General features: G+C 37.6%; 3 protein-coding genes across 4 annotated transcripts in view; all 3 read left to right on the forward strand.

Annotated features, from left to right (window-relative positions):
- The first annotated feature begins 9,640 nt into the window (after positions 1–9,640).
- Positions 9,641–35,398, forward strand: LOC307123949 (cell death-inducing p53-target protein 1 homolog). Its single transcript, XM_079812816.1, has 5 exons — positions 9,641–9,721; positions 25,104–25,213; positions 30,126–30,206; positions 30,344–30,482; positions 33,755–35,398. The coding sequence occupies exons 2-5, from the start codon at positions 25,111–25,113 to the stop codon at positions 33,855–33,857; spliced, it is 426 nt and encodes a 141-aa protein (XP_079668942.1). The 5' UTR covers positions 9,641–9,721; positions 25,104–25,110; the 3' UTR covers positions 33,858–35,398.
- A 6,857-nt stretch (positions 35,399–42,255) lies between these two features.
- LOC307123950 (lipopolysaccharide-induced tumor necrosis factor-alpha factor homolog) lies at positions 42,256–46,794 on the forward strand. Its single transcript, XM_079812817.1, has 5 exons — positions 42,256–42,308; positions 42,712–42,825; positions 42,905–42,964; positions 43,227–43,374; positions 46,513–46,794. The coding sequence occupies exons 2-5, from the start codon at positions 42,726–42,728 to the stop codon at positions 46,616–46,618; spliced, it is 414 nt and encodes a 137-aa protein (XP_079668943.1). The 5' UTR covers positions 42,256–42,308; positions 42,712–42,725; the 3' UTR covers positions 46,619–46,794.
- Positions 46,795–67,530: 20,736 nt separating this feature from the next.
- Positions 67,531–72,089, forward strand: part of LOC307123948 (cell death-inducing p53-target protein 1 homolog) — a 13,902-nt gene continuing 9,343 nt past the window's right edge. The window contains exons 1-2 of one of the 2 annotated variants that reach the window (XM_079812814.1): positions 67,531–67,582; positions 68,744–68,871. The gene's annotated coding sequence lies outside the window, so the exon portion shown is untranslated. The remainder of the gene's footprint in view (positions 67,583–68,743; positions 68,872–72,089) is intronic. The other variant, XM_079812815.1, reaches the window with a different exon arrangement.

The following is a 72,089-nucleotide window of genomic DNA, read 5'->3' on the forward strand; positions in this document are numbered from 1 at the left end:
TTGGGCTTTTCTTACCATAACAAATGTGTTTTGTAGACACAGTCAAAGAAGCCAGACCAAGACATGTTATGTCAAGGGTCAATATCCCAACAAAAGCAAACACTGAACACCATCATGGTAAATTCAAACAAAACTATTATTTTCAATATAACAGAAATGACAAATAAAGTTAGTCTGGTTAGTAATGTGTGAAGCTGGTAATGCTGTTTGTGGAGTTGTTTAATCCTCTGCTGAGATCTTCAGAGATTTAATGTCTTATTCTATCTTCAGTTGATTTCATCTAAAGCAGTGGCTGTAGTCAGTTGTAGTTCTTGTGTTTCTATTTCCTTCAGTGATTCTGCTCATTACCATCATCAGGTATCACCACCAATTCGCAATTATCACTTATTTAATCACTTAACAATACAATTATTATCCAATTATCATGCTGGGAACTAGAAATGCTCTATAACTCATTCATTTTGAGTTCTGTTTCAGTCATTGTGTCCACACAACATTCGGTAATGTTTGAGTGCAGTGAACTCATTTTTATTTAGTACATACGATTTCCTAGAATTAATGTATAGCAGAGGCCTTTATCCTACAATTACTAGGCCTAGCCGAATAACCTCCAGTTGTGCCACATTAATTGATAACATTTTTGTAAATATATTAGAAAAAACGGTCAAAAGTGGTCTTTTGATAAATGACACAACTGATCATTTGCCGATATTTGTAACTTATTTATGTGAACAAAAAAAAAAAAGAAAAGCTTAGTAAAGTTATTAGGTTGAGAACTGAGGAAAGACTAAATAGATTTAGGGATGATCTTATGAAAGAACACTGGGACAATGTTTATAGTACAAATACTGTAAATAAGGCTTATGAGTTATTTTTGGAAAAGTATCTATGGTTATATAATACAAATTGCCCAATAAAAATATTGAATGATAAAGTAAAGAGATAATAATAAACCTTGGTTAACGAAGGGTATATTGAGATCTTGTAAAAAGAAAAATAAGCTTTACTGGAATTTTGTAAAATATCGAACAGTAAATTCAGAAAAAAAATATATAAAGCCTATAAAAATAAGCTGACTTATATAATGAAACGTGCAAAGAAAGATTATTATACAAATTTGTTGATGGAAAACAAAAGTAATATCAAAAGAATGTGGAAAGTCTTAAGGGAGGTTATGGGCAGTAAAGTGAAGCATTGTCAGCCATTACATTTAACTAATGAACAGAACGTCGAGATAAGTGGTGAAAAAATGGCTGATGAATTTAATTCTTTTTTTGTAAATGTTGGTCCAAATCTTGCCAAAACTATACCACTACCTAATGAAAACAAAAGTTGGACAGGTGAAAGCAGAGTCATGCAATCCCTTTTTATAAATAAAGTTAGTGAGAGTGAAATTATTTCAACTGTCTCTAAATTAAAAAGTAATTTTTCATGTGATAGTGATGGCTTAGATATGTATATTGTTAAAGAAACTATACATTGCATTATTAGACCATTAAAATATATAATTAATTTGTCTTTTAATACAGGTCTCTTCCCAGATAAAATGAAGGTGGTTAAAATTATTCCCATTTTTAAATCTGGTGACCGGTATAGTCTCACAAATTATCGGCCTATATCTTTGCTTTCTCAATTTTCAAAAATTCTGGAGAAGCTTTTTGTTAAAAAAATGGATTATTTTCTTGAAAAACATTCTTTAATAAATGATAATCAGTTTGGGTTTCGAAGTACCCGCTCAACAGCTATGGCTTTGATGAAAATCACAGAGGACATTACTACAGAATTGGAGAATACAATCAACAAAATCACACAGTTGGAGTTTTTATTTACCTTAAAAAGGCCTTCGACACTCTTGATCATGGTATATTGATATCTAAATTACAGACTTATGGAATTAGAGGTGTAGTATTAAATTGGATTAATAGCTACTTAGAAAATAGACAACAATATGTAGAGTATATAGGCCATGAATCTAAGTTGGAAACAATACTGTGTGGAGTACCTCAAGGCTCTGTGTTGGGGCCCAAATTATTTACGTTATATATTAATGACCTCAGTGAGGAATCAAATATGTTACGGTTTGTTCTTTTTGCAGACGATACTAATTTTTTTGTATCAGGGAAGAATTTAAAAATATTAATGCAAACTATTGAACAAGAATTGGTCCTACTTCAGAAATGGTTTAACAAAAATAAATTGTCATTGAACTTAAGTAAAACAAAATTTATGTTGTTTACAAATAAAAAATGTCTTGATAATGTTCGTTTGACTTTAAATGGAATAACTATTGAACGAGTGTCAGAATTTAAGTTTTTAGGAGTACTCATTGATGAAAAATTTAAATGGAAGTCACACATAGCTTATGTAAGAAGTAAAATTTGTAAAAACATTGCGGTTTTGAGCAAAGTAAAGTTTATGTTAAATTATGAGGCAATGAGAATCCTATATTGTTCTTTTATTTTGCCACATTTTATGTATTGTTTAGAGGTATGGGGAAACTCTTATTTCACTAATTTAGTTATAAGAATAATTAATGGAGTTGCTCCAAGAGAACATACTACAGGACTGTTTCTGAGGTCACGACTACTTAAATTGAAGGATTTGGTTTCTTTACAAACTATATTAGTTGTATATAAAGCAAAACACAGCATGTTACCGCATGGATTGCAAACCCTTTTTACTTTAAATAGTGAGACAAGTAGAAGAAATAATGATTTTAAACAACCTTTTGCTGGAAATACCCTCAAACAAATGTGTGTTTCAGTTTCTGGTGTGAAAAGATGGAACTATCTAGAAAATGAATTAAAATGTTGTTCAAATATTCTTCAATTTAAATATCAGTATAAACAGAAGATATTTAATCTGTACAAAGATGAATGTAAAAATTGTTAAAATTTATAACAACCATGGTTTTGTCATTGTTTATGTTTTGAAAGTTGTCATTATCGCATTATTGTTGTTTTTTGTTTGTTTATTCTTGTTTAAATGTGTGTATATATGTATATGCATATTTCTTTTTCTTATGTTGGTGAGGCCATCTAATTTGTGACTTTCTTAATATAAGATTGGGGTAGGAGTTTATAAGATTTTTTTTCTTCATCCTACTCCTGTTCTTCTTGTCATGGAATGTATTTTTGTTGTGTTTGAGGATTGTTGTTGTAGCACTTCATGTTGCATTACCATGAAAAAGAGAATGCATAATAAATAAATAAAAATTAAAAATTAACTAATCATCTAATAAGATTAAATATCAAGTGTCTGGATAATATGTGTTCTTTTATCAATTGTCAGGGCTTGTTTTGTTTGTTCCATGGATTGCTCAGCTAAACAGGCCAAGAGACTATTAACTAACTATTATTCCTTTTAATTATACTGATGTCTAGGTACTGTATCTTACATTCCGTTTACAGACACAGACAGTGAACCGACAGTGTTTATGTGAAATTTATTTGTCAGAATATCATATGTTTAGACTGATTTGCTTTCAAACGCATGCAGATAATAAACTTTCATGATGATCACTGCAATTAGGGTGACCACCATCAAACAAACCAAATGTGGGACGATTACTAAGTTTGTGTGGCACATGTTAACAATACTAAAACATAACCTGAAACTGTTCTATAATCTTTATTTTACATGTCATTTAAATTCAACATCACTGAGCCCAGGCAGCAGGCATCATGCAGATAACTATTTTAAAAACTCATGCATGGCTCCCAGAATGCATTGTGGCATGAAGCATGTCCCCATTGTTGAGATTCATTGGCTGATTCTTGATGTCTGTGTGTGAGTAAGTTTTGCAGGAGTTGGAAGTGCTCCTTGTGTGATGTGTTATTAAACCGGAGAACAAAACTTCTGTACACGTTTTAAAAATCGTTCAGTTTATCTGATTAAAACCGTGCTGGATCTTTTGTAGAATCACAAATCAAAGTTAATAGTATATTGCTCATACTCAGTCATAAGATCGGTGAATTGAGTCACTACACAATGATAATATTCTTCTCATCAACAGGCGACAGCATCTGATTGTGTTTTTTCTTGCTTTTCTTGCCGTTGCAAACTCAGTTACAACAGCCAGAGAAACACTAAAATTTAAGTCATCAAACTGCCCAACTAAACAAAACACTGATCACCATGATGGCGACATAGAAAATAACAATTTTCAACACAAAGTCCAACAAAAAAACTCAATAAGAGCTTCTGTAGTAATCTGACAGAAATAAAGTCAGTCAGGTTAGTAATGCGTAAGGCTGGTAATGCTGTTTGTGGAGTTGTTTAATCCTCCTCTGCTGAGATCTTCAGAGATTTAACTTCTTAACCCGCACCGGTTCGTGGGCGGGGGGGTTGACGGAAGTGGGGGGGTGTGTACTTTTATTTACTTTTGTTTTATACAAAATATTCAATCAACTATCACAAACTATGCATCATTTGAAAGCTAAAACACTCCAGATTCATGTTCTGAACTTGTTTTTGCAATAAATACACCAGAAAGGAAAGGGTTAAATGAAATGCTAAAGGACCGTCCATGTAAACATTAGCATAATATCAGCGTTACTCATCTTTCATCTCCTGTCGTTCAGATCAGATCGGACGAATCCAATAAACACCCGCATACATCTCTGTGTAAGAGTCCATTCTTCAAAATGCATCCCACTTTTTAATCCAAAACAACGAAAAAATAGGGAAAAAACTAAAAATCCTCCGTTGTTTGCAAGAGAGTTTTGAGTTAGCGTGATCAATCATGTCCATTTTCAATGAAATATCGATTCTATTCCGTGTCTGGCAAACTCCCCCTGCTAGAATGGCTTCTCCCACGTGCAATGGTTCAACCCTCGTCTCTCTCCTTCAATCAGAGACTCTTCTGGGATGCATCATATAGAGGAAGTGCCTTACAGGCTTGGTGAGCTGTCAATCATTGCGCCCATGGTTTTCGTTGGATAAAGGCACTCGGTGCCCAGCCAATGCCTTTCCAACAAAGGTTTGATTGATGGACTTAGTAACCAATCAAAAGGCATTATCTTGCGCAGTTTGCGTAAGTAGGCTTTGGTGAATACTGTTTGTGCGCTGGCTGCGCGTTCTCCATGGCGCAACTGCAGTGGAGCGCGCTGTCTCTCACAGACGCTTCCCATCAGCTAAATGAGTTTTTTACACTTTGTAATCTCTGTAAATAGTTGCTTTAGTTTTTCAGTAACTGTTTATCCATTATAATTAGTAGTATATTGCAGTTTATTGCAGATTTATTTGAATGAAAAACTACTCTTTACAATAGCAAATGTTCTGAAATAAATGGCCTTTTTGAAATGACGCCTAGACTTTTCTTGACATAAAAGCTCACAGAAGCTACATTACTGAGAGAATCATCCTCATATTTGAATCATGACATGATTAGACATTCAGTTTTATATTTAATGTCTTCTTTTATCTTCAGTTGATGTCATCTAACGCCGGTTTCACACTGCACGCGTTAGCAGGGCGTAAGCAGCGCGTGTTTTTTTCGGCGCCCATGTTAACAGATTAGAGCATTCACACCGCACGCAGAGGCGGCGCGGCAGCGCTTAAGGCCCATTTATACTTCTGCGTCGAGTGTACGCCGTAGTGTACGCCGTAGGCTACGCGCGTAGCCGACGCCGTCGTGAGCATTTTATACTTCTGCGCTGTTGTCTGCGTCAATGTGCAATTCCACATGCAGACGCTAGAAGGCAGTGTCCTCGGGCATGTTGGTGTAATCAAGACAACAGCCGAAGAAGAAGCAGCTTGTTGTGTAGAATCTGTTCATTCATGTCGGAGTATCAGCAGCAGTGAGAGAGCGGCTTTTCTTGCAGCTTGAGTTGTTGTATCTAATACAAATTTAGCATCTCTAGTTGATTAGTAAAGTTAAATAAGGCGATCTGGCGCTGGAATGCATTTGTGAAATCATGCGGAGCTCGTGGCCGCTGTTTTCAGCAGCGGTGGCTCAGCAAGCGATTGTTGTTGCGGAGACTTCATTCACGAAATATACCCTAATGTGTCCCTGTTCTTGATATACAATTACTGATTAACATCTTTGGTTTTAATGAGAAAATAAATAAACTATATTCAGCGGATCTATGTATTTATTTACTACCATAAAGAATCGCTGGACTGCAAAATAGTGTGTTATAGCAGACGTAAGGAACTATCATCCAATTTCTGGACACACACACACACACACTCCTATCGCAGATTTTTTATTTATTTATTGACCTGAGGGAAGGGTTCTGGCAGACCAATCACAGCGCTTGCGGTCCGCGTAGAATTGACGCGTTGTTACATTTTTGGAGAGGTGCGCGTCAGGCTACGGCGTAGGGTACGGCGTATCCAACGCGTCTATGCGTAGGGTACGCCGTACCCTCTGCGTGCACTCGACGCAGAAGTATAAATTGGCCTTTAGCAGGAGCAGAGCAGAAGCAGCAGTGCCGCGATCGTTTCGGCGCCGAGTCTATTTTTGCCGCGCTGCTCACGCTGAATTAAAGCCACAGTGGATTGTTCTTGATCCAAACTGACCTGATTAACATGGAAAATAACACATTTCACCATGAAATCATGTAGTGTAGTGTCCCGTGTGTTTCACGATCACCATATGACATCCAGCGCTGTGAAAAAATGTATAAAATACACGAAAACACAACACTGCCAGAAGTTTATGCCCAAACTTGAAAGGTCCGTTTAAATGATTAAAACTAGAGGCTTATCTTAATTTTAAAGGTTACTTTTATCATGTAAACTACATATACATATGTACTTATGTACTTATGTACACCCTCCCCCCACTCACCATCATGGACAGTACTGTGAAAACAGTGGAGTCATTCAGGTTCCTGGGCACCACCATCTCTCAGGACCTGAAGTGGGACATTCACATTGCCTCCATTGGGAAAAAGGCCCAACAGAGGTTGTACTTCCTCCGCCAACTGAGGAAGTTCAATCTGCCACAGGAACTGCTGAAACGGTTTTATTCTGCCATCATTGAATCCATCCTATGCACTTCAATTACCGTCTGGTACAGCTCAGCTACCAGATCTGACCTCAGGAGACTACAGAGGGTAGTGCGGTCTGCTGAGTGAATCACTGGTACAACCCTCCCTACTCTCCAAGATCTGTACTTATCCAGAGTACGTAAAAGGGCTGGAAAAATCACTCTGGACCGCTCTCATCCAGCACACTCCCTCTTCCAACTGTTGCCATCCGGTCGACGCTACAGAGCACTGAGCACCAGAACGACCAGGCACAGGAACAGTTTCTACCCTCAGGCAATCCATCTCATGAACACTTCACAATAAACGAGAAACTCACACACGTATACACACACACACACACACACACACACACACACACACACAATTGTACATTCCTTTTATTCACTTATTTTTAACACACTTATTTACATTTCTAATTTAAACCTAAAATACGTGTACATAGTATGTTGCTTATTTAATTTCTTTTTAATTTTTATATTGGGTCTATGCTATTTTGTACATTGTCTGTATATTTGTATATTGTAATTTTTATTTTTTATTTTTATTATCTGTGTCTTGTCACTGTCATTCTGTGCACTGTGGAGCTTCTGTCACTACAACAAATTCCTAGTTTGTGTAAACATACCTGGCAATAAAGCTCATTCTGATTCTGATATATATATATATATATATATATATATATATATATATATATATATATATATATATATATATATATATATATATATATATATATATATATATATAAATATAATATATATAAAAAAAAAAAAAATATATATATATATATATATCAAATAAATATAATATATATCAAATAAATATAATATATATAAAAAATATATATATAATATATATATATTTATATATATATATATATATATATTTATATATATATATATTTATATATATATATATATATATATATATATATATATATATATATATATATATATATATATATATATATATATATATATATATATATATATATATATATATATATATATATATATATATATATATATATATATATATATATATATATATATTTATTTATTTTAGACGTGGAGGAAGCATGCTGCCCATCATAAATCAAAGCACGAGACAGACAGGGGTCGGGGAAGAACACCGGGAAAGGTGACAATGGACGATATTCGTCTGTATTTGCAATATACAAGCTGCAGTTCAGCTGCGCACGACAAACGCTGCCAGTGTGAAAGCACAAAGGGTGCGCGCGGCTCCCGCATTCCATACGCTCCGCTCCTGCGCTGCTTACGTAAGGCGTAAGGCTGTGGCTGAAGTCAGTTGTAGTTATTGAGTTTCTCCATCCTTCAGTGATTCTAATCATTACCATCATCAGGTGTTCATAATTAATGCTCAATCATCACTTAATGTATCACTTAATTATCTCATTAACTTTAACACGCTGTAGATTGGGACAATATGTACTCCGAGCAGAGTTGATTTAACACTGGGGATTGGCTGTCCTGCAACTTTGTAGCAATCATGAACACCTTGTTCAGGTGTTTTTTATAACCTCTCATTACTTCATTGTTAAGTAGTCAACATCCTCTGAACAAAAGTTATCTTGCAGCTCTAGCTATAACAAACACAGTTAAGAAGTATCTTGCTGCAGCCTGCGGTGGACATCCAACTTCACCCACATCCAAGTGTGACGTCAGATGCCGCCCTGCAGCCGATTCTTAAAGGGTAACTTCAGTGATTTAGCATTAAGCTTTGTATTTAAACTGGGTCATTTATGCAGCAGAAATATGAAATTATTTTTGAATTTGGTGCCTTCTAGACTGAGAAAAGACAGAAAATGTATTTTTGTCTCATGTGGATGAAAGACAACAACTCCCAGAATGCACTTGCTTCACTGCCCTATGAGGCCACTCCGTACACCGTCGTTTTGATCTTCATAGTAATACAATAATTTCGTTCAGTTAGAGAATAAACACTACAATTAAAAACTGAATGTGTCTTTTCAATAAAGTGTGAGTGAGCCGAACGAGAGTCACGTCACAGACGCAGCAGTGTCAGATTTCATTCCTCACGAAGAGCTGAGGTAAGGTTAAGCGCCAGTCTGGCACGTTTTCAGATCGCATATGGAAGCTAAACTCACAGGAATTCATTGAAAAGTTGAAACACTCACTTTACTCTGCACCGCTCCGTTATTATGATTATCCGTCTGTGTCTGTGTCTGACATTCTGTGTGTGAGATCTCTCCCCTGTGGGCGGGTTGATAACATGCGGAACAGCTCCATCTAGTGGCTGTAGTCTTTGCCTCTGGCCAAAAAATCCTCCGATGATTCAAAATGACAATATTTGCATCATCTGAGGAATTTTTCCAGAAATAAAATGCCTAATTCTCTCGTCTCAGGGGGACATGAGGGGGGAAAGTACCATAATTTGAATATACTACCGGGTTTCTACTGATACAAAGCCTAATGCTAAATCACTGAAGTTACCCTTTAAGATTGTTTTGGTCATGTCAATCACAGTTCAGATTGCCTACACCAAACACTGATCCCTGAACCTACCCGTCACTGTAACCACTGAAATTAGCTTTCTGACATCACACTTGTTGTGGGTGGAGTTGGAAATCCACCGCAGGCTGCAGCAAGCCCTATATTGCCTATTCTGACAGTCTCTCTATCTGTTCAAGTGTCATTATAGGGAAGGGCATCTGAATGTCCACAGCTCTCCACCGACTGCAGGTATGTGTCATATTATGAGTTTGGGTGTTTTAGATTAAAATAAATATTCTTTATTTAGTGCTTCTACAGCCACTTTGTGATGTTTGGACACAGATACAGATTGTTATAAGAAGTCCTGGGATAAATGTGTTTTAAGTAAGAAGGTTAAACTTCTTAACAGATCATGTCACTGTCAAAAGTGGTCACCTTAGTGTACTTACTATCAGAGGTGTCAAAAGTATTCGCATTCATTACTCAGGTAGAAGTATAGATACTGGGGTTTAAAAAGACTTCTGTAGAAGTTGAAGTATCAACTCAAGCTTTTTACTCAAGTAAAAGTGTAAAAGTAACTGGTTTCAAAACTACTTAAAGTATAAAAGTAAAAGTAATGTAAGGGGAAAAATGCCATTAAAGGGGTAGTTCACCCAAAAATGAAAATTCTGTCATAATTTACTCAAATTGTTCCAAACCTGTATGAGTTTCTTTGTTCTGAAGATTGAAGAATTTTTGTAACCAAGCAGATTTTATGCAACCATTGACTGCCATAGTATTTTCCCCTACTATGGCTGTCAATGGTTGCTCTATCTGCTTGGTTACAAACATTCTTCAATATATCTTCAGAACAAAAACTCATACAGGTTTGGAACAACTTGAGGGTGAGTAAATGATGACAGAATTTTCATTTTTGGGTGAAGTATCCCTTTAAGGACAAAAGATTAGGCCGCACCACAGTGTATACCCCACCTCCTCAAAAAAACATTTTTCTAAAGGCCATAATGACTATAATGTTATATTAAAAAGTTAATGTTGAACATTTTTAGATGCACTTGACTACGCGTTTCAGCCGCATATATTCCCATTGAAAATGAACGCATTTTAGGACAATGCAAATACATTAAAGAACCATATTGTGTACTACTGAGCATTAACGTGTTTCATGGAGTGGAAGATTTGATGACTAGTTGCCTATAAATATTGTAAATGTGCAAAAAGTCAAAATTCAGAGGCATGTTATCAATAACCATTTTTTGAATGTGTGATCAGTGTGGCCAGATTGGGTCAACAATTTCCAGCCCAAAAACCTCACCAAATGTACATTTATATTTAAAAAAAAATGGTTATTGATAACATGCCTGGTTATTGATAACAATTTTGCACCTCTTACAATACTTATAGGCAACTAGTCACTCGAAGAAAAAAACCCAAAACTTTAACTGCCAAAATAATGTGATATTATTTTATTGCCATACCAATCAATGTTGATAAGTAAGTTACCATTTTATCTCCTTAAAGCATAACATTGATGATTAAAAAAAAAAAAATCCCAGTAAACGGTTCAAATATGACTATATGTCCAGGTAGAAACTGTCAAAACAGCAATCCCTTAGAAAAACACAAGATTTTCAATGTCAACAGTAAGAAGCCAATTTACGTGCAAAAAGTGCCCAATATAGAGATTGGAAAAAGCAATGTAATAAACAGGCATTTCACACGTTAATGCACACACCACTGCCTAAATGCGTAATTCATTGATACTGTACAATAATCCGTCAACAAATAAATAACAACAATGCGCTTACCTTTGTGTTACACTTTGCTTTGACAAAACTACAGTATGTCTTTAGTGAAGTACATGGCACATGCACTTAGTACAGTCAACACGGATTAATCGTTGATTTAAAGCTCTTTCAGCATCTGTCGGGGTTGCTAGTTGCAGATGTCTTAAGTGTGTGTATGATGATGGACGGGAGTCACGGTTATATTTAAAGAGTCTTCGAGTCACAGGTGTAATTCACGTTTGAGAGTTGAGTCACTCTCCCACTCTTTACTGTAGATACAACTTACTGTGTATTTATGCCACTGGCATAGCGATCACTGGAATATACAGCTAAAGTTATCGCGCTAAAAACCGGCTAAAGTCAGGAATGAGGCTGAGCGATCGCTGATTGGCTGAAAGTGCGTGCTCGTCGGCGAGAACCCGCCCTATCTGGCCACATGGTGTGTGATTTGTGCAGGTGCAGGCGTGATTGATCGCTTACAACCCAATAGGGTGTCGGAATGGTTTGTGTTTATCCTTCTCATCCAACCACAATCAAATTCACTCTATCCGGATGGCGCGATTTATCTGGATAGTTTTTTTTTTTTTTATGACAAGCCGGAATGAAAACATGCCGAAATGGAATAGGAGTAACGAGGCTATTTTTAAAATGTAAGGAGTAGAAAGTACAGATAATTGCTTGAAAATGTAAGGAGTAGAAGTAAAAAGTAGGCTGAAAAATAATTACTCCAGTAAAGTATAGATACTCAACATTTCTACTTAAGTAAGGTAACAAAGTATTTGTTCTTCGTTACTTGACACCTCTGCTTACTATTCATTGCCATCTGTCAATAGTTTCTTGCGGTGTTTAAAGCATGTCAGTAATTGGATTTATTAAAGATTTTAAATTTGAAGTAGATCTAAGTTTGAATCAGTTTTAAAAGCTCAAAGTGTGAATGTTTTAGTCTCTCAAATACATCTCCTACATTTCTCTACAATATGGAAGGAAATTAAATGAAATTAAATGTGGGCAACTTAAATGGTGACAGGATGCACATAGTTAAGTGACGCAATAATGACGAAGTAGTATGTCCTGCTTGCCTACTCTTCTGTTACTGTGACGGTCTTGCCTGGGCGGTCTTTCTGCTGAGTGGAGCTACACAATGAGGAAACAACATGGAAATGAGTGATCCAATGCATGGAGAATAAATCCGTTCCTCAGCATGTCTCGTTAGTTCTGCTGTTTATTTAAAACAATTCTCTTTTTTTTAATCCTTTTTAACTCATGAAATATTTTATCTTTGTGATCGTATAGTGGATAATTTCTGAAGGTGAGAAGTTATAATAAACATTTCCAATGAATTAATCACAAATCAACTCAATGAAAACAGAACAATTCAATTCAATTCAATATAAAGGGAAACATCCCCACCTAGCGGTGAACATGCAAAATACATGAATAAAACAATTAATCCATAAAACAACACATTTTACAAACATACCTGCACAATGAGCAAACAACATGGAAATGAGGGATCCAATGCATGGAGAATAAATCAGTTCTACACAGCAAAATCCCCAGTGTTAAATTAACACTCCTCAGTGTACATATGTGTCCACACTACAGGGTGTTAAAAGTAACACTTAAGAAGTGTTAAAGTTAATGAGATAATTAAGTGATTAATTAAGTTATGATTGACCATTAGTGATGAGAAACACAAGAACTACAACTGACTTCAGCCACAGTTTTAGATGAAATCAACTGAAGATAAAAGAACATATTAAATCTCTGAAGATCTCAGCAGAGGAGGATTAAACAACTCCACAAACAGCATTACCAGCTTCACACAATACTAACCAGACTGACTTTATTTCTGTCAGACGACTACAGAAGCTCTTACTGAGATTCAGATGTTGATGATTTATTGAAAATAATAGTTTTGTTTGACGCCACCATTATGGTGATCAGTGTTGCTTTAGTTGGGCTCTTGACCCTTGACTTGTCAGCATTTTTTCTCTCTGGCTGCTGTAACTGATTGTTACAGTGAGAACAGCAAGAGAAAATTGATGATGACAAGTTGATGACAGATGATGTTGGCTTGTTGTTGGTGATACAGTTGTTATCATCATATAGTGCCTTATTTGCTGATCTCCTGAGAGTCATTGATTATAGTAGCATTGTGACTCTACAGCAGGAGATCCAGCAGCGTTTTCATCAGATAAACTGATCAATGTTTAAAACATGTACATAAGTCTTGTTTTCCGGTTTAATAACACATCACACAATAAGCACTTCTAACTCCTGCGAGACTAACTCACACACAGACATCAAGAATCAGCCTATGAATCTCAACAATGGTGACATGCTTCATGCCGCAATGCATTCTGGGTGCATCATGCAAAACTCATCCATGGCTCCCAGAATGCATTGCGGCATAAAGCATGTCACCATTGTTGAGATTCATAGGCTGATTCTTTATGTCTGTGTGTGAGTTACTCTCGCAGGAGTTAGAAGTGATTTGTGTACAATCTGCCTAAAAACACATTCAGCTTTATTGATTAAAACCGATCTGGATCTTTCCTGGAAGCACAGTAAAAACAAAGTCAATCAATAATTTAAATCACTATACAATGATCATATTCTTATCACTGAGCAGTCAACAGCATCTGATTGTGTTTACTCTTGCTTTTCTTGCCATAGCAAACTCAGTTACAGCAGCCAGAGAAACACTAACATTAAAATGTCATCAAACTGCCCAACTAAAGAAAACACTAATCACCATGATGGTGACATTAAAACAGTTTCAACACAAAATAAACAAGAAAGTAATTCTCAGTAAGAGCTTCTGTAGTCGTCTGACAGAAATAAAGTCAGTCTGGTTAGTAATGTGTGAAGCTGGTAATGTTGTTTGTGGAGTTGTTTAATCCTCCTCTGCTGAGATCTTCAGAGATTTAATATGTTCTTTTATCTTCAGTTGATTTCATCTAAAACTGTGGCTGAAGTCAATTGTAGTTCTTGTGTTTCTCATCACTAATGGTCAATCATGACTTAATTAATCGCTTAATTATCTCATTAACTTTAACACTTCTTAAGTGTTACTTTTAACACCCTGTAGTGTGGACACATATGTACACTGAGGAGTGTTAATTTAACACTGGGGATTTTGCTGTGTACATAAAACATAAGACAATGCACAAATTAATTACGATTGTGCCACGTAATACAAGGTCAAAATAAAAGACTATAAAATAACACATTTGACGCCAAACGCATATAAACAGTTCACTGAGGAGTTCATTGAAGGAAAAATTCACAACAAAGCAAGTATTTATGCGTTTTGCACATTTTTAACTGATAATTCTCTGCCTGCTCCAAAGGTGCAACTTACCCACAGCATGTCTCGTTAGTTAGGTTTGGGCAGACACAGTAGGGTTCAGAGGGGAAGAAAAAACAGGTTTAACTCAAGAGACATGGAAGACAGGATGCACACGACAAAGAGCAGGCGGGAATTTGAGCCGCAACGCCGCCGGACTCAGGACCTTAGAGATGTGGTATGGGCCTAAGAACCTGGGTGCTAACTTGCGTGACGGCACCTTAAGAGGCAGGTCCTTAGTGGATAGCCATACCCTCTGCCCACAAACATACTTGGGCGCCGGAGTCCGACGACGGTCTGCTGCCACCTTGGCACGCCTCCCTGCCCAAAGCAGGACCTCTCTGGCTCTTCTCCAGGTTCTCCTACAACGCTGGACAAAGGCCTGGGCAGAGGGGACAGCAGCTTCAGGCTCCTGCGAAGAAAACAGAGGAGGCTGATAACCAAGTGAACACAGAAAAGGGGACATACCAGTAGAAGCCACAGGAAGTGTATTGTGTGCATATTCTGCCCAGGTGAGCTGCTGGCTCCAAGAGGCGGGATTGTGTGATGCCAGACAGCGAAGCATACGCTCCAAATCCTGGTTGGCCCGCTCGGACTGCCCTTTGGTCTGCGGGTGGAATCCTGAAGTCAGACTTGCAGTAGCCCCAATCAGACGACAGAAGTTCTTCCAAAAGTGGGTAACAAACTGGGGCCCCCTGTCAGATACCACGTCCGTCGGAAGACCATGAATCCTGAAGACATGATCGACCACCACCAGTGCAGTCTCCTTCGCAGTGGGTAGTTTGGGAAGGGGAAGAAAGTGCACCATCTTAGAAAAACGGTCAACCACTGTTAATATAACGGTGTTGCCCTTGGAGGGAGGGAGGCCAGTAACAAAATCAAGGGAAATGTGAGACCATCTCCTCACGATGGTTACCTGAAATGACTAGGCTTATAGAGTCAGTTACATGGGTTATTTGGGCCAAGGTGGAGCCGTTAAGTCCCCTCGCTGTGATCGGTTTCTGGAGACGGGAGGTAGGAATTCTCCAACGAGCCACCAAATCAGCATCAATAAAGTCCCCTTCAGCACCAGAGTCAACTAAGACAGAGCAATGTCTCAAATAGGGGCCCCAACCGACAGTGGCAGGAAGGAGGGTGCGGGAGCAGGGGGAACAAGACAAAGGAGTAACGCTCACCAGTACTTCCCCCACTACTGGCGAGCCCTGACTTTTAACGGGCATTGGGCTGCAAAATGTCCTGGTTTGCCGCAGTAAAGACAGAGTCCTTGGGATATGCGGCGTTGTCTCTCCTCAGCTGCCAGACACATCCGCCCCACCTGCATGGGCTCCGGCTCAGGAAGAGGCTCAGGACTGCGACTGGTTGCCACCAACGGAGACACGGTACTTCTCCAAAGAACACATGCTGATTGTTTCTGACGACGCAACTCTAGATGGGTCTCCACTCTGAGGGGCAAATCCACTAGGCCGTCGAAAGAAGATGGTAAGTCATGAATGGCAATTTCATCCTGAAGGTCATCACTAAGACCCTCCCGGAATCTGTCCCAGCAAGCCTCCTCGTTCCAGCCAGTTAAAGCAGCAAGAGTGCGGAAGCGGATGGAGTAATCTGTCACAGAGTGGTTTCCCTGTCTCAACCTGGCGAGTTGGCTAGCGGCCTCCTTACCGGCCAAAGAACGGTCGAATACCTTAAACATCTCCTTCTCTAACAGCTAGAAGGAGGCACAGAACGGAGCCTTGGCTGCCCACACAGTGGTTCCCCATTCTCAAGCCTTGCCCGTGAGCAGAGTGATGACAAATGCCACCTTGGTGATCTCTGAAGCATAAGTGGTAGGTTGCAAGGCAAAGATGATGGAACACTGCGTCAGGAAGGAACGGCAAGACATGGGGTCGCCATCATAGGGAGTGGGTGTGGGCACTCGAGGTTCTGGAGTCAAACTGGAGTGGGCTGGTACAGGATGTGAGGCAGCAGCAACTGCAACTGATCTGATGGAGTCTTGGTCCCTCCGCAACTCTCTAAGCTGTGCGGTGATGTCTGCCATCTGGTTGGCCATTACCTCTACATCACAGGTGGTGGCTGTCAGCTGTGAGGCATGTTGTCCTAGCAGAATCCCTTGCTGGGCGACGGCGGTGCGGAATGTCTCTGGCCCTGCTGAATCCATAGCTGGCCAGATCGTACTGTCAGGGTTCTGAGAGAGGAGGATTCAATTTGCAGGGTAATACAGTTTATTGGGAAAACCAAACAGACGCAAGAGCTGGGTCCACAGTCAATGACGGCCTCAGGAAGAAAAGACAGAGTCCAAAGAGCGGTAACGCTCGACCAAGAGCAGCCAACACAGAAGGTCCGGGATAGTGGATGAGGCCGGGGAAGCAACGAGCAGTGATGGCAGGGAGACTGAACGGAGAAAACAGCGGGGAAGCTGGAGGTGGCAGAAGGTGTACACCAACCAGCAGCCAGGGAAACTGGATGACTGGAGAGAAAAATAATAGTAAAAATAAAAACAGAAAAACAAGACAAAACTGGCCAGTAGACTAACCACAGAAAACAAATAAAATAACTAAATAAACCATTAAGCCTAAAAGGAGGAAAAAATATAACAACTAAGTTAAACTGAAAAAATAACCAAAACAAGGCTGACCAAAATAAGCTCAAGGCAGAGCACTAACAAAATTTAGGGAAAAATTAAAAAGCAAGAGCAAATACAAACTGGAAGAAAATAAGGCTTGACTAGATAAATTACTATCAGACAAGATGGGAGCAAGATGTGAAAGACACAACGCACAAACACGATCTGGCATGGAACAAAAAACACGGAGGGAATATAAAGGCAAACTAATGAGGGTAGCACGTGAGCGTAATGAAGACCTAACAGGGTAACAAGGGGGTGGGGCGACAACTGACAGTGAACGCACGGCAACACAACACGTGCAGAAGCACATGGCGAACGAACACAATCACATGCACGCCAAAGCGCGTGCGCGGACAAGACAGCCATGCGCTCAAACAAACAACGGCACAGACACAACAAGACAGATCAAACCGGCGTCCTGACAGAATAGCACAATGTAAAGTAACTGTGGTACCACATCATATTATGGCTCACTCAGTAATAACAGGGTAATACTATGGTAATATCTACATTATTACTTAGGAAATTACATGGTAATAATAACAGAAATTTTATGTAATTTCCTATGTAATAATACAGATATTATCATGGTATCATCCTGTTATTATCAAGCTGTAATTTGAAGTGGCACTGTGATGGTAAAAAAAAAAAGCAGTGCTACATGGTAAAAGAGGGACAACATTTAAAAAAATGCTAAATGAGCATAAAAAGCTTCAAATTTACAGTGTAATGTATTTTTATTCAAATAATGTTTTACTATGGCATACATTAAATACATATTATATGCAATAAAGGAAATAAAAAAGAACAATACCATTCTTTTGTAAGGCCCTGTCACATGACTGTCAGGCCCTGTCACACAGGGACGTGACCAGGATGTGACAGAGCCTCAGTGTTGGGCACGTTACTTTAAAAAAGTAATTAGTTATAGTTACTAGTTACTTCTTACAAATAGTAACTGAGTTAGTAACTGAGTTACGTCATTATAAAAGTAACTAATTACCAAGGAAAGTAACTACTGTGTTACTTTTTTTTTTTTTCAAATGTTCAAATATGTCAAATAACTTGGATGCCCCCAATTTTAAATATGTTAAATGAATGAATTGGACACTAAATAGAATAAATTGCTATTATAAAACATTGTACATTAAATGTACACTATTGTGATGTTGCTGTGGGACAATGTGAGAGACACCTATCAAATTCAATATATTATTGTAAATATTATCAGTAGTATCACTACTATAGTTTAAATATTGTGTAAATAGTATCAGTACTTCTTTACTACTCCTCTGGTAGTGAAGCTCACGTTATCACCTGGGTTTTTAGCCACTAATGTTGTGGCTGTGATGACGTGAGGCTTCATTAGATTAGAAATAGAATTACTGGCCACCGACGGTGAGAGACTCTTTCTTCCTGGGCATAACACACACACACACACACACACACACACATGTTTGTTTTTGTGAAATGTGAGGACATTCCATAGGCGTAATGGTTTTTATACCGTACAAACCGTATTTTCTATCCCCTTACACTGCCCCTGCCCCTAAACCTAACCCTCACAGGAGACTGTGCAGTTCACTTTCTGTGGAAAAAAACCTCATTCTGTATGATTTATAAGCATTTTGAAAAGTGAGGACATGGGGAACGTCCTCATATTTCACCCTCTTTTTGTAATACCTATGTCATACCCATGTCATTATACACATTTGTGTCCTGATATTTCACGAAAACATGCCCACACACACACACACACACACACGCACGTTGCAGGCCCGATTGACAGAGAACCTGTTGGGATGAAAAACGCTTCAGTGAGCTCAATTATAGTAACGCCGCATTTTTTTTCTCAGTAACCCCTAACGGCGTTGTAACGGAAGAAACAGTAATTCATTTGATTACTCGTTACTGAAAAAAGTAATTCCGTTAGTAACGCCGTTTATCTATAACGCCGTTATTCCCAACACTGCAGAGCCTGATGTGACAGGGCCTGACGGTCGGCCATTTTAAACCGCCATTAATCAGCCTGCTAGCATGCTAGCATAAAAACTGTTATCATGCAAGAAAGGGATTTCATTATCCTTTTAGACACGTTTTAGATTTTAAAAAAAAATTTTCTGTGATTTTTTTACCGTGACAAGGCCTGACCCTTTAGCTCGTCCTCCTAAAAAAAAAACATACAAAAACAAGCTTAAAATCATACAATTAAATGACAGAACTCATCCTTGATCAGTGTCAGCTTCTCCTCAGTCAAATGATGTCACTTCCTCTAGGTCATACCCTTAAAGGCGTATCGCACACATTTTTTGTAGAGTTTTATGTAAATGGATTGAAATGTGACAGGACTGACCGAAAACATGGGGACAGTTGTAAAAAAGTATTTATTTGTAGAATTTATGTAGAATTTAATTTTTTTTTATCAATTGATGTGAATGATAGCAACTTAAACTTGTTATTGATGGAGTTTTTTTCATAACAAAAGTTTTTAGCATAACAAAACTATGAAAGCTGCAGCTCCAATTCGGCTGAGGACAAAGACAAGGACACACAGTAAAATCCCCAGTTTTAAATTAACACTGCTCAGAGCACATATGGTCCCACTCTACAGAGTTTTAAAGTAACACTGAATCAGTGTTAAAGTTAATGAGATAATTAAGAGATTCATTAAGTGATGATTGACCATTAGTGGTGACACCTGATGATAATGAGTAGAATCACTGAAGAAAAAAGAAAAACACAAGAACTACGACTGACTATAAAAAAGACATTAAATATCTGAAGATCTCACCAGAGGAGGATTAAACAACTCCACAAACAGCATTACCAGCTTCACACATTACTAACCAGATTTACTTTAGGTCTGTTATACATCTACAGAAGGTCTTATTGAGGTTTAGATGTTGATGTTTAATTGAAAATAATAGTTTTATTTGAAGTCACCATCATGGTGATCAGTGTTTACTTTAGTTGGGCTCTTGACCCTTGACTTATAAACATTATTTTTTTTCTGGCTGCTGCAACTGTTTGTTACTGTGAGAACAGCAAAATAAACTTGATGCTTGTTGTTGATGATTCAGTTGTTATCATCATATAGAGCCTTACTTGCTATAGGAGCCTTGTGGCTCTAGGGCAGCAGATCCTGAAGTGTTTTCATCAGATAAACTAAACCATAATCAAAACGGTTTAGTACACATTAAGCACTTCTAACTCCTGCGAGCAATTCTCACACACAGACATCAAGAATCAGCGTATGAATCTCAACAATGGTGACATGCTTCATGCCGCAATGCATTCTGGGTGCATTAAGCAAAACTCATCTATGGCTCCAAGAATGCATTGCGGCATGAATCATGTCACCATTGTTGAGATTCATAGGCTGATTCTTGATGTCTGTGTGTGAGTTAATCTTGCAGGAGTTAGATGTGATTAGTGTACAATCTGTTTCAAAACTTATTCAGCTTTTCTGATTAAAACCGTCCTGGATCTTTTCCAGAATCACAATAAAAAAAGTTAATAGTATATTGCTCATACTCAGTCATAAGATCAATGAATTAAATCACAAAACAATGATCATATTCTTATCATCGAGTAGCTGCCAGCATCTGCTTGTGTTTTCTCTTGCCATAGCAAACTCAGTTTGAGAGAAACACTAACATTAAAAAGTCATCAAACTGCCCAACTAAAGAAAACACTGATTACCATGATGGTCACATTAAAAACTAACAATTTTCAAAACAAAATCAAACAAAAAAATCTGTTAATTCTCAATAAGAGCTTCAGTAGACGTCTGACATAAATAAAGTCAGTCTGGTTAGTAATGTGTGAAGCTGGTAATGCTGTTTGTGGAGTTGTTTAATCCTCCTCTGCTGAGATCTTCAGAGATTTAATGTCTTTTTAATAGTCAGTCGTAGTTCTTGTGTTTTTCTCGTTCCTTCAGTGATTTTGCTCATTATCATCAGGTGTTCACCACTAATGGTCAATCATCACTCAATTAATCTCTTAATTATCTCATTAACTTTAACACTGATTCAGTGTTACTTTAACACTCTGTAGAGTGGGACCATATGTGCTTCTGAGCAGTGTTAATTTAACACTGGGGATTTTACTGTGCAGGATTTGTAATTTTAAAAAGTGTTTTTAATAAAGAAAAAAATATCTGAGAACCTAATGAATGACATATTCCTTTACAGAACAACTCACAGAAATCAACCATCAGTCAGTTTTAGACATTTTTGGATTAAATACTTTTTACGCACTGTAAACAATTCAAGGACAGATAATGTACGTTTCTGGTAGAATGTCCCAAATAGGTGAATTGGAAAGCAGGGTTGTGTTACAATGTGATGTTGGTTCAACATCATGTTTGCACTCTCAGAAAATGAAACAGCCATAGATGAAATCAAATGAAAATACATTAAATCTCACTTATTACAAAACAGATCGACTTTATTTCTGTCTGACGTCTACAGAAGTGTTTTTTTTTTTAGTTTTTTTTTTTAGAATTAACAGAGGTTTAGATGTTGAAGTTTTATTGAAAATGATTGGTCACCATTATGGTGATCAGTATTTCATTTAGTAATTGGCTCTTTATTTTTGACTGATAAAAATTATTTTGTGATTAATAAAATGCTACAGAAAAAATAATGCAATTTTTAAATGAAAAGATTAGTTCAGGCATGAATAAAAAAAAACAAGTAAATTCTGTATTAGCACTCAATTAAAGCTTAGAAATTAAAATGTAAATATCAATATTATCAAATTAAGTACAATTTCTCAACTTTTCTTATATTGGTGTTCCCAGTATCATGCACTGGGGCATGAATCATTAATAAGGTTGAATTTGTGCTGTTTTCTAACTGTTATATCAATTGTTGGTAGGTTTAGTAATGGTGAATGATGAATCATTAATAATTTTCTTTACGATGATGAAAACTATATTACCAGATAATCTATGTTTCTTGCATCTTTTGCATCAAATTATGTGGTTTAATTACAAAGACCACAAACTCAGATAAAAAGCCAAGAGTCAAACTGACCAACTATATCAAACACTGATCACCATAATGGTGACCACCATGTTCAATAAAACATCAACGCCTAAACCTCAATTTTCAACGTTATTTTCTTAATTTTTTTGCAGTTGTCTACTGCTTTGGATGAGGAATTTATAATTGGTCATATAGTAGGTACGCAATAATAAATTGGTTCAAAACTTGATAAAAACCAAAAGCATTGTGTTTGGATTAAGCCACAGTTAAATCTGTCAGTAAATAGTGTGCCTGTTGAAAAGGTAGAGGAAATAAGACTTCCCTGCAGGCACAGGATGTAGACTTTTGGTTGAAAATGAAAATTGGTTTGACGTCTAAATCCAACGTTTGTTTGACGTCAAGCTCCAACGTTGGGCAGACATTGAATTTTGATAATATGGTAATAGTTATATGGGAGAGGTTTGTCAGTTATTAAGAGATGTGCAAACTTTTTACCACAACACTGTATTTCTCAAATTCTTACTTAGATTATTGCCCAGTGTGGTCGAGTGCATCAAATAAAGACTTGGAGAAATTACAGTTAGTCCAGAACAGAGCGCACGACTCAATTTAAACTGCAATAGAAGGGCTAATATAATAAGAATGCACAAAACTTTAGGTTGGCCATGATACCGGTCTCAAACAGGGAAGGATGAGATATAGTAACTGTGCTCTGGCGCTTTCTTTAACCAATAGGTGGCGCCACCAGCTGGTAGCAGGAAGTGTGGCAAATACAAATGACTGACATAGTCCTCCTACTTTTATATGCATATTGGCTACCGTGCTCTGTTTTTTCTAAAGCCACCGGGTGGTGGCGGCACGGGTGCGAGGGCCCTTTCATTGCATGGAGTTTTGTGGCCCTTTCAATACAATGGAGTTTTGTATTTTTTACTTGTTGGGACCCCAGGACTGCCTCGGTAGTGTCTAATGGGGATCCAACTAAACAAATAAACTTAGAACATAAGACCTTTTACAGCCAATTCAGGCAATTTACTAAGGTAAAATATGTTTTTTAAAGTTTTTTTGTACCACGTCTTGCCCGATGTCCACCGCTTTTTTTAGGTGTCCTCAGAGTGCGCCCATACATATACGTGTCAAATTAGTTGTAAATATCTCATTTTGTTTTGAAGTTATAGGCATTTATATTTATGAGAGCATACAAATAACCCATGGGTGACGTTGTAGATGATGTGAGAATTACCAGCCCTCAGAGTTTTAAGTCTCTACAATTTACAGTTTGGTCTGCCCAATCAGTTTTTGGGTAGAATGCTGATCCTTGGAAAATTTAACAATCACAATAGGATTTCAGTGCTACGTATACTAATTATAATAATACCAGTAGAATTGTTTGATGCAAGTAAACAGTGCTCTAATTATTGTATGGTTTTTATACTGTTTAGATGGCAGAATATAGGATAAATCTTACACTGCTATATAGGCTTATATATAAAAATGTTAATAAATGGACTTCAACTTCCAAAAACCCATAGAGTAGTGGTCTGGGCTCAAACATTCCCACATGCCGGCTAAATGAATGGAAAAAAAGCGAGGCTTCATTTTTCATTGATCACGTGTTTCTCTGAAAACAATACATGCTCCAAAACGGAGCTTCTTGTGAAATTGCGCTGTATACTCGATACGTGCTTTGAAGCTTCAGTGTCATATGTAACATCACTACTGTTAATTAATGGTGACTTCGTCAGGAAGTGGTCTGATTTTCTAACCTGCTTTAGTTGTTGTTGTTAACACAGTCAAACATTTTACTATTAACCATGCTAAAATAAGATGTTCTGAAAAATGAAATCAACAATCAACATATGAAACTCAACAATGGTGACGTCATCATACAAAACTCCTTCATGGCTCCCAGCATGCATTGCGAAATGAATAAATAAAGCATCTGAATTATTTTACTATTTATATTTGAATATTTTTTGATTGTCACCATTGAGGTTTTATGATGAGTGTTGATGTCTATGTGTGCCTCAACTATTACATAAGAGGTTGTGTTAATTGACTGAATATGGTTATTACTGTTTTCATCAATGATTCAATTCCTTATTTATTTAACTCAGTACTGAAAAAACTTGGGGAAAAAACTTTTTAAGCCACTTTAATGCAATCATTTGACAGCGATTAATTAGACATTTTGAGCCACTTTTTCATCAGTCTTTTTCTTTATCAATGCAGAATGAGTTTCCAAAAATGCTGCAAAAGAAGCAACCTAAGACAATCAAGGGTCTAGAGTCCAACTGAAGCAAACACTACTCACCATGATGGTGACCTCATATTAAACATTTATAACCAAAAATCAACATTTAAACCTCTGTTAATCTCAATAAGAACTTCTGTAGACATCTGACAGAAATAAAGGGCCCTATCATACACCCAGTGTAATGCGACACAAGTGTTTTTTGCTAGTTTCAACACAACACAGTTACCATTTTCACGTCCTGTGCCACATTTTTTAGCAAATGCACTCGACCATGCACCTGGCGTGCCAACCATTTTTTCCATTGTTAAACTTGCAAAAGTGGATTCGGACACACCCTAAGTGCATCTGCACCTCATGATCGTTCAGATCGTTAAAATAGGGCCCAAAGTCAATCTGGTTAGTAATGCGTGAAGCTGGTAATGTTGTTTGTGGAGATTTTTAGTCCTCCTCTGCTGAGATCTTCAGAGATTAAATATCTTCTTTTATCTTCAGTTGATTTCATCTAAGGCTGTGGCTGGAAGTCAGTTGTAGTTTCTCTTTCCTTCAGTGATTCTGCTTGTTCACAGCACTTGTTTTAAAATAATGTTTAAGGAACATCATACTAACCGTTTTTCTCATTCACAGATGGTTGATGATGGATAAAGGACAGTCCCCCCCTCCATATCCTGGACCGCCAATGGTCCAGACCAACAATCCCTACCAGACGCAACAGGTTTCCTATCAAACCCAACCAGGTTAGAGGTCCCTCACTCTGCCTAGTCAACAATTTGATGTCACAGGGATCTCTCACCATGAACTCCCAGGATACTCGTGATGTGGTCACAATGTGAGGTCACAGTGCACTCACCGCACAAAGACTAGGTATCCAGCATGCATTGTAGCATGAAGGTTTTGATTTAGATTCATACGTTGATTCTTGATGTCTCTTTGTGTCTAAATGACACATTAGTTAAAATGTTTGTGTCTTATCATGCATTTAAAATCCTTCATAAATGACAATGAAAAAATAAAATTAATAACATCTCACAAAAACGGCATACTAAATCTAGGTGATGATTATGTTGTTTTAATCAAAAACAAACCAACATCACCTGAATGCATTCTCTTTTGGTTTTTCTTGGCATAATAAATATATCTAAAAAAACACATTTACAGTCAAGAGTCCAACAAAAGCAAATACTGATCACCATAATGGTGACATCAAACAAAACTCAATAAAACATCAACAACATAAACCTCTGTTAATTCTCAATTAGAGCTTCTGTAGACTTCTGACATAAATAAAGTCAGTCTGAGCTCATCATGTGACCACTGTGATATTACTGTGATAGTATTGAGAAACAGGAAGTAGAATGTCCCCCAGTGACCGATATTTGAGCCGCCTCCTCTCAACCTGCTCCACATTTTGAATTCACAATGAGCTCAAATATTACTCTCACTGTGAGTGTCACACTATGAGAATGGTGTGATGTCACTGTGATCATCACATGATCTCACGTGTTGACTGGGGGATATTCAGTTCAGACACTATTGGTCATTGGTAACAACAGTGCTTCAGTAATGTAAAGTGGCCACTTTATACAATCCACCGCCTCCAGACAACAGTCAAGGCATTCAGCGTAACCCAAGCAGTCCAGTCACCTGTGGCCTGTTGCATGAAGCCAGTTTTAGTAGCTACCCTGGGGTGCGTTTCCTGAGAATCATTAGCCAACTATGGGCGCAAGTTCCATTGTTATCAGCATATCAGCATTTCCTGAAACCATACACTGTAAAAAAAAAAAAAAAAGCTAATTTTGACAGTAACATACTGTTTTCCATTAAAACCGTAATATACCATAGAAAACAAAGCATTCTGGATGATATTTGTAATTTTCGAGAAAGTAGACTACATGACTGTAATGTGAGTTAACAGCACTCAAAGTGAACACTCAGAGGCTGTGTTCCACATCACACCCTATACCGTCATTCACTTTTCCCTACATTAGTTTACTATAACTAATAAAGTTCACTTGACAGAGTGAATCCAGACACTGATGAACACCTGACGTTAACAAGCAGAATCACTGAAAGACAGAGAAACAAGACAACAAAAAGGATGACATCAACTGAAGATAAAACACACTGGAACATGCCGACTTTTTGGGACTCCAGCTTATTCACCATATCCCGAGAGTTAGATAAGTCCATACATACCATTCTCATCTCTGTGCGTGCCATAACTCTGTCTGACACACCCACCGCTAGCCTAGCTTAGCACAAAGACTGGAGATAAATGGCTCCAGCTAGCCTACTGCTCAATAAGTGACAAAATAACGCCAACATTTTCCTTTACATGTTGTGATGTGTATAGTTACACCGTGTACCAAGACCGACGGGAAATGAAAAGTTGTGATTTTCTAGACTGATATGGCTAAGAACTATACTCTCATTCCTGCGTAATAATCAAGGAACTTTGTTGCCGTACCAAGGGTGCAGCGGCGCAATGATATTACGCAGCAACAACAACAACAACAACATTTATTTATAAAGCACATTTAAACACAAAATGGATTGATCCAAAGTTCTGTACAGAGTACAAAGCAGATCTACACAAAAATTGTTACAGGTTTTCAAATGCTAAAGAATAAAAATATGATTTAAGAGTAGATTTAAAAATGTCCAATGAAGGAGCAGACCTCACATGATAGGGGCAACCATTCCAAAGCTCTGGCCCAGCCACAGAAAAGGGCAGATCGCCCTTTGATTTATAGCGACACAGAGGCACAGTTAAGAACAAGTGAGTAGATCTAAGTTCCCTAGCGGGACAGTATGGCACAAAAAGATCACTTATATATCTTTGTGGACGGCTAGACAATGCCTTATATATAAACATAAGGATATTAAAATCAACTCTAAATTTAATGGGAAGCCAGTGAAGAGATGCTAAAATAGGGGAGATGTGGACCCTCATTTTAGACCCAGTCAGCAGTCTAGAGCCGCGTTTCCACCGAAATAACCCGGAACAATTTGTACCAGGAACTTTTTTTACAGGAACTTTTTTCCCCCCAGACCTGCTGTCTGCGTTTCCACTGCGATCTAAAGTACCGCAAAGATTAGGCAAATTAGTCTGGAGATGTAGGACTGCGCGCGGCTGTTCTTGCCAGTCAGAGACGGACCGGAATCATTTACTGTCTGCAACAATAACAAGTATGGAGGAGATGCAAGCAGTGCTGCTTTTGCTAGTTATGTATTGGTTTACTAAAGAGATCATTAACAGAACTGCGGAAAAGAGACAAGCACTGATACTAAAGCGTATTCTGAAAGCTCGTAAAGCTAGATTTAAAATGACAACGTATGTTTTCAACCATTACGGACATTGACCGTGCGATTGCTGAGACGAATGCGTGCCATCGGACCGAAAGAGTACACAGTAAAATCCCCAGAGTTAAATTAACACTGCTCAGAGAACATTTGGTCCCACTCTACAGAGTGTTAAAGTAACACTGAATCAGTGTTAAAGTTAATGAGATAATTGAGAGATTAATTAAGTGATGATTGGCCATTAGTGATGAAAACCTGATGATAATGAGTAGAATCACTGAAGGAAAGAGAAAAAGAAAAACACAAGAACTACGACTGACTATAAAAAAGACATTAAATCTCTGAAGATCTCAGCAGAGGAGGATTAAACGACTCCACAAACAGCATTACCAGCTTCACACATCACTAACCAGACTGACTTTATTTCTGTCAGACGTCTCTTATTGAGAATTAACAAATGTTTTGTTTGATTTTGTTGTGAAAATTGTTAGTTTTTAATGTGACCATCATGGTGATCAGTGTTTTCTTTAGTTGGGCAGTTTGATGACTTTTTAACATTAGTGTTTCTCTGGCTGCTGTAACTGAGTTTGCTATAGCAAGAGTAAACACAATCAGATGCTGTCGGCTGCTCGATGATGAGAATATGATCATTGTATAATGATTTAATTCATTGATTTTATGACTGAGTATGAGCAATATACTATTCACTTTTTTTATTGTGATTTTAGAAAAGATCCAACACTGTTTTAATCAGAAAAGCTGAATAAGTTTTGCAACCGATTGTACACTAATCGTTTCTAACTCCTGCGAGATGAACTCACACACAGACATCAAGAATCTGCCTATGAATCTCAACAATGGTGACATGCTTCATGCCACAATGCATTCTGGGAGCCATAGATGAGTTTTGCGTGATGCACCCAGAATGCATTGTGGCATGAAGCATGTCACCATTGTTGAGATTCATAGGCAGATTCTTGATATGTGTGTGTGAGTAAAACTCGCAGGAGTTAGAAGTGCTTATTGTGTGATGTGTTATTAAACCGCAGTACAAATCTTACGTAAAAAAATGTTGATAATTTTTTAGTTTCTCTGATGATAACATTGCTGGATCTTCTGCCCTAGAATCACAATGCTCCTATAATCAATGACTTTCAGGGGATCAGCAAATAAGGCACTATATGATGATAACAACTGTATCATAAACAACAAGCGTCAAGATTTTCTTGCCATTTTCACCATAACGAACAGTTACAGCAGCCAGAGAAAAACTTATGTTGGCAAGTCAAGGGTCAAGAGCCCAATTAAAGCAAACACTAATCACAATAATGGTAACTTTAAACAACTTTAATTTTCAATAAAACATCAACATCTAAACCTCAATAAGAGCTTCTGTAGTCATCTGATAGAAATAAAGTCTGTCTGGTTAGTAATGTGTGAAGCTGGTAATGCTGTTTGTGGAGTTGTTTAATTCTCCTCTGCTGAGATCTTCAGAGATTGAATGTCTTTTTAATAGTCAGTCGTAGTTCTTGTGTTTTTCTTTTTCTCTTTCCTTCAGTGATTCTACTCATTATCATCAGGTGTTCACCACTAATGGTCAATTATCACTTAATTAATCTCTTAATTATCTCATTAACTTTAACACTGATTCAGTGTTACTTTAACACTCTGTAGAGTGGGACCAAATGTTCTCTGAGCAGTGTTAATTTAACTCTGGGGATTTTACTGTGTAAGACTGATATTTAAGTTACTGAAGGCAGAACGAACCTGGCAAAAGACTTTTAAAAATGCCGGTTGAAATAAAATGCTGCCCCGTGAGCTCAACCAATCAGCATGTTCAGTGCCCAAGTCCCATCCCCGAAAGTTCCCGAACTTTGAAAAAGTACTACCTCGGGAGCAGGGCCGTTCGGAGGGGGAAATATCTACCAGGAACTTCATTTAGACCCTGGTTCCTGCGGTTGAAACACACAGAGTAACACCAAAGTTCCTAGTTCCTGGGGAAGTTCCTGCGGTGGAAACGCGGCTTAGCAGCCACATTTTGAACAACTTGCAATCGTGATAATGAAGACTGAGGGAGACCGGAATAAAGAGAGTCGCAATAATCTAATCATGATGTTACAAGAGCATGAATCACAACTTTTAAATCTTTGCTTGAAAGGAGATGCTTCAATTTGCAATAGATCTTAAATGGAAAAAGCTTCCTCTAATAACAGCACTAATTTGTTTATCAAAGAATTTTGAAGAGTCAAAGATCACTCCAAAGACTATAAAATGAAAAGTAAACGTTTACAGGATAACATTTCCCTCATCTCAAGTTTGAAGGGTTCTGTATGATTTCTCTTTCAGCTCCAGGAGTAGTTTACAACCAACAGCCCGTCATATTGTCCACCATCACTCAGGAGTCCCAGTCTACTGCACCTGCTCAGGGTGAGCAGAAAAGCCCAAGATTCACAAAACTCTTCTGTATTCAAACACCTGAAGAGAATACTATACTGGAGGTTTATGATTATATTATATGTATCGTTCATCAAAATTGCCTTGTTTTTCTGCATATGTATTCACAGTGGTAGTTATACAACCACAACTGACTGAAGTTTCTGGGGAGATGAAATGTCTTCATTGCCAGCAGCAGATCGTCACAGAGACGAAATACATCATTGGAATGTCGGCGTGGTTCTGCTGCTTTATTATTGGAATGTTTCTGTAAGGAACTGCACTCACATTCTCATGTATAGACATTTGACTATCTGGAAAAAAAATTTATTCAGATACCCACTGAGCAAAGTTATGTCCAAAAGACGTCTTTTCAATGTCTTTGCCCCTAGAGGCGTACTTTGAAACAACGTCCACTGAGGAGCCAGAATGAACGTTTTTATGATGTCTGTTTTTGTCTTGTTCTGCACGTCCGATATAGACGTTCATGGAACCTCAAGGTTAAAAACTAGTTCAAATGTGCTCATTGTGGACATATTTTCCATTTGTAATTGCAAAGCAACTCACAGACAGTGTGTGTTTGTCCAGAAATCAGGAAAATAAAAGAAACTTAGCTCACACCTTTAGACACTTTAGAAAACGTATCATCTGTAATTCACACATCTTTGGATGGTGAGAGAATCGTGGGATTCAATCCAGGATCTTCTTGCTGTGAGGAGACAGTGTTTCCCACTGAGACACTGGTGCTGCCCTTAATCACAGACATAAGACACACTTTGACTATTTCTGTCAGACGTCTACAGAAGCTCTTACTGAGAATTAACAGAGCTTTGGATGTTGACATTTATGGTTAATTTGAAGTCACCGTTGTGGTGGGAAGCGTTTGCTTTAGTTGGGCTCTTGGTCCCTGTACTTGAGTTAGCTTTTCTTTGGCTGCTGTAACTGTGCAAAGCCATTTGTCCAAATTGTCCAAAAACCATTATGGTCCGGTTTCACAGACAGGGCTTAGACTAAGCCAGGATTAGGCCTTAGTTCAATTAGGACATTTAAGTAACTTTTATAAACGTGCCCAAGAAAAAAACATTACTGGTGCACAGTAAAATCCCCAGAGTTAAATTAACACTGCTCAGAGAACATTTGGTCCCACTCTACAGAGTGTTAAAGTAACACTGAATCAGTGTTAAAGTTAATGAGATAATTAAGAGATTAATTAAGTGATAATTGACCATTAGTGGTGAACACCTGATGATAATGAGTAGAATCACTGAAGGAAAGAGAAAAAGAAAAACACAAGAACTACGACTGACTATTAAAAAGACATTCAATCTCTGAAGATCTCAGCAGAGGAGGATTAAACAACTCCACAAACAGCATTACCAGCTTCACACATTACTAACCAGACTGACTTTATTTCTATCAGATGACTACAGAAGCTCTTATTGAGGTTTAGATGTTGATGTTTTATTGAAAATTAAAGTTGTTTGAAGTTACCATTATTGTGATTAGTGTTTGCTTTAATTGGGCTCTTGACCCTTGAGTTGCTAACATAAGTTTTCCTCTGGCTGCTGTAACTGTTCGTTACGGTGAAAATGGCAAGAAAATCTTGACGCTTGTTGTTTATGATACAGTTGTTATCATCATATAGTGCCTTATTTGCTGATCCCCTGAAAGTCATTGATTATAGGAGCATTGTGATTATAGGAGCATTGTGATTCTAGGGCAGAAGATCCAGCAATGTTATCATCAGAGAAACTAAACAATTATCAAAAAAATTTTACGTAAAATTTGTACTGCGGTTTAATAACACATCACACAATAAGCACTTCTAACTCCTGCGAGTTTTACTCACACACAGAGATCAAGAATCTGCCTATGAATCTCAACAATGGTGACATGCTTCATGCCACAATGCATTCTGGGTGCATCACGCAAAACTCATCTATGGCTCCCAGAATGCATTGTGGCATGAAGCATGTCACCATTGTTGAGATTCATAGGCAGATTCTTGATGTCTGTGTGTGAGTTCATCTCGCAGGAGTTAGAAACGATTAGTGTACAATCGGTTGCAAAACTTATTCATCTTTTCTGATTAAAACAGTGTTGGATCTTTTCTAAAATCACAATAAAAAAAGTGAATAGTATATTTCTCATACTCAGTCATAAAATCAATGAATTAAATCATTATACAATGATCATATTCTCATCATCGAGCAGCCGACAGCATCTGATTGTGTTTACTCTTGCTTTTCTTGCTATAGCAAACTCAGTTACAGCAGCCAGAGAAACACTAATGTTAAAAAGTCATCAAACTGCCCAACTAAAGAAAACACTGATCACCATGATGGTCACATAATAACAATTATCACAACAAAATCAAACAAAACATTTGTTAATTCTCAATAAGAGACGTCTGACAGAAATAAAGTCTGTCTGGTTAGTAATGTGTGAAGCTGGTAATGCTGTTTGTGGAGTTGTTTAATCCTCCTCTGCTGAGATCTTCAGAGATTTAATGTCTTTTTTATAGTCAGTCGTAGTTCTTGTGTTTTTCTTTTTCTCTTTCCTTCAGTGATTCTACTCATTATCATCAGGTTTTCATCACTAATGGCCAATCATCACTTAATTAATCTCTCAATTATCTCATTAACTTTAACACTGATTCAGTGTTACTTTAACACTCTGTAGAGTGGGACCAAATGTTCTCTGAGCAGTGTTAATTTAACTCTGGGGATTTTACTGTGTGTGCATCTTGAGACAAAACAATGCCACTGACATATTTTAAGATTTGTCAGTGCAAGATTCTTTCAGTTAAAACAGCTCAAAAATGCATTTTAGTCTAGGATTAGCTTAAGCATTGTCTGTGAAACCGGGGGTAAATCTCTGAAGATCTCAGCAGAGGAGGATTAAACAACTCCACAAACAGCATTACCAGCTGAAAACATTACTAACCAGACTGACTTTATTTCTGTTTATTGAAAATAATCGTATCAATTCAGGTCACCATGATGGAGATCAGCGTTTGTACCACATTGAAAAATTTAATAAAAAGATCGTTAAACTAATCATATGAATTCAACTTTATTTATATAGCTCTTTTAACAATGTAGATTGTTTCAAAGCAGCTTTACGGTGTTAAACAGGAAAATAATGCAGCATCATTTTATTCAGCTGTATAGCCATTCTGGAAAAAACGCTGATGTCATCAGTTCATTTCAATTATCATACAGTGACAGTGTGGGCTTTAGATCAGTAATTCGATCAGTAATTTAGTTTAAATGGTTAATTTAGTTTATTAATTAGATTAATTTCGATGTTTAGTTGAAAAATTTAGTGTCCCCAACTGAGCACGCCAAGCCAGAGGCAACAGTGGCAAGGAAACCAAAACCCCATTAGGTGACCTAATGGAGAAAAATAAACCTTGGGAGAAACCAGGCTCAGTTGTGGTGCCAGTTCTCCTCTGGCCAAAAGGCGTGATTGATTTATATAGTATGATGAACAGATTGAATCTAATTTTTAACACACTATTTTTTTTTTTCTCTGTCTAGGCTCTGGCCATTTTGTTTCATTCCATTGTGCTTGAAAGCCTGCAAGGATGTAGAGCATCGCTGTCCAAACTGCAAAAAAGTCATTCATATCTACAGACGCTAATAGCTTGTTTTAAAGTGAAGAAATTCTGAACGACCATAAGAAAGACTTTCCTGGCAGCATCTTTTGGACATTACTGGACTTCCTAATATAACACACAGTATATATATTCCTAAAAATAACACAAAGTATATATATCCAGGAGAGGGAAAAACAAAGTTATTTTTCAACTGTGCGTTTACATACTGCATGAACTGCACAAATCAACACTGCCCATTTGCCCGGGCTTCCCCATATCTCTGTGGGTGGAGTCCCCACCAACCGCTACAACTGATTGGCCAACATAATAAGGCTGGTTCCACACTTAGACTGAATATGATTGATCTATTTTCTTATTGTAAAATTTATAACAAGCTCTGCAAGATCATGTCATGTAATCAAGCAAAATCTACATCTACTTGTTGCCATTTTGTACAACACGTATGTTTATTTCAGTGTTTTGTCTGTGTAACGGAGGCCAGCTAGTAGTTGCTGTGTGAGTAAATGCATACTTAGAGTGGTCGATTCGAGCAGGAGGGGTTACATCTGCAAAACATTGTGTTTTCCCAAAAAAACAAGACTCATCAGATTATGTTTATCTGACAGTAGAATGGCATTTCATATCTAATGTATATAATGCCATAGACAACACAAAGGAGGACTCATTTGCTTCATCTTCTGACTGCAACTGTAAAAAAAATGCATGGCAGCACATTGTATCTTTCAAGCTTTTTGGTGCAGCTGTCTGCTGGGCGGCTCTCACAGGACTATTATACTCAATAATTTATAACATGACATCATAATCAAAAAATAGACTGAATTGGATCAGTGAGAAATTTTCAAAAAGCTTTGAATCAATTGAACCAATTGCCCTGCTGGTCAGAACATTGGAGATGCAACAAAAACTCAGACCAAACATGCATAAAAACACCTTCTACAAACACATCACAGATGCTTTATTGAAAGTAAAATCCATCAAATGCAATTAACTAATAATCTAATAAGATTAAAGGGGCTATATGCCACTTTCTCACCCAAAATAAACGTAACAATAGCCTTTTTATTTTACCATTTATGACTCAAACATCATCTGATGAGCATACTGACACCTTGTCCTTTTTCCCGCGCTGTCTGCGGATGTGACGTCACCACCGCTGCGAGAGCGAGCAGAAAATAAGAGCAATTCTGTTTTTTGGCCACAGGCGTCAGTCGCGAGTTTAAATTTCAGAAAAACGCATATAGCCCCTTTAAATATCAAGTGTCTGTATAATATGTGTTCTTTTATCAATTGTCAGGGCTTGTTTTGTTTGTTCCATGGATTACAGCTAAAAAGACCAAGAGACTATAAACTAACTACTATTATTCTTTTTAATTATACTGATGTCTAGGTACTGTATTTTACTTGCCGTTTACGGACACAGACAGTGAACCGACAGTGTTTATGTGAAATTTGTTTGTCAGAATATCATATGTTTAGACTGATTTGCTTTAAAACGCATGGCATGCAGATAATAAACTTTTATGATGATGATCACTGCAATGAACATGGCCGCGATAGAGATGATAATAAAAATCAAACAGATGTTTAGATTTTTGGCAGAATATCGGAGGAGAGTTTAGGATCCTGATTTTGAATGTTGTAGGAAATACACCAAGAGTTCTGTGGGTTGATTGCCTGCTTGATTGTTGGTTTAACTTAAAAAAGTAAGTAAACGGGTTGGCTATTGAAATGAGTTTATACAAAGGAAGAGATTGGTTTAATCACAGAATTCACGCAAGTTCACGTGAGTTACTTTCACTCAATTGAGTTGTTTCTGCTATACAGTATTTCTAAGTATTTGAGTTGAGTTTACAGGAAAGTTACTCAAGGGTGCATGTTGAAAATATGTCAAATCTGTCGAACAAATTATTTTCAAAAGAGTTAAAAAATACTCAATTCTGATGCAAATAGTTGCCTCTAGGGATGCACCGAATATTCGGCCACCGAAAATTTTCGGCTGAAAATGGCCCAAAAGTGCATTTTCGGTTTTCGTCTGAAATACTTTTATCACCAAAACAACACGGCCGAAGTGTTGTGATGACGCAAACAGAAACCGTCCGCGACCTGCACGTGCTTGTCTGAAGCAACATGTCTGCGGTGTGGACGTATTTCAGTATATCTGAGAAACACCCACGTCTGCTCCATGCACAAGCACTGACAGCGAGAGCTCATGTTCTCGATGAGAGGAGGACCAGACTTCACTGTGAAACCGAACGCAATCTTTAACAGTGGGCATGTTTTAAGCGCGGAATACACTTCAATCCGGCGGTGGCGCGCGCGTGTGAACGCGATCATCTGTGAGCGCGATCGATCATCTCTTCCTTAAGAATAAACATGAATGAACATCTAAGGTGTGTTGAGGATACATTACAACTTACTGTCCCGTATCATATGTGGTGTAATCGCTAAATCAGTGTCTCAACGGCGGAAAGACCTCAATATAACTGCTGTAAACTAAACAGTCATGTAGCATCACATTTACCTCAGGCCCCTCAGTGTCCACATCTGTTAGTTCACTAGAGAAATCAACTCTTTCACTAAATATATGACCTATATTAGCCGTTATATTCATTATATTCTACTTAAAGGTGAACTATGTAGGATTTTTGCAGTAAAACATCCAGAAATCACTAGGCCAGTGTTATATATTTTGTTCAGTTGACTACTTAGAATAACCCAAATGTTTTCAACTATTTGTAAATCGTGAGAAAATTGCTATTTTAACCAAGGAGCCGGGACGTGTGAGCTATGCGTGTGAGGGAGTCGCCTGTCGATTGCGTCATATCTGCGTCACCCTCGGTCTCCGGTTTTATTCAGTGAAACACTTTACTCTCACAGCAGTGTGAACAAGTGTCATAGCAGCCGCCGAGCGAACGTCATAACTTCCTTTTCAACACACTCAGACATATCTAATACGATAAACAGAGCTGCGTTACCTCACACTCAGCACTGGAGAAGAGGAAGTGCCGCCGGCAATCGTGTCATAATAAAAGTCCCGACAGCGACTATGCCATAATAACAGTCCCGCTCTTCAATCGCTCCTGCGGCCTTGCTCAGCTCCACAACACTCGGTCCTGCTCTGCTTCAGACTACAGTAATGTTAATAATCGCATCCATGAACATGATTTCTGCCCGAGTCCTATCCTGAATGTTTCCCACCGGCTGTGAGGTGAAGACCACATGTCCCGAGATTCTGCGCTCAAACGTGGCGTCATCAAAACTACGCCTTTGTTTTGAACAGGCGACCTCTAGTGGACGGAAAAGTTACATAGTGTAGCTTTAACCTGTTAATGATATATTGATTATTTCATGTATGTTTAAATAAAATGACAGACACTGTGTATTTATGATTATGTTTCAACAACGAATTGGATAAAAAACTATTTTATAATTAGATTTAGAAGTTATTGCAAAAACTGCCTTATGTGAAGTTTACATGTTTGTGTACTATGTTATTTGAGTGTTGATTATTAGACCTAAAAATACATAGCAACTGAATTTAGGCTAATAGTTTGGGCTCTGTTGTTAACCTTTAATATTAATGTGCAAGTAAGGGCTCCCTATATAGTTTAGAGCAATATATTCAATAAACTTTTAGTTATAATTTAATTCATTTAAGGACAGATACTTTTTTTTTCAGTAAACCAATAAAAATAAATAAAAAGCCATTTTGTAAAACTGCTGTACCGAACCGTCAGTTTTTCTGTACAGTTACACCCCTATTCTACAGTTAACATATGGGCTATGGCAGTCTTTGTTTTGATACACTATTATGTTGAAGGCCTACAGAGAAAGTAGTTGTATCTTTAAAGGGGTGGTAAACAACGATTTCACTATTCTAACTTTAGCTAGCATGTAATGTTGCTGCTTGAGCATAAACAACATCTGCAAAGTTACAACGTTCAAAGTTTAAAGCAAAGGGAGATATTTGCTTTTAAAGAAATCAGTTTCTAAGAACTACAGCAAACGGCCAGTAGGCGACTACAGACATTCCTCCAGGGTTGGTGACATCAACAGGCTCAATATTTACATAAACCCCTCCTCCGAGAATATTAAATAAGGGGGGGTGAGGCCATTTTGTATCGCGGCGCTGTTGTGGTATAGTTACAACACTTAAGCTGGAGTGTTGTTGCCGCGATGCCGAGGAAACGCTGTTATTTTCATCCGGATTGCAGGTCTGGGGTACTTGCTTTGTTCAGCCTTCATAGGGACAGGGGTGCGTTGCAGAGCGTTTAACATACAGCATGTTATATGCAAGTGTGTTTGAGACAGAGGGAAACAGGCGCGTGCGGGGCTCCAGAGCCTCCAGCAGCACATCTAACAGAGGAAAACATCCACAATGTTCGCGAGTTCAATGCCAGATTTGCACAACGTCAGCGCGCCGAGACAAACGCGGCCAGTGCGTGAATGCACGACGCGCGCGGGGCTCCCTCCCGCAGCACATTTCACGGAGGAAAACTTTCACAATGTTCGCGAGTTCAATGCAGGAATTTCACAACGGCTTGTCCTGAAAGCTGGATTTACAAACAGAAGCTGTTTACGGGCCACAACCTGTAAGTCTGATTTATATTTCATCGATGTGTTTTCCTGTAATATGTTGTAGCAAGGAAGTAAACAGATGACAACACTGTTCTGCAAACCAGTCTGTTAAAAGCTCATTCATACTTAACGTTATCCGACGAACACCTAACGTTACAAACACTAATGTTAAAATCTCAACAGTGAACTTGGCATTAGTGTAAATGATTCTTTGATTAGAGCTTTTATGTATTATTTATCTACAGGCATGCTAAACATGGTTCTGTGTGTGATTTGGCTAACTTACTAGTTAAAGCCAGTGCTTAGTGTTTGTTTTGGGTTAATAGTTCTTGCGACAGATATTTGGCTCGTTCTAAAAATACAAAAGTAACAGTGCCATTCAGTAGCGATCACTGTAGATCCGCAGTCTTTACTCTTGAGGAATGAACAGGTTGAACAGGTTCTGCTCGATCATCTTCACTAAAATGTTCTGGGTCTGATTCGGGCTCAGATTGGTATGTTTTTATTGACGCAATGGTTTAATACTGGCTAATACTGACCAAAGCACAGTCTACCGGTAAAGGGCGTGGCGTTTCCGACAAACATGCACTGCGGTTAGCAAATCAGAACACACTAGGCCAGCTAACCAATCAGAGCCCACTGCGTATTTTTGAGGGACTGGCTTCATACAACCCGGAAAGCGTCAGACCGTTTTACAAGGAGGGACAGAGCAGTGTAGAATAAAGGTCAAATATATGAAAAATAATGCAATTTTTTTTAAAACGAAGCATGAACACATGTTACAGTGCACCCCACAAACACAATCAAGCCTTCAAAAGAATGTGTTTTACCACCCCTTTAAGCAGTTGCACTTGTTCTGAATGCACTTTCTTGTAGTAGTCCTACAGAGAAAAATTTTAAATGCACTAGACCTAAATGCACTTTGTTTTTATGAGAGAACATTTAATTTTATAACCTTTCTGTAGGCCTGTACATTATTATTTAATGTACAAATGAGTGGGGTCAAGTTAAACATTTTAGTTTGAATTTTATTTTATACTGTGCATTGTTGCAATGTGCTAAATAAATATTGGCATAATTTGTAATTGATTTATTCTTTGAAACTTTAATATTATTTTATGCAATTGCAATGCCTTTATTTTAGTAAAGTTAGTACACAGTCTTAGCCATAAATGCAATGGTACTAATAATTGGCATCATTTCTTTCGGTGTTTCGGTTTTCGGCTTTCGGCCTTGGTTTCCTCTTTTTCGGTTTCGGCCAGGAATTTTCATTTCGGTGCATCCCTAGTTGCCTCAATTATTTTTTAGTAAAAGCAAGGTAATATTTTATACTGTGTGTGAAAACTGCCTCAAATATCAAGCATGTTTTGCTTACATTTGTAAGTTTAAATCAAAGACATACAAAAAATGTTGGGACAAAGATAGGCTGTTTAGATTGAACCATCACTATGATGGTGATCAGTGTTTGCTTAATTTTTTTCTCTGGCTGCTATAACTGTGTGTCTGTGTAGTAAATGTTGTTTGTACGGGAAGAAGGAGGCGGGAACCGGCGAACAGTCAAAACATTTAATCAAAATAAAATGGCGGCGACAGCCCCTCACGGTCGACTGCCGCCTACATACAAACAAATACAAAATGAAAAATAAAAAGCTGCAGCCCCTCACGGACGACTGCAGCGAACACAAAATAAAACATAACACAAAATCCAGGCCTGGTCCTCTCTCGTCCCTCACTGTCGTCACTCCTCCTTTATACTCCCTCACTCCTCCGCAAGGGCCGAGATCGCTGCGGCGCGCAGCTGGCGCTCATCCACTCTGATGAGCGCCGCCTCGTCCCGCCCTCACGGTCCCTCGGCCTCGCTGCTCGCCACATACCCCCAACGCCCTTCGCAGGCCGGGGGGCACTCCCGAGTCTGCGCTCTACTCCCCCCCCCCCTCCCCGGGGGGGCCGATCACGGCGGCCGCGGGACCTGGGGGTAAGAACAGCGAGGTGAGAGAACGGAGCGGGGAGCATGAGGAGCGACAGAGACGAGAGAGTGGAGAGAGGAGAAAAGAAAAAAAAAAAAAATTCTGGTCCGGTTCCCAGACACACTGCCGCTCGGTCCTCAGCCAGCCGAGAGGCTCTTCTTCGCGGTGCCATGCGGTGGCACTGGACGCTCGGTGGACGGCCCGAGACTCCTCCGCCCCCTGGCGGCCGGCGGTGGCTCCTCCTTCTGAGGGCGGCCGGAAGCGAGTCCCCATCCCGCGCTCCCTGCTCCTCCCCTATGCGGCGGACGACAGCAGGCTCCGGCTCCAGGCAAGCGCTGGGGACTCCTTCGCCCCCTCGCGGACGGCAGCCACCCCACCTCGACCCAGGGGCGCGGCAGCGAGCTCTCCGTCCCACCGATCTTCATCCGCTCCAGCACCACCGCTTCGGGCAGCCGCTCGCGGACTTCTCTCCTCCGCGCTGCCCGAACTCCGCGGCACCGCGATCCCCCTCAGCTGCGAGGGCTCCTCGACAGCATGTCCCTCCTTCCTCCCGGGTTTCGGCACCACTGTAGTAAATGTTGTTTGTACGGGAAGAAGGAGGCGGGAATCGGCGAACAGTCAAAACATTTAATCAAAATAAAATGGCGGCGACAGTGTGTGTTCAGCACACACTCACAGAAATATTTCACCCAAAATTTAAGATTTATGTAATTTTATTAAATGACAAATTCCCATTTATATTTTTTTCATAATTTTAACACAAATCTACCAAATAAACTTTACACAATTTATTTTCATTAGGATGATAAAACCTATTTATTTAAAATACATAAAGTTTATTGTATAAATTGCATAATAATTAAGAGAACTAAATCAGGATAATTAAAAAAGTTAAATAACATTTATTTGAATCATGTTAAATGTATATTCATGGCAGAGTTAGTTTTTATGCATTTACATCTATTTGATTTTATTTAAAAACTCATATTTTTAAAATCTATACATTAATCATTATATAAGTGGACTTATATATACATTATATCGGACGTGCAGAACACGTCAAAAACAGACGTCATAAAAACTTTCATTCTGGCTCCTCAGTGGACGTCTTTTCAACGTACGCCTTTGCTCAGTGGGATGTGTGTGACGGATTCCCACAATATCTCGAGGGCTTGTGTCCAGCGAAAGTGACGTCGTTTCCTGTTTCCCAAATGGATTTTTTTTTCATAACTTTGATGAAAACCAATCACATAAACTTTAAATAACAGAATCTTGTTTGTTTTATAACTCTTATTATTCAAACAATGTTAGTATTTATTAACTAATTGCATTAAATAAATTGTAAAATTTATTAAATCTTTTAGAGTTTATTTACTTTTAATGTATAGATTTTAAAAATATGAGTTTTTAAATAAAATCAAATAGATGTAAATGCATAAAAACTAACTCTGCCATGAATATACATTTAACATGATTCAAATAAATGTTATTTAACTTTTTTAATTATCCTGATTTAGTTCTCTTGATTATTATGCAATTTATACAATAAACTTTATGTATTTTAAATAAATAGGTTTTATTATCCTAATGAAAATAAATTGTGTAAAGTTTATTTGGTAGATTTGTGTTAAAATTATGAAAAAAATATAAATGGGAATTTGTCATTTAATAAAATTACATAAATCTTAAATTTTGGGTGAAATATTTCTGTGAGTGCAATGGCCAACTACTGTTGTATTTATTGTGCTATATACAATTTTTTTTTAAAATATATATTTCTCCGCCCCCGTCCCCCCCCCCCCCCCCTCTCTCTCTCTCTCTCTCTCTCTCACACACACTTTGGCTGTCATAACAGTGAGTTCATTGTTTTCTCTCTATAGTTGATCAGTGACTTCTAGGGAGGACTTTCCACAGCACTCCAGTGACCAGGTAGGTGTTCTAATGCGTTTCAAATGGATAAAAACATGTTAACTATATGTTTTTGTTTGGTTGATGCTAGACTTTTGGTCGTCAATATAAAAGTTTCTCTGAAGTTTAAGGATTATCATTATAAAGAGATACAGAAATAAGTATTTCCGTGTGCATGTGATGCTGATCTGAGTGTGGGCTTGAATGGTAAATAACTTCTCTGATAGGCTGACTTTACTTGTTCAGAACTAATCTTCTCGTCTGTTTAAAAATATATTTGCATATTTATATGTAAATAAATACGTGTAACGCATAAGGGTGGGGCAGTGGAAAAGCAATGTGAATTATGTCTTACTGTGCTGTAAATCATATGATAACATAACATAATGGAGCTTTGAAAAATATATCCTTTCTCATCTCACAGATCTTACTTTAATAATGGAGAAAGGATCCGATCCCCCACCATATCCTGGTCCTCAGGTGGACCCAACCAACATGCCTTACCACATTCAACCAGCTGCATACCAGCCTCAACCAGGTTAGTTGACCATTTGTCAAATGTCTGAGAGAGATTAGTTGAACTGGTTCTGTGAGTTTAAATCATGACGTTTTTACAGGCCCGGTCGCGTCATTTTATCCACCTCAACCCACAGTATCTGCATCTACACCTGCCACAGGTCAGCTTACATTTCACTATTATAAACCACTGTCCTCATTTCACTATTAGAAACCACTGTCCTCATTTCACTATTAGAAACCACTGTCCTCATTTCAACACATGCTGGTGACCAACTATGCTGGGTGTACAAATCCAAAAATCTAAACCAAATCTAAACCAAATAGTCATAACTGAAGAGTAAATCCACCGATTGAGAATTACAAACTTTGAACCTGGAGATGTAATGTTTTTTTTTTTTTTTTTTTACTCAATCTGTGCAGTGACACAGGTGGTGATGCTGCCATCGAGTCTATCCGATGTCCCGGGACCGATGAAATGTCCTCACTGCCAGCAGCAGATTGTCACAGACACCAGATACACCAACGGCCTTCTTACCTGGGCCATCTGTGGAGGTCTTGCCATCCTGTTGTAAGAAACAAAATTATTTCAGATTCTGAAAGTTCTGTTTATTTGAACCCTAAACGTTGCAATCTGATTTATTTATGCATGTGCATTTCAAATGTCAAAGTTCAGCGCAGTGTGTGAGTCAGAACCTTTTGAGGATGTCACTGGGAAATTTTTGCCTTGATGACTTGATGTCCCCTTTCGGGAAGAAAATATATTTCCCTATATATATGAATGATCAATATATTGAATTATACAACGGTATATTTGAAAATATACCAAAAAATATATTGTGTTAATATATTAATAGGAATTGCCGTATGATGTATGTAATTTTATATTCAGTTATGCACTTCATATTATATAGATATATCAGATATGATACTGCATGTGTATAATATATTGCAGATCTATTTACTCATGCAGTATAAACACAAATTTCTTATATATGCTACATTATAAATGTTTCATATTTTCAAGCTATTAGCACAAGTACACCTGCATGTACTAATTCCATTCAAAAAGTGAAACTTTTATATTATATTCATTCATTATACACAGACTGATATATTTCAAATGTTTATTTCTTTTAATTTTGATGATTATAACTGACAACTAAGGAAAATCCCAAATTCAGTATCTCAGAAAATTCGAATATTGTGAAAGGGTTACATATTGAAGACACCTGGTGCCACACTCTAATCAGCTAATTAACTCAAAACACCTGCAAAGGCCTTTAAATGATCTCTCAGTCTAGTTCTGTAGGCTACACAATCATGGGGAAGTCTGCTGACTTGACAGTTGTCCAAAAGACGACCATTGACACCTTGCACAAGGAGGGCAAGACACAAAAGGTCTTTGCAAAAGAGGCTACCTGTTCACAGAGCTCTGTGTCCAAGCACATTAATAGAGAAGCGAAGGGAAGGAAAAGATTTGGTTGAAAAAAGTGTACAAGCAATAGGGATTACCGCACCCTGGAGAGGATTGTGAAACAAAACCCATTCACAAATGTGGGGGAAATTCACAAAGAGTGGACTGCAGCTGGAGTCAACCACGCATAGACGTATGCAAGACATGGGTTTCAGCTGTCGCATTCCTTGTGTCAGGCCACTCTTGAACAACAGACAGCGTCAGAAGCGTCTCGTCTGGGCTAAAGACAAAAAGGACTGGACTGCTGCTGAGTCGTCCAAAGTTATGTTCTCTGATGAAAGTACATTTTGCATTTCCTTTGGAAATCAGGGTTGCAGAGTCTGGAGGAAGAGAGGAGAGGCACACAATCCCCGTTGCTTGAGGTCCGGTGTAAAGTTTCCACAGTCAGTGATGGTTTGGGGTGCCATGTCATCTGCTGGTGTTGGTCCACTGTGTTTTCTGAGGTCCAAGGTCAACACAGCCATATACCAGAAAGTTTTAGAGCACTTCATGCTTACTGCTGCTGACCAACTTTATGGAGATGCAGATTTCATTTTCCAACAGGACTTGGCACCTGCACACAGTGCCAAAGCAATCAGTACCTGGTTTAAGGACCATGGTATCCCTGTTCTTAATTGGCCAGCAAACTCGCCTGACCTTAACCCCATAGAAAATCTATGGGGTATTGTGAAGAGGAAGATGTGAAATATCAGACCCAACAATGCAGAAGAGCTGAAGGCCACTATCAGAGCAACCTGGGCTCTCATAACACCTGAGCAGTGCCACAGACTGATCGACTCCATGCCACGCCGCATTGCTGCAGTAATTCAGGCAAAAGGAGCCCCAACTAAGTATTGAGTGCTGGACATGCGCATACTTTTCATGTTCATACTTTTCAGTTGGCCAAGATTTCTAAAAATCCTTTCTTTGTATTGGTCTTAAGTAATATTCAAATTTTCTGAGATACTGAATTTGGGATTTTCCTTAGTTGTCAGTTATAATCATCAAAATTAAAATAAATAAACATTTGGAATATATCAGTCTGTGTGTAATGATTGAATATAATATACAAGTTTCACTTTTTGAATGGAATTTGTGAAATAAATCAACTTTTTGATGATATTCTAATTATATGACCAGCACCTGTAAATGTGTGTGTACATTCACATTTATATGAGGACATGTTTGTGCAATGTATGTACACAATAAAGGATACAAAGTGGATAAAAGTGGATTAAACTTTATGAATATTATATGTAATCATGGCTTGACATTAACACCCGCCATTTGTGGGGGGATTGCAGCTGTGGTGTGTGTAACACATGGTGCGTTCAAGTCCTCCTGGGATGTTCGTATTTACGAGGTGATAAGTCATGTTTACTACATCATGTGCGTTCAAGTCTCTTTGATCGGAGCAAGATGGTGGTGTAGCCTACCTTCTTTTAATGAATTTCACGAAAATACAGTTTGTTAACTCTGCTTATAGAAAATGAAGAACAAAGAATACGCATCAGGTGAGTTATAATCTTTTGCGCTTTTAATTCATCTATGAAACCATTGTAAACGGTATTGTTATATATTAGGCTAATGTTATATTACAATGCAAGCTTACTTGGTTTTAAATGACAAAGCCTGACTGTCACAGGTAAATACCTGTTATATTCAACTACAGACGTTGCATCCATTGATTCCGCCATGTTTCTCACTGACACGCCCACTTGTACAGATCACAAATTTAGGGACCATCTCTAAAGATACACGGCATTAGTATGCACGTTTATAACTTCAATAGCATTCGAAGAGAATGACTCACAGTAATAAAACCAACTGTAAAGTGTTCATTTAGGTGTCAGGTATCAATATATAGCCATACAATGGTCAATACATAGGCTATATATTGAAAAATATAAGCACTAGTTTCCCATATATGGAAATGTATCATGTAGTCATTGCAGTGTATATTTCCATATATTTTTGTTCGGTAAGGGTCACTTATGTCTAAAGAGTGTTTTAGCAAATATATAAATATCCTCTACTAACCATTTTGACCATTTGTGCAAGGTATTTGTGAATCTGATTGAGGTAATAGTTGATTTCAAGCATGTTTCATTTGTTCCCGTTACCGTTGATCTGATTATTTTCAGTTCTGTTGAAGAGTTTATTTCAGTTCGATTGAGCCATCAATCTGATTATAAATGGATTATAAATGGACACGAACTGACAGAGATCAACTGTTGTTTTTTGTCTGTCCAGGATCTGGCCGTGTTGTCTCATCCCATTCTGTGTGAATGCCTGCAAGGACGTAGAGCATCGCTGCCCAAGCTGCTCGAGTGTCGTCCATGTGCACAAACGCATGTAGCTCGCTCTATGAGACCCTGAATCCAGACTGATTTGATAGAATTGTGTTTGTCTTTTCTGGACTTTTAATGTATGTTAAAGCATGTTTTGAATTTAAAGAAATATATTTTATGTAGCCTATACTCTTCATTGTCATTTTGCACAAATGATAATTTTATTAAACAATTGTTTTACCCTAAAAGTCTGCATAGCCTACGTTTCTTTTACAACAAAACGATTAATAAATCAGTGCATTATTATTATTATTCCACTAAATGCCTTTCCATTGAAATGAACTCAAATGAAAGCAGTGGCACAGATAAAAGGGAAGGAAAAAACGGACCAGCCCATCTGCAATGGGTTTCTTGTGCATTGACTCTTGTTAATCTTGAGTACCTATTGCATCCTTCATATCTCAAAAAAGTCTTTAGTTTTCTTAAAATGTATAAAAGATAGATAAGCTGTACCGACTCTTTCCAAAAACAGCCGAACTTGTGAAGGCGTGCAGTGGGCGAAGCTAAAGACACAGACACACACACACACACACACACGCATGCATCTATGACAAACACATGCACACACACACACACAATACATTTGTGGCATTATCCCTGGATAACTTTCTATTCACTATACGTTGGTGTTGTTGGCATTATATGCACTTAAGCGCCGATTGCCAACAAAACACAGACATTTGATGCAGTTTCACTCACCGCCTGCGGTTTCCACCCAGGACCGGGAACAAACACACACACTTGCAGAACTCCGGAAACACAAACTGCATCCACTGTTTCATTAACACTGGGTTATTTGGGAAGCTGAACAAGGTTGTCTTTCCCTCACACCAGAAACACACTTCTTTAGTGACATTGTTGATTTTGTGGTCTAAAAACAAAATGGCAGCGCTTTCGTGACCTGAGCGAAGCTCGTTGATGGTCGTGCTCTTGCTCTCTCTCTGATTGATGTGCGCACACATTATCCGAGAGAAGTGCCCATACAAGGAATTCCGCCCATTTTGACGTAATACATGGCCATTTTTTCCGAAACTTGTTCGAATCCGGAAGGAGTGTATATGGCACCGAAATACTCTGTCATGCGTCCAACACGTTTTATTTTTTATATTTTGGCCATGTTTAGCATTAGAATCAACTCTTTAACAGTGTATATAAGTCAGAATGCATGAAATAGCATTAGACCCCCTTTAATTGTTTTCACGGATCTGTGTGCGCAGGGATCGTTTTGACAGCAATGTCATCTGTACGGGAAAAACTCAAAGGAAAATCTTTTCTGGTTTTAGTATATCGTTGTCATGAAAACGTACCCTAAATCATACTGAAAGCTCTTTTTTTTTTAGAACTTGTTTAGATTTATGGCTTTGATACTTTGGAAAATATATGTTTAATATATAATTTAAAAATAGTATTTTATTTTATATCAACTTAAACTTAAATCACTTTTTTGAACATGTCTGTGCTCCAAAGCGTTCAAGATTTACAACAGTTTAATTTGGATTATTACTATGCTCAAAAGTGATTAACAGGTAATAAAAAAATTACTATTCCACGAATATAATTTAGAATTATAAAATCCCTAAGCGCTAATAAAAGAAAAATACTGTAATTTTCTGATTGGTTGGCGTATCCAGCCCTTCATCAAACTTCTCAACACACAGCCCGCCTCCGATTGTTTTTAATCAATGTCCAAATCATAAAAAACAGATTAACACTATTTGTGACTAAATTCTGATTGGGGGGTCTCAGCCCACCCCTGCCCATGGCAAGATTTGGTACATTATCTAAATGAAATGATACACCTCTCTCGCTTTGGCTCACCAGCGTTGCCGACCCCTGCATAGAGGCTGAAAGAAGCTGAATGTCATAAAAATACATTTTGAAAGCATTAAGGTATATCACATTAGTGAACTTAAGGTGAAATATCGAGGGCATTTTCCATTGTCAACATCGTAGTGATGTATGAAGCACAGCTCACACAGAAATCACTTTCAAAAATACATTTTGTGACTGAACATTTAGTGTGCTTCCTTGCTTAAACATTAGATGGCACACTATCTTCTGACTAGTAGCAACATTACCTGTGTTTGAATATCTCATTGTACTTCACTTACAAAAGAATGATTAAACTCTACTATATAGAAAGGCCATTAAGTTATAGAACGGGAGGCTTTTATGAGATGATCCTGTAGGATAGCAGAATAAAACATCAAACCCACAAAGACAAATACATTGTTGTCTTCGCATCCATTAGAGGTATATCCAGTTTCATTGTCCAGCCTTACTGTCCAATTACAAGTGTTCATTTGTTAGGATACATGGAAAACAAACATCATGCTCATTACAGGCTGAAACTGAACCTCTTTCAGCAGAAACATGGGATTTATCTGTATTATGTATGGCACGCAGTCAAAGTATTTTTAGTGTGTTTATGTCTATCATTTAAGAGGTCAACAGTCTGAGACAAACTGGATAAGTTGACGGATATGGTTGGGATGGAGATGGGACACTGGAGGAGGTGTTAGAACTGGAAAAGCAGGTGTTTTGTCAACATGTTCCCTCTGATCATTCCATCAGGAAGTAAAAATGCAGTTTAGATATCAGGCAGAACTTCCGATTGTACATTAGCATCAGCTTTCAGCTCCACCCATTTCAGTGCCTATTCTGACAGTCTCTTTATCTATCTATCAGTGTCTTTATAGGGAAGTGCATCTGAATTTCCACAGCTCTCCACCGACTGCAGGTATGTGTCATATCATGAGTTTGGGTGTTTTAGACCGAAAAAGATATTCTTAACTTTGGATTATGTGCTTCCACAGCCACTTTGTGATGTTTGGATACAGATACAGGTTGTTATATGAAGTCCTGGGATAAATGTGTTTTAAGTTCAACATTAAGAAGCCTGAACTTTTTAACAGATCATGTCAATGTCAAAAGTGGCCATCTTTATATCCATTGTCATCTGTCCATTGCAAGGATGCAAACCGTGTCGTAATTACGAGATGACAACCTGTGATGTTCTACTCTGAGCTCTTCGGGTTTGTTCCAATTCACATATTATTCATCCTAAATAGTATTATAAATTAGAAATAGTGTGTCCCAAATCATAATATGTTGAAATAAGTATCTCAGAGGTACCCGGATGGTTTACTGGTGGCAATTCAGAAACACGATCCGAGCACACTCAAATGGATAATATTGCCAACAACCCATTGCGCATTTGATTTGAACTAGTATAAACAAATAAAAATGCTCCGTCTGAAATCGCATACTTAACAGTAGGTACACAATTTGGTTTGAAACTTACTTCACAACAGTTAAAAAGTGTGTTCTACATCCGCTGTGTTGCCATTATCATGTGACCTACAGCGTCAGTGGCGTCGCTTCACTGCCATTCACAAATCCTCTCCTGTGGCCTCATGGGATAGTAAAAGCAGGGCTGTGCAGAGAGTTCTTCAGGGGCAGGGGCTCAAATGTAAAAAAGGGGCAATATATATATATATATCCTTATGCTCATCAAGCCTGCATTTATTTAATCAAAAATCCAGAAAAAAACAGTAGCCTAATATTGTGAAATTTTACATTATGTTCTTTTTAACTTTTTATTAATAAAAGAATCTTGAAAATAGTATCACAGTTTCCATCATTGACATTAAATCCTCATATTAGAATGATTTCTGAATGATCATGTGACACTGAAGAGTGGAGTAATGATGCTGAAAATACAGCTGTGATCACAGGAATAAATTATATTTTAAATTATTTTAAAATAGAAAACCAATATTTTAATAATATTTCACAATATTGCTGTTTTTTATCAAATAAATGCAGGCTTGATGAACATAAGAGACTTTCATAATGCTGCATAATATTCAAAAATGGTAATATAATAAAGTCCTTTCACGTAACCATTTCGCCTGCACTGTAAAAAGTGATTCTGAGTTTTAGTCAGGTGGACAAGTAAAATCATGTCCTGTCAACTTGCAGTGTCTCACTACACAATAGGATGAGTTATAACAACCTCAACTTGAAGGTAAATGGAAAACTTAAAATAACGTGTTCATATAACAACAAAATATAGGTTCTTTCAATTTTCTGCCTCATGTGCATGTGCCAGAAATTCTACGTCATGATGACGTACTATTTGAACGCATTTGAACCAGACGCGCCATGCCATTTTCTGCACGAGAAGACAAGATCACGACATGAGTTGCTGATGCGAGAAAAAAAAGAGGAAGGAGATCTTATTTGACGACTACAGATGGATTTTTATAGTGTGTCATATTTGACGTTTGATTGGGAATTGAAGATAGTTTTATTTGAAGTTGTTAACAATTTGTGTCTATTGGAAACATAAGTTCTTATTAAGAATGAACAGGTTCAGATGCAGAATTTTTTATTGAAAATGTTTGGTCACCATTTTGGTGATGAGTGTTTCCTTTTGTTGGGCAGTTTGACTCCTGGTGTTTTATGTGAGCTTGTGGTTTTTGAAACAGTGTTTAACAAAGCACTTAATTTGTTACAAAAAAAAGCTGAGACCAATGATCAGGTGATGGATAACAGCATAAAGTGGAGTAGTTTACTACTTTATTCCTGATTGAAAGTGATTATTTGTGAAAAATATATTATATTTACCAACAAAAGTTTTATGCAGCAGATCAGTCATTCTAAATTTAAATTCTGATATTTAAATACGCAACGTATACGGAATTTTTAGACAAAAACACAGACATCAAGAATCAGCATATGAATCTCAACAATGGTGACATGCTTCATGCCACAATGCATGCTGGGAGCCATAATTTTAATACTTTGTTGGCTCCCAGCATGCATTGTGGCATGAAGCATGTCACCATTGTTGAGATTCATATGCTGATTCTTGATGTCTGTGTGTTTTATTCCTGTAATGTATTTTAGGTTCAGAATGTCTGATCTGCTGCAACAAAGTTTTGCTGGTAAAATTATATTGTAAGATATTGGTCAGAAATAAGACTATTGATTTATTAGAGTTTATGAGGCTGAAAACTTAATCATCTTGGTTGGTTTCTTTCTTAGCAACAAATTATGTGTTTTGCTAAACACTGTTACAAAGGCCACACACTTACTTAAAGAGGCTAACTGACCAGCCAAAGGAAACACTCATCACCAAAATGGTAATGATTTTCAATAAAAAAATTAAACTTCTGTTTCCAATGGACAACATTTCTTGAATTGGCTCAACTACAAAAGATTTGTTACAGAATAGTTGCATATCTCCAGAAAACAAATAATGTCAAGTTGACTCTACTAAAAAATGTAAATGCTTATTAATTGATACAGTACGTTGTCCCAATTTACTGCAAGTTATTTCAACAAAAACATATAAGTTGAGTTAACTTAACTACTAATGTTGGCTAAACTTAACTGAGTCAATGCAACAAGATGACTTGACCAAGTCAAGTTGTGTCAACAAATCCTTTTTTACAGTGTGCCTACACTTCACATAATAGGCCTGTATAGGTGCCGGTGGCACGTGGGGTTTGTTAACTTTGATAGTTTCATGAAATAGTAAACGGTGTATCAATATACATAAATACAAGTGAATTTAACACTTACCATTAATGCGACTTTTGCTGCTGCTGCATGGTTTTGTGCAGGGATTTGTTTGTTAAAATCCATTTTGTCAATGATGCAATTTATAAAATGAGACAAACCGCAGGAAATTGTTCCACAAACGTTAGTTCGTCTGTCCGTGTCATTTTCAACCGATTTCTGAATAAGAACAGAAAATTACCGCTCCGCTTCACATTGCCCAATGGAATTTGAACTTGCTTTGCCAGATCACGATTGGTTGGTGTATATACATGACAAACGGGCATTGGTGAATTGTGTAATACTTTAAAATATATAATATATAGATTTGTAATTAAATCAACACATTAGCTTTGATTATGGATGAAAAAAAAATATTGGTTTACTTTTTTCCCGTAAGGCCAAACACTCTCTGAAAGGACCATATTTGGCTCGAGAGCCGCTTCCGAACAGAGGAAAATCAGCTGTCAATCAAAACGCACGCGAACCATAGCAACGCGTTATGGCAACGCCTCAACAGAAATTGTCAGACTTTTGAGCCGTTCGTTACCATTGTATACATTGTCATGATATAATAATGACATTTATTTCGTTTTATTGACCACGATATTATCATTGATATTTGTCTGAGAGGGGCACTTTTGATTCATTTTGAAAAAGGGCAGGGGCTCGAGCACCCAAAGCCCCCCCCTCTGCACGTGCCTGAGTAAAAGTGTCCATTGGATGCAACTTCAGAATCTCGTCGGAAGTTGTAAGTCATCGTCAACTAGAATAGATGAGTAAAGTGTGTAAACAAACTTTGCCTTTGGCTTGAGAAAGCCTAGCCTGAAAGTTTGAAGTGTTTGTAAAAGCGTGAAGGTGTTAAGTTTGAATCAGTTTTAAAATCTCAAATCGTAAAGGTTTTAAGTCTCTCAGATAAATCTCCTAATTGAAATTAAATGTGAAGAATTTTAACTGTTTGACAGGGCAAACTGGCACTCCCCATTTTAAGTACGTTAAAATGCACAATCCAAACTTAAGGAAAGTTTAAAAAGCTAAAGAAGTTTAAGTTTACTGTAAAACAAATGTACTGTACTAAAAAAAAATATAATTATACACAAAATGTATTTTTTTAACTCTAAAATTGCTATTAAAGGTGCACTATGTAACTTTTCCGTCCACTAGAGGTCGCCCTCTTCAAAACAAAGGTGTAGTTTGATGACGCCACGTTTGAGCGCAGAATCTTGGGACATGTGGTCTTCACCTCACAGCCGGTGGGAAAGAATCGGGATAGGACTCGTGTTAATGTTAACTCATGTTAATCTAGGGCAGAAATCATGTAAATTGATGTGATTATTAACGTTACTGTAGTCTGAAGCAGAGCAGGAGCGAGTGTTGTGGGAGCTGAGGAACCGTTGGAGCGATTGTTAGTAAGATGAACACAATGACATTTATTATGACACAGTCGCCGGCGGTCATGAGTATGAGGTAACGCAGCTCCGTTTAGAATATTAGATACATTTGAGTGTGTTGAAAATGATGTTATAACGTGTTCACACTGCAGTGAGAGTAAAGCGTTTCTGCAAAATAAAACCAGAAACCGAGGGGAACGCAGATATGACGCAATCGACAGGCAACTCCCTCACACGTCCCGGTTCCTCTGTTAAAATAGCAATTTTCTCACGATTTACAAATAGTTGGAAACATTTGGGATACTGTAAGTACTCAACTGAACAAAATATATAATACTGGCCTAGTGGTTTTGGGATATTTAACTGAAAAAAAATGACATAGTGCACCTTTAAATCAAAGTAATATGTCTAATAAAGTTGTGTTCCGGATTTGAAGTTGATATCACAAAAACGAGTAGTTCCTATGAGATTTTATTTAGGTGTAATACCAAAAATAGCCACGGATAACACACATTCTATTGAAATTGACACGCACATTGCATTGACTTTTTTTATGCGTTCTCCTTTAACAAATGAATACATTTCTGTCACAATATCACTTCTATCACAAAATGGTTGCCTAATATGGAACCATGAGTCTTAGACCTTTTCGACGATATGTGTTTTGTGAAGATGCGATGTTTTTTCGATTTTAAAATAAATGTTGTAATATGAAACATGACCCCGCCCACTGGGGGAGGAGCCCGCTAAAACAACGTTAAGTACTATTTCCATGGTAAATGCAATGTCCAATTTCAAAACGGTTTTCACAGGGTGAATTCTAAGCTTTTACCCTTTCAAATGATACCTAATTTATGATAATTACTCAAATATGTGTTAGGAACAAAATTAGCACACTAAAAAAGAGCATCCTGCTAGCAGGGCGGTGATAGTTGCACGGATGCACGAAGCGAAGTGACAGAGCGGTCCGTTAAAAATGCAAATATGACAGCAGTAGACAGAAGTAGTATGTCCTGCTTGCCTGCTCTTCTTCCACACACTCAGAGGTAAGTTTAAGTATGTGAACTGGAATGCAGGGTTGGGCATGGAGTTATGCGTTTCTATGGCAACACCAGTTAGTCACTTCATTGTCCACAAGTGGAAATTTGTCTTTGGGTTCACCAGAAAGAAACACATTCAATATCATCACACAATTGTTTATATCATTTGTGGTTATTGTGAGATGGGAAAAGAGAGTTGTTGGATAAACACAAGAACATAAAAATAACAACACACGATAAACTCCTGTCAGAAGTGCGAGTGGTAAAAGAAGTGGCTCATTTGTGTCATATTTAGTGGGCAGGTCTCATTTGATCGCCAGATTCTTCACTACCACTGTGACATCCCACTGAGCCAAGTTATGTCCAAAAGACGTCTTTTCAACGTCTTTGCCCCTAGAGGCGTACGTTGAAAAGACGTCCACTGAGGAGCCAGAATGAAAGTTTTTATGACGTCTGTTTTTGACGTGTTCTGCACGTCCGATATAGACGTTCATGGAACCTCAAGGTTAAAAACTAGTAATGTGCTCATTGTGGACATATTTCCCATTTGTAATTGCAAAGCAACTCACAGACAGTGTGTGTTTGTCCAGAAATCATGAAAATAAAAGAAACTTAGCTCACACCTTTAGACACTTTAGACAACTTATCATCTGTAATTCACACAGCTTTGGATCGTGAGAGAATCGTGGGATTCAATCCAGGATCTTCTTGCTGTGAGGAGACAGTGTTTCCCACTGAGACACTGGTGCTGCCCTTAATCACAGACATAAGACACACTTTGACTATTTCTGCCAGACGTCTACAGAAGCTCTTACTGAGAATTAACAGAGCTTTAGATGTTGTTGTTTGTTTCATTTGAAGTCACCATTGTGGTGGGAAGCGTTTGCTTTAGTTGGGCTCTTGGTCCCTGTATTTGAGTTAGCTTTTCTTTGTCTGCTGTAACTGTGTGTGTGAAACACAATAGTTGTGGCTGAGAAAGCAAAGACAAAGCGACATCAGGGTTTGTCAGCTCCTTGTTGATGACTAAACTTTTGGAAAGTGATCATTTGATTTGACTTTTTTTTTAAGTTTTGTGTGCTTGTTTGGCAAACTAACTTGTGAATGTAACGTACTGACACCAATAGCATCAAAATGATCACTTGTCCTGAGGGATGATAAAACGGTATGTGCACACAATGATTTGAGCAAATAATTCATATGGTCACACACAGACATCAAGATTTTGCATATGATTCACAAAAACGGTGACAATCAAGCATGAGTTTTGTACTATGAAGCTACCCATCATGCATTGCAGCATGAAGCTTTTTTGTTTTGATTGTCACCGTTGTTGTGAAGCATAGGCAAAATCTTGATGTCTGTGTGTGACTATGCGAAATATTTGCTCAAAACATTGTGTGCACATACTGTTTTATCATCCTTCAAGACAAGTGATCATTTTGATGCTTTTGGTGCCAGTACTGATTTCGCAAGCTTATAGTGGAAATAATAAAATATTAAAAAGAAACAACACATGCAAAACTCACAGGCACAACATCAGATGCTTGCTATCTGATGATTTAGTCATCAACTTTCTCAGCCACAACTATTGTGTTTCTCACACACAGTTACAGCAGCCAAAGGAAAACTAACTTAAGTACAGGGACCAAGAGCCCAACTAAAACAAACGCTTCCCACCACAATGGTGACTTCAATTGAAACAAACATCAACATCTAAACCTCTTTTAATTCTCAGTAAGAGCTTCTGTAGACGTCTGACAGAAATAGTCAAAGTGTGTCTTATGTCTGTGATTAAGGGCAGCACCAGTGTCTCAGTGGGAAACACTGTCTCCTCACAGCAAGAAGATCCTGGATTGAATCCCACGATTCTCTCACGATCCAAAGATGTGTGAATTACAGATGCTAAGTTGTCTAAAGTGACTAAAGGTGTGAGCGAAGTTTCTTTTATTTTCATGATTTCTGGACAAACACACACTGTCTGTGAGTTGCTTTGCAATTACAAATGGGAAATATGTCCACAATGAGCACATTACTAGTTTTTAACCTTGAGGTTCCATGAACGTCTATATCGGACGTGCAGAACACGTCAAAAACAGACGTCATAAAAACTTTCATTCTGGCTCCTCAGTGGACGTCTTTTCAACGTACGCCTCTAGTGGCAAAGACGTTGAAAAGACGTCTTTTGGACATAACTTTGCTCAGTGGGATGGAAGTGGAATTTAAAGTAGTAGTAGTAGTAGAAAACTTTATTGTCCCCGTCGTGGGGCAATTGGGTTTGCGGCACAGTCGCAAGGCACAACATAACAGGACAGCAAACATATAATACAACAATACAATACAATTCAATGCACTTCAATTCAATGCACTATACACCCCTGCATCTAACCAGGCCAGCTGGACATCTAGCTTATTTTGACTTATTTAAGGCTTTTATGGCTTGTGGTACAAAATAATATTTTGATCTGTTTTTGGTCAGAAGGGGTGGGCAGAAGCGACGCCTAGATGGCAATAATTTAAAATGAGATGCCAGTGTATATAATCACATAAGATATTATTTGCCTTTCTCATCATTCAGTCTTTGTGGATGTGTTCAATGTTTGGTAGTGTTATCCCAAGTAATTTGCTGGTAGTAGTGGCTGTTATTTCCTTTTCTGTGATTCAGTGGCATTTCCGAACCAACAAATGATGCAGCAAGTTAAAACACTTTCAATAAAAGCAGTATAAAACATCTGAAGCATTCTATTATTAACATTAAAAACAAGCAGTTTCTTTAAAAAGTGCATTATTTTCTGTGTCTTAGTGTGCAAAAAATCAGTCCATGAATCCCATTTAAGCTTGTTTTACAATACAATGCCAAGATATTTATACTTTGTGACAACCTGAATAATCTCCCCATTAATTGAAGTGTCGGTGGATTGCTGTGACTTCCTAAAATCTATGGACATTTCTTTGGTCTTATTGATATTTAATATTAAGTTTAACTTATTACACCATTCTAAAAAGGAATCTAAAACTGGCCCATGATCGACCTCCCCATCCTGTAGCAAACTTACTAGAGCTGTGTCATCTGCGTCTTTAATAAAGTGCCTGTTTTGAAAAGTGCTAGTGCATGAGTTTGTGTATAAAATAAATAATAAAGGAGATCATCCTTGCGGAGAGCCTATGGATGTTATCATCACATCAGAGAGAGATGAGCCCACTCTAACCCGCTGGACTCTACTGGTAAGAAAGTCCATGATCCAATGAATAAGAATTCATTGGCTAAGATGTCTGCAAGTATCTTGGGTTTCATGGTGTTAAAAGCTGCCACACTCTCTGGGCAGATAGAAGGGCCGAAGGGAGACAAATGTTTGGTTAAACGTGGTCTGGATTAATTAAAGGAAGGGGATCAAAACAACAAATATTTGGTTGTTAAGTCTGACGTCACGCAGCAGCGCTTCCGGGTCCAAACGCTCTACACAGCAAAACCCCCAGTGTTAAATTAACCCTCCTCAGTGTACATATGTGTCCACACTACAGGGTGTTAAAAGTAACACTTAAGAAGTGTTAAAGTTAATGAGATAATTAAGTGATTAATTAAGTGATGATTGACCATAAGTGATGAGAAACACAAGAACTACAATTGACTTCAGCCACAGCTTTAGATGAAATCAACTGAAGATAAAAGAAGACATTAAATCTCTGAAGATCTCAGCAGAGGATTAAACAACTCCACAAACAGCATTACCAGCTTCACACATTACTAACCATACTGACTTTATTTCTGTCAGACGACTACAGAAGCGAGAATTACATTTTTGTTGATTTTGTGTTGAAACTTTTTTTAATGTCACCATCATGGTGATCAGTGTTTTCTTTAGTTGGGCAGCTTCATGACATTTTAATGTTAATGTTTCTCTGGCTGCTGTAACTAAGTTTGCTATGGCAAGAAAAGCAAGAGAAAACACAATCAGATACTGTCGGCTGCTCAGTGATAAGAATATGATCATTGTATAGTGATTTTAATCACTGATTTTATGGCTGAGTCTGAGCAATATACTATTAACTTTGTTTTTACTGTGATTCCAGGAAAGATTCAGATTGGTTTTAATCAGTAAAGCTGAATAGGTTTTAAAGCAGATTCTACACTACACTAATCACTTCTAAGTCCTGCAAGATTAACTCACACACAGACATCAAGAATCTGCCTATGAATCTCAACAATGGTGACATGCTTCATGCCTCAATGCATTCTGGGAGCCATGGATGAGTGTTGCATGATGCACCCAGAATACATTGCGGCATGAAGCATGTCACCATTGTTGAGATTCATTGGCTGATTCTTGATGTCTGTGTGTGAGAATAGCTTGCAGGAGTTAGAAATGCTTATTGTGTGATGTGTTACTAAACTGGAAAACAAGACTGTAAACATACTAAATGTTGATCAGTTTATCTGATGAAAACAATGCTGGATCTCCTGCTGTAGAGTCACGAGGCTACTATAATCAATGACTGTCAGGAGATCAGCAAATAAGGCACCATATGATGATAACAACTGTATCACCAACAACAAGCCAACATCATCTGTCATCAACTTGTCATCATCAATTTTCCCTTGCTGTTCTCACTGTAACAAACAGTTACAGCAGCCAGAGAGAAACTACTGACAAGTCAAGGGCCAAGAGCCCAACTAAAGCAACACTGATCACCATAATGGTGGTGTCAAACAAAACTATTATTTTCAATAAATCATCAACATCTAAACCTCAGTAAGAGCTTCTGTAGTCGTCTGACAGAAATAAAGTCAGTCTGGTTAGTAATGTGTGAAGCTGGTAATGCTGTTTGTGGAGTTGTTTAATCCTCCTCTGCTGAGATCTTCAGAGATTTAATATGTTCTTTTATCTTCAGTGGATTTCATCTAAAGCTGTGGCTGTAGTTGTAGTTCTTGTGTTTCTCATCACTAATGGTCAATCATCACTTAATTAATCACTTAATTATCTCATTAACTTTAACACTTCTTAAGTGTTACTTTTAACACCCTGTAGTGTGGACACATGCACACTGAGGAGTGTTAATTTAACACTGGAGATTTTGCTGTGTATCTCATACCACAAGAAAAACAACAAACGGTGCTAATATACACACACATAGTGGTGTAATACTACAAAAACAATTATCATAACCTTTATCTCCATACCAAAATTCCAGATGGCCAGACAGTGATTCATCTTTTATAAATCGATAAAATATTAATGTCTGTGACGCTGTGAGCACAGAGACTGTTGCGTAGACTGTAAGTATTTAAAATGTTTAACTTTTTTAAATGTTTGATGTATAATATGAATAAATAGCGCTCATAAACGGCCGTCGATGGCATTCTCAAGTGAAACGAGTTGAGGCTTGGACCCAGAAACGGAGTTCCTTATGTCACGACTTAACAAGCGGATAACTATATTTACCAGCAGTATGCATAATCAAGATTTAGCACATAATTAAACATGGAAATACACAATTTAGTAATTGGCATTATAAAATTGTCTATATCAGTTGTTTTAATTGCAAATCATTACTGAAAGCTAATGTTTCAATCAGATCACTTAGAGAATGAGATTTACAGAAACAGAGATTTAAAGTCTGTGGGATTACAAATTTAAGAATCTGTTTAAAACTAAGGGAAGTACATTGTATTTAGCATTTAAGGTAAAGATGATGACATCTGTGATGCAAAGTTTCCAGGCCAGTTCATGTTCTCTTTATTGTAAGTCAAATGAGTCAGATTACTAAGATTCTCACCTTTTGTCTTCAATAGCCACGTTTACATGCGCACTTTTTTGTCATTCCGATTAAAATCATTCCGATTGAAAGATTGGGTGGACTGTTTACATGAGACGTTATCTAAACCGATCTGGTGTTTACATGTGCTGACTTTCAGTAGGAATCATTTTGTGACATGCGCACATAGTTTGTCTGCCGCCTCAGATTCTTTACGTATCGTGGATCAATAGTTCTGTGTTGGTAATTTTTATATTTATTTATTTTTCTGTGGGCGGACATGCAGCAGTTTAACCTAATTTATGTCCTATACAATGGCTATTTCAACAGCTGTGAATGATGAATGCAGAATCAAAAATGAATTCAATTCATTTATTTTGAAAAACACAAAATTAACAATAAAATGCACTCAAATTATTAATAAAAACATAGGATATACGGTGAAACATGAATGAAGCATTCAAGACGTGCTCAGCATCATTACTAGTATATATTTTTCAGATGATTAAGGAAATATACCATAATCACAAAGGTATAAATATTAACAAAAGTAATTAAAGTAGACTGTGGGTAATGTTACTTAACCAATTTGAAGCCGTTGTTTATTTTATTTTTTATAGCTAACTTAACTAACGAGAAACAGAGAGCAGCTTGAATGTTCCCCGTTGAAATGGCAGCTCTCAACGGCCACCAGGACTTGTACAGTTTTATAAAAGCTATTTATTATTTGTCGTAAAGTGTAAGAATCCCCTCAGAAAAATCAATTATTCTGTCAGGCGCAGTTGAAGCCTAGGACAAATGCTGTCAAGATGAGATGGTGTAGCCAGGCTATGTCTGTGTCATTATTCAAACATCATGTTCATAACATGTTAAGAAATAAAAAGTTTAATACCTCAGAAAAATGAACTTTCCTCTCTTGTCAACATTAGCCTGGTGTGAGCGCGGCGCGCGCTCTTCAGTTGAGGAGGTGCGCGCTGTATATCACGTCACAGAAAGACGTGCACTCAAAGTAATCGGATCAGATCGTTTACATGGTGGAATTTTTCTTTTGATCGGTTCATGAAAAGGTTTATCCCACCCCTCTCAAACCGATTACAATTTCATTCGGTTTGGCAATTTTTATTCCGATTGAGGTGTTTATATGGAGTATTTTTATTCGGATTGGACTTTTAAACCGATTACAGTGCTCCATGTAAACGCACCTAATTGGCTCTTGGAGTCCCTGTAATCGTTATGCTGATTGGATTAGGATTGGTGATGCTCTAATGTCTGGGGTGTGTCCCTTTACCTGAACAAAACATTTCATTGCTTCACAGCAAAAAGTGTTAAATTAACTCTCCTGGGAGTATATGTGAGACCACACTCAAGAGTGTTAAAGTAACACTGAAGCAGTGTTAAAATTAATGAGATAATTAAGTGATTAATTGAGTGATGATTGGCCATTAGTGACGAACACCTGATGATAACAAGCAGAGTCGCCAAAGGAGAACACCACAATTCTTAAGTCACCATTATGGTGATAAGTGTAAAATCGAGGGAGCAAGGGTCTGTCTATATAAACTTCCCTTGTCCACTTCACGAAGTGGAACGCACTTCAAAATGGCGGCGGGGATTCCCCTGAGGGGAAGTGCGTGTCTAAAACTGGAGTGCAACGCAGCATCGGTAGGCCGTGGCATTTAAACGATGCCCAATTGACCTATCGGTAAGCCCCTCCCATCGAACGCAGATGAGCCAATAGCAGTTGAGTATCAGTCGCGCTGGGACCGGAACTCAGACATCTTTAGGTTTCAGCGCCATAGAGATACATTGGAAAATCCGAAGCTGTCATCGGTTTGATGGTGTTTATGCTACAAAAATGGTACAACGTCGTATCTGAGGTATTGCAACACTGATTCCAGGGATCCTGAGAGGATTTTCTGGTTGTCATACTCTCATTAAGTTATTATTAAAGTTAGTATCCCTGATAACGTACAAACCGACTAACTATAACTAACTGTTCTCATGCAACAGTGTAACGTTAGGTCAGAAACACGAAGGTCTACATTTCAGTGCATCTCTCCATATTAAACTGATTAAATGTGAATTAATGTAATCTTACCCTGCGGTACATGAACAGTGTTGATCCTGGATGTTATCATCTGCGATCGTAACAAGAGGCTTCTCCCGTTTGCATTGAGATCTGTAAACCATCGCTTCCAAATTAATCTCTCAACATATTTATTTTATTCCCATTTTATTTCTGTGAGTTTAGATATGTTTAAAGGTCTGCATTATCTGTCTTATAAGGAGGACTCCTATTTTGATGGGTGTTATAGTCTACGGGTAGTGAAAGGGAGAGCTCGCACGCAGTTTATCGGAGTTGTTTTGCAGATACAAAGTTCCCCAGTTATTAACTGCACTCCAGAGAAGGCATAATGTCTGTGTATATGTTTGATTACTGTGAGTGTTTTTGTGTAATTTGCTCTGTATGTTAATGGTAATGCCACAGAGAGAGGGCTAGAGAGAGAGAGTTTGTGAATGAGACGTTAATGCACACTTCTTATGCTTTGTTTGTTTGTTCAGCTCTTACGATGATTTTTTGAGTGAAAAACGATGTAATAAACTTCATAAACCATCAGTAAAGTTTGGCCATCATTCGACGGGATATACGCTACATGCTGTGTCCAAAAACATCTTGGGATAAGGTTTTCACACTGACAGCTGTACATTGAAAGATATAGCAACTCCGTTTGTTTGTCCGAATTAGCAACAGTAACTAAGGGAGGCGGGGCTTACCGATAGGTCAATTGGCACTAAGGGGTCTAAAGTGTGCCAAGAAAACATCCCCCACACCATTACACCACCACCAGCCTGCACAGTGGTAACAAGGCATGATGGATCCATGTTCTCATTCTGTTTACGCCAAATTCTGACTCTACCATCTAAATGTCTCAACAGAAATCGAGACTCATCAGACCAGGCAACATTTTTCCAGTCTTCAACTGTCCAATTTTGGTGAGCTTGTGCAAATTGTAGCGTCTTTTTCATATTTGTAGTGGAGATGAGTGGTACCCGGTGGGGTCTTCTGCTGTTGTAGCCCATCCGTCTCAAGGTTGTGCGTGTTGTGGCTTCACAAATGCTTTGCTGCATACCTCGGTTGTAACAAGTGGTTATTTCAGTCAAAGTTGCTCTTCTACATTTCTTCTACATATTTTTAAAATTACATCTGAGTATGTGATTACCTGACACAATTTGTGTGTTAAAATGACTTACACATTTATCGTGTTAAATTTGACACAACATGTGTTGTCCCTGAGCACACTCACTACATGTGTTAAAACTAACACAACATGTGTCATTTTTAACACATATCTTTTTAGAGTGTATCAGCTTGAATCAGTCGGCCCATTCTCCTCTGACCTCTAGCATCAACAAGGCATTTTCGCCTACAGGACTGCCGCATACTGGATGTTTTTCCCTTTTCACACCATTCTTTGTAAACCCTAGAAATGGTTGTGCGTGAAAATCCCAGTAACTGAGCAGATTGTGAAATACTCAGACCGGCCCGTCTGGCACCAACAACCATGCCATGCTCAAAATTGCTTAAATCACCTTTCTTTCCCATTCTGACATTCAGTTTGGAGTTCAGGAGATTGTCTTGACCAGGACCACACCCCTAAATGCATTGAAGCAACTGCCATGTGATTGGTTGATTAGATAATTGCATTAATGAGAAATTGAACAGGTGTTCCTTATAATCCTTTAGGTGAGTGTATATTTTTAATGAATATCCATCTCATGTCCGTAAGACATTGCACGTCTGTCGCTTCATTTCACCGCGGAATCGTTTGTAAACAAGACACAGGTCGAGACATGGTAAATAACAGCTGAAGAAAGAGAAGGAGATCAAACCTCTTGCTTGTTGCAATCCCAATATTTCGCTGAAAAGACACTCGCCACCTGGAGATCACGTCGGGGTCATCAATTTGTAAGGTCCATCCATTACACTGCAAATTTCCCAGTGTTAAATTAACACTGCTAAGAGTTTATATAATCCACACTCATATAGTGTTATAAGTAACTCTGAATCAGTGTTGAAGTTAATGAGATAATTAAGAGATTAATTGAGGTATGATTGGGCATTAATGATGAACACCTGATGATAATGAGCAGAATCACTGAAGGAAAAAAAAAATCAAGAACTACAACTGACTTCAGCCACAGCCTTAGATGTAATCAACTGAAGATAAAAGAAGACATTAACTCTCTTAAGATCTCAGCAGAGGAGGATTAAAAAACTCCACAAACAGCATTACCAGCTTCACACATTACTTACCAGATTGACTTTATTTCTGTCAGACGACTACAGAAGCTCTTATTGAGGTTTAGATGTTGATGATTTATTGAAAATAATAGTTTAGTTTGAAGTGACCATAATGGTGATCAGTGTTTGCTTTAGTTGTGCTCTTGACCCTTGACTTTTTAACATATTTTTTTCTCTGGCTGCTGTAACTGTTTGTTACGGCGAGAACAGTGAGATAAAATTGATTATGACAAGTTGATGGCAGATGATATTGGCTTGTTGTTGATGATGCAGTTGTTATCATCATCATATAGTGGCCTTATTTGCTGATCTGCTGAGACTCATTGATTATAGTAGTCTTATGACTCTACAGCAGAAGATCCAGCAGTGTTTTCATCAGATAAACTGAACAATTTTTAAAACCTGTACATACATTTTTTTTCTCCAGTTTAATAACACCTCACACGATAAGCACTTCGCACTCCTGTGAGTTTTACTCACACACAGACATCAAGAATCAGCCTATGAATCTCAACAATGGTGACATGCTTCATGCCGCAATTCATTCTGGGTGCATTATGCAAAACTCATCCATGGATCCCAGAATGCATTGTGGCATGAAGTGTGTCACCATTGTTGAGATTCATAGGCTGATTCTTGATGTGTGTGTGTGAACAAATCTCGTAGGAGATCAAAGTGCTTATTGTACAATTTGTTTTAAAACGTATTCAGCTTTTCTGATAAAAACCGTGCTGGATCTTTTGTAGAATCACAATAAAACAAAGTTAATAGTATCTTGCTCATTCTTAAAAATAAGATTGATGAATTGAGCCACTAAACAATGATCATATTCATATCAACAAGCAACTGACAGCATCTGATTGTTTTATCTTGCATTTCTTGCCATAGCAAACTCAGTTACAGCAGGCAGAGAAACATTAACATTAAAAAAGTCATCAAACTGCCCAACTAAAGAAAACACTGATCTCCATGACGGTGACATAAAAAACTAACAATTTTCAACACAAAAAAACCCTGTAAATTCTCAATAAGAGCTTCTGTAGACGTATAACAAACATAAAGTTAGTCTGGTTAGTAATGTGTGAAGCTGGTAATGCTGTTTGTGGAGTTGTTTAATCCTCCTCTGCTGAGATGATACAGAAATGTAATGTCTTATTTTCAGTTCATTTCATCTAAGGCTGTGGCTGAAGTCAGTTGTAGTTGTTGTGTTTCTCTTTCCTTCAGTGATTCTGCTCATTATCATCAGGTGTTCATCATTAATGACCAATCATCCCTCAATTAATCTCTTAATTATCTCATTAACTCCAACATTGATTCAGAGTTACTTATTACATTCTGGGTGTGGATTATATAAACTCTGAGCAGTGTTAATTTAACACTGGGAAATTTGCAGAATAGCCCTGAACCTGAATCTCATGGCTTGGTTGAGGAATTCTGCCTTTTCAGCATTTCTGTTCAATTCACTTAATTTATTGATATCTAATTAAATCTTAATATAAATCTGAATCCATTAATAATTTGATTGGACTCCAATTTTATGTGACTTCGTTCTATTTGTTACGTTTGTAATTTAACAGCTGATCATAAGATTCGTTGTGATTTAATTTGGATCGTTGATTTTTCTTAATATCTCTTATTTTCAAATATTTGTTCATCAAGGGACCCGATATCCCACAGAAACAGTTCACGGGCACAAATTAGCCAGTCAGACAGTAATATACAACTAATACAGTGATAGTCAGAAATCAGATTATCCCAAAGTGGTGTGCCCTATGCTCCATCCATTGAGTGCGGAAATAAAGGACTCAACATTGATCCATACTAGAATAATGATGTAAGAATAATACAAGATAAATCAAAGAGTATCATTTATTGTGGCCAGACAGAACTTACATAAAAAATAATTAAACAAGAATCCATGGTACACAACTTTCAGCATAAAAATATAAAACACAATTACAAAGTAATATGAAAATAGTTTTAAAGAGTCATATCTGGCACAGTACACACAGTGTGTGTGAGTGCCTCTAAGGCACTGACTACAGGTTTCTGGCTAAAGAATGTTTCCCCAATGGCAGCTCTGCCACCCTTCCTTAAATACCCAGACCAGAACAAAAGGGTTGTAAATATTTGCAAAACAAACACCTAGTTTCGGGGGAGAGTTTGTGTCTTAGCCTGTTTTTTGCTCCTTACAATTATCTAATTAACTTTAACACTCTGTAGATAGAGACAATATGTACTCTGAGCAGTGTTAATTTAACACTGGGGATTTTGCTGTGTACCTGCAACTTTGTAGCAATCATGAAGATCTTGTTTAACTTGTTTGGTGTGTCTGATTCGGGTTGGAGCTAAACTCTGCAGGAAAGTGGATCTTGAGGTCCAGGGTTGAGGACCCCTGCACTACATGATGACCATATCATTATCAAGTAGTCAACGTCACCTGAACAAAAGTTCTCTTGCATTTCTAGACATAACAAAACACAGTTACAGCAGCCAGAGAAAAGCGAATGTTAAAAAGTCAAGAATCAAACTAAAGCAAACAACACATTTTAAACCAAACATTAACATCTAAACCTCTGTTAATTCTCAATAAGAGCTTCTGTAGATGTCTGACCAAAATAAAGTAAATATGGTTAGTAATAAGTGAAGCTGGTAATAAGTGTACTGCCATGCATTTAAACTGTTTTGACTTTTTTTTCCAATCAAAATCCGACCTCTGCCCAACATTGAAGCTTGACGTCAAACAAACCAACTTTCATTTTCAACCAAAATCCAAAGTCTTATCAACATTGGAGTCTACATCCTGAACCTGCTTTCAGCTCCACCCATTCGAGTGCTTATTCTGACAGTCTCTCTATCTGTTCAAGTGTCATTATAGGGACAAGCATCTGAATTTCCACAGCTCTCCACCGACTGCAGGTATGTGTCATATTATAAGTTTGAGTGATTTAGATTGAAAAAAGATATTCTTTACTTTGGATCATGTGCTTCCACAGCCACTTTGTGATGTTTAGACACAGATACAGATTGTTATAAGAAGTCCTGGGATAAATGTGTTTTAAGTTCACTATTAAGAAGGCTGAACTTCTTAACAGATCATGTCAATTGTCAAAAGTGGCCAAAAGTGGTCACCTTAGTGTACTCTCTATTCATTGCCATCTGTCTATAGTTTGTTGCGGTGTTTAATGCATGTCAGTAATTGGATTTATTAAATATTTTAAATGTAAAGTATTTCTAAGTTTGGATCAGTGTTAAAAGCTCAAAATGTTTTAAGTCTCTCAAATACATCTCATACATTTCTCTCCAATATGGAAGGAAATTAAATTAAATTAAATGTGAAGGATTTTAACTATAACAAGATGATTGACAGGGCATCTTAAATAGTGACAGGATGCACATACTTAAGTGACAGAGCGGCCCATTAAAAAACGCAATGATGACAAAGTAGAATGCCCTGCTTGTCTACTCTTCTGCTACACTCAAAATTATGTACTTTTTCAAAAGGCATAGTAAAAACTTTTTACAAATGGTATAGTATAAGCAGGTGGATTGGAAAGCAGGGTTTTGTTACAATGTGATGTTGGTTCAACATCATGTTTGCACTCTCAGAAAATGAAACACAAGAACTGCCAGCCACAGCTATAGATGAAATCAACTGAAAATACATGACATCTCACTTATTACAAAACAGAATGACTTTATTTCTTACTTTTTTTTAGATGGTTTAGATGTTGATGGTTTATTGAAAATGAATGGTCACCATTATGGTGATTAGTGTTTCCTTTAGTAGTGGGCAGTTTGACTCTTTATTCTTGACTGATAAAAATTATTCTGTGATAAAGTAAATACTACAGAAAAAACAAAAGTAATTTCTAAATGACAAGGTTAGATCAGGCAGAATTAAAGAAAACAAAGTAGATTTTGTATTAGTATTCAATTCAAGCTTTTAGAAATTAAAGTGTAAATATAGTATAAAAACATTGTAAGGGGGAAATTAGACGCACACAGACATCAAGAATTAGTGAATGCCCCATTGGTCATCTGTAATGTATCTGCTTGTTTTATACTCTTTGACCACAGGGTGGTATTGTGAGCAAAAGAAGCCTCGAGAAATGAACCCTTGTCCCTTTTGTGAACCACTTGGCTGAAAAGCTTCAATGCTTCATGAGGCTTCATCTCGCCACCACTAGTTCAAGGGATATGTGACGGTAAGTTAACCTTGCTTTCTGGAATACCCCCCTGGTGATAAAATTTTCAGCGTCATAAAATTGATTAATTCACTTATCTTACCCTTGACCAAAAGTGGATATTTGTTATTAATAAATTGTATTCATCAACAAAAATTTCTTGCCACAGATCAGAAATTCTGAATTTGTTTTTTTAAATAGTAAGACACACGCAGCCATTTAGAATGTGTATTGCTGCCTTGTCTGTGTTGTATGTAGAACCCCAGCTAACAGGGAACATTCTCAGAACTTCATTCTAGCAGCGTTTTGTCAAAGTTATGAACAAAAGTTCTTCCAGTAACAATAACAGAATGTTTGTTCAACAAATACAGAACATAAGACCTGAACATAATCTGTTCTTTAATAATGTTCTCAAAAAGTTAGCACAAAAACATTATTTTTACATTGTTTGTAGAATATTTGTATCATTTAGAAGTGACTTCAAAGGCTGTGTTTGCTCTTTTAAAAGAACATCCTTGGAAAGTGGGAAAGTTTTTGTAACCTGTCCCATAGTTATTGTCCCAGACTTTTCTCTTAAATTTATGTAAAGCTTATGCAAGTGTTAAAATTAAACACATTCAAAACAATGTTCATGAAATCATCACATTTTGTGTTTATTATTTGGTGAATGTTTGTGAAAACATTGTGAAAACATTCTTTGAATGTTCTTTAAATATAAATGGTCACTAACTTTCTGACTTAAACAAACAATGGCTTAAACCTTGCTGTAAAAAAACCCTGCCATGCTATTTCCCATGAAAACAGTAATATACCATATAAACAATGCATTCTGGGTATTATTTGTAATTCTGGGTTATGCCATTTGTCATTGAGAAAATATCCTACAGGAATGTACTGTGAGTTAGCAGCGCTCAAAGTCGACACTCAGAGGCTGTGTTCCACATCACACCCTATACCCTCACTCACTATTCCCTACATTAGTTCACTAATGAAGTCCATTTGACAGAGTGAATGAAACAAAGTGAGTGAACATGAACACCTGACAAGTAGAATCACTATAGGACAGAGAAACAAAAACAGAAAAAAAAAGAGAAGAGACAAGTAGAAACACAACAACTAAAACTGACTTGAGTTTCACACCCCAATGAGTGTGAAACCTGTTTATGAACCAGTTTGACATTATTTATTTCATACTTGTAAAAAATATCTTGTTGAGAATCAACAGAGGTTTAGATGTGTTATGGAAAATTTATTATAAAGGTGTTTGCTTTAGATGGGCTCTTGACCCTTGACTCTATAATATTAGTTCTGACTGCCAAGACAAAAGTCAAGAGAAAACTTTATCAGGTGTTTTTGGCCTTGTGTGCAATAATTGTGCACTAAACGTCTTGGACTCTCTGATTCATCGATTCATTGATTGATTTTCTGCATCTAATCTTTAATAATATGGGTCTTTTAAACTTATATTGATGGTATATTTGTGATTCTACAGCGTGAGGTCCAGCAAGGTTTCGTCAGTTATTTTGAAGAATATTAAAATCATACAGTGCATAAACTTTTTGAGCTTCTGCATGTTTTAGACACACATAGACATCTACAATCAGCAAATGAATTTCAGCACAAAACTCCCAGCATGCACTGCAGCATGAATACATTATGACGCTGAATGATCTTTTTTTATTGCCAGCATTGTTGAGATTCATGTGCTGATTTTTGATATGTGTGTGTCTAAATGATGCTGTAGCTCTCTTTTTTATTTTTTAATCTTTCATTATAACTGATTTCTGCTGGAGCTCTCACTGTAGTTTCACAGTGCTGTTAGTGTGAAATATAAGTATTTTAATAATGTAACACTTTTGATAAAGGATTGAATAGTGTATGAAATCAGTGAATCAAGGAACTATTTGATGGTTGTATCATCATTATCAATGCATAACAATCAGCATTCAATGATCATATATATTTTTTTCTTTAGCCATAGCATGTGGTTTTCAAAAACACAGTTACAGCTGCCAGAGAAAAAAAATAGTGTTAAAAAGTCAAGGGTCAAGAGCTCAACTAAAGCAAACACTTTTCTAAACATTTTCATTTAACCATCAACATCTAAACCTCTGTTAATTCTCAATAAGAAATTATGTAGACATCTGACAGAAATAAAGTCAAACTGGTTAGTAATAAGAGTAATAATGTGTAACGACTGGAAGTCAGTTATAGTTCTACCTGAAAGACTCAGGAGCCAAGAAAAACATTTGAATAAAATGTATTTACAGTTTGTATACAATGAGTATCGAATGTATGAAATGATAAAGTTCTTTGGCGTAGGCCCTGTCCATAGTCCGAATCCGGAGGGTAGCGGAGGCTTGCAGTCCCTGCATGAAGATGAAGGCAGGGGCGGAGCCTACCCCGATGTATTGACAGGGACCGACCTGGGGGTGGTGGGGAGGATGGGGGTGAATGCCGGCGTCAGTATCTGCGAACATAGTAATGGGTGGGAACAGAACTTATATAATTTACAAAAGACGAATAACGATTGGCTAGATAGATAATTAGTGAATGACGTGACATTGGAGTCTTCCAGGTAGAACTATGCTAGAGCTTCCATTTCTTGTGTTTCTCTTTTTTCTGTTCTTGTTGTTCCTCTTTCCTTCAGTGATTATGCTTGTTAACAACATGTGTTCATCATTAATGTAGTGTGGAAACTAAAGTATTTCCCTGTGGATTTGAAAGGGTTAAAGGTGTAAGATAAAATGACACACCCACAAAATATATCTTTACAGTAATAACTTTTAAATAAAATAAAAAAACAGTTATATACTGGCAACACTGTTTTGAGTTGAGTTTTGTGTATCACCATTGTGCTGAAGAGTAGAGCCTGTGCTTCAGTCCAGGAGAAGACCAAGAAACACTGATGGTGTTCTGTATGTTGTTTTATTTAAAGTCAGTAACTTTGTAACTGCTGATCCAGTGTAATTCTCATTATTTAAAATGTTTTAGTGGACTCAAATGAAATAAATTCACAGTAATAATATGCTCATATTAGTAGTGTATTATAAAAACTAGTTTAAAATAAGTTTAAATGGCTGTTGGTCTATTTAAGGCAGTCGAATTCTGCCAATGAAATGAGTTAACTTGAGTTTTAAATTAATGCATGGTATTTTTACAGTTATGGATATCCAACTCCACCCACATCCAAGTGTGGCGTCAGAAGTCAGGCCAATGCCGCCCTGCAGTCGATCCTT

Source organism: Gobio gobio (genome assembly GCF_949357685.1).
Source record: "Gobio gobio genome assembly, chromosome: 3".
Taxonomy (NCBI): Eukaryota; Metazoa; Chordata; class Actinopteri; order Cypriniformes; family Gobionidae; genus Gobio; species Gobio gobio.

Excerpts from the sequence above, each read along its gene's own strand:
- LOC307123949 (XM_079812816.1), top strand. The coding sequence starts at position 25,111 with ATGATGGATAAAGGACAGTCCCCCCCTCCATATCCTGGACCGCCAATG. Across the intron at positions 25,214-30,125 it reads TTCCTATCAAACCCAACCAG|CTCCAGGAGTAGTTTACAAC; the intron begins GTTAGAGGTCCC and ends TTTCTCTTTCAG. Across the intron at positions 30,207-30,343 it reads GTCTACTGCACCTGCTCAGG|TGGTAGTTATACAACCACAA; the intron begins GTGAGCAGAAAA and ends ATGTATTCACAG.
- LOC307123950 (XM_079812817.1), top strand. The coding sequence starts at position 42,726 with ATGGAGAAAGGATCCGATCCCCCACCATATCCTGGTCCTCAGGTGGAC. Across the intron at positions 42,965-43,226 it reads TGCATCTACACCTGCCACAG|TGACACAGGTGGTGATGCTG; the intron begins GTCAGCTTACAT and ends CAATCTGTGCAG. Across the intron at positions 43,375-46,512 it reads GGAGGTCTTGCCATCCTGTT|GATCTGGCCGTGTTGTCTCA; the intron begins GTAAGAAACAAA and ends TTGTCTGTCCAG.